The sequence below is a fragment of the Durio zibethinus genome, chromosome 10, assembly GCF_047325235.1.
Source record: "Durio zibethinus cultivar Kanyao isolate XHJ-2024 chromosome 10, ASM4732523v1, whole genome shotgun sequence".
NCBI classification, from domain to species: Eukaryota; Viridiplantae; Streptophyta; class Magnoliopsida; order Malvales; family Malvaceae; genus Durio; species Durio zibethinus.
This window is the reverse complement of record NC_143171.1, coordinates 26,231,498-26,303,586: the sequence shown is the minus strand read 5'-3', so window position 1 is coordinate 26,303,586 and position 72,089 is coordinate 26,231,498. Positions and strand designations below refer to the sequence as shown.

Sequence of the window (72,089 nt, the reverse complement as noted above, 5' to 3'; positions counted from 1 at the left end):
TACTCTTTCTCAATAATATTTTAATAATTTAATTAATAATTTTGTATGAACTTTAATTTTAATGAGCAGCAGCCTTTATGCTGAGGTTTTTGCTAATCTTTTTGGTACTAGGATAGCCTTCATCCAGTTATTGAGACTGATTCATTCTCTTGTATATGCGAGACTAATAAGTCTGTGAGAGGGTGGGAATTTGATTTTGGATATCCTTGACATATCCTCTTGTTGTAAGTTGTCACTGTATTCGCTAGGAGACAGGCTAATGTTCTGGCACACAGCCTTTGCCAAAATTGGGTGTGAGTTGGGATAGACGCAGCCGCATATGAAAAGCGAAAAAAAAACAAACAAATAGGGATGGCAACCCAACTCATTTTGGAGTTCTAATTCGATCCAATTTTTTAAGATTAAATTTTTTTTAAATCAAGTTTCAGATAAGATGGAGGTTAGATTTTAAGTAAATTTATCTTGATTTTATCCTATATATAATTATTTTTAATTAATTATTTAATTATATATATTATATATTTATTTAATTTTATATTTATATTACTAAATAATATTTTATAAAAAAATAATATTTTATTAATTTTAAATTGAATCGAATATAATATCATATTAGGTTGAAATTAAATATAAAAAAATAAAAAAATCATAATATTAAGTTGGATTTAGATATTATGAGTATAAAATTGAATCAAATTTAAGACAAACAAAAATTCATCCCAACTCAATTTATTATTATATTGATAAACAAGTGCCTAATGAGTCAATTTGGCAATTACCAAATGCCTCAAAAAAGAAAACCCTTATCATTCTAAGCTTTCATTCTCGCATTTGCCGACTCTCTCTCTCTCTGTTTCTCTCTCTCGTTATTCTTCAAACCTCTAAACCATGAACTCTATCTTTTTAATGTTTCGCTCGTTGCTTCTTGTTTCTTGAATTTAAGTATCATTTGAGTTAAGTTTGAATTTGCATATAATAAGGATAATATCAGAAATATTAGATATTCATATTTTGTATGTTTTAATTTTATTTATTTTATAATTCAATTTAAAAATTCAATATTAATTAATTTTGTTAATAATATATTATTGATATAATTATATAAAAAGTCTATCATTTAATTATTTATTCATTTTAGGTTTTAAATAAAATTATATAATTATAGTTTGAACTCTTTAAGATTATAAATTCAATTTTCTTGGATTCTAAATCAAATCTCTTCAATACCATTTAACTTATTGCAAGTTGAAATTAGTATTTTTGTACTTATATTTTATGGATATATTGATATTTATAACGTTGTACCAAACCAAAAGCTAACTCTATTTACCTCGCATTAGGCCTCAAAACCACATAGCCAACCATGGCTCCAGTTCAGTTGAATTTTAGCATTACAGGACAACTTTCATTGACTTGTGGAATCAGGCATTGCGCCAAATTAAATCTCCTATGAGAAGCTGCAATTTTTAATTAAATTTTTGGCTGTTTTTTCTTTTCTAAAGTTTAGACTTAATCAACTTTTGAACATTTCAGTTGCCTATTAAAACCAGTTTTGCACTAAAAAAGGAGAAATGAGTGCAATAAACCAAATGATGTGTGCAAGCAGGACCAAACAAAACAATTTTAACACAATTAGTCTTCCACGATGCAGAAGCAACTTTACTATTTGTATCACAAAGTCAAAGTTCGACGTTGTCTGTCAATAAATTAAACCTGCTATGGTCCCATGAAACGATACAACTATAAAAGAACAGTTCCATCATTTGAAAAATCAACATAATAATTCAACTTCAATGGAGCTTGGTCACTCCCAGTGTCTTGTTTCTCTACTGAACTCGACAGCTGCAGGTTCAAAGAAGCACATATTTACATAAGCATTTGTTACATGTCAAGAAGAATAAAAACTTATCCTACGGGTAACGAGCAGGATGTTCGGGACTGGTTAAACCATGGTGGAAATTTGCTTAGCAGGAGATTCGCCGACGAGGAAACCAATATAAGCTCTGGAACAGCTTCCAGGCTACAGTTGAAGTGGAAATTTAATGCAGGCAGAGATATTAGTACAACACCAGCAATTTTTGGTGGAACCCTTTATTTCCCTAGTTGGGATGGATATCTTTACGGTGGCGAAGCATCAAATGGATCACTTGTTTCGAAGAAAAATTTGCGACAGTTGACTGGCCTTAACTCTACTTGAGCTATAATCAATGTCAATATAACAGTGTCAAGAACAACTCCAGTGATAGCAGAATGTTTGCTTATCTCTGGACTCGGTGGACCTGCTTATATTGTTGCAGTTAAACGATCAAATGGGCAACTAGTCTGGTCAAACCATCGTGATAACAACTCAAAAGGAGTTATCACCATGTCCGGAGCTTATTACATGGGGTTAGTCATTTTCCCTTTATAATTATCTTCTTATTCTCCATTAAATTAACTGAAAGTGTTCTCCAGGGGGTTCACTAGAAACTCACTCTTTGCCTTTTGTATCTCTTGATCCTCTTTCGAAAGATAAATACCATAAATACCAATAAATAAGGCATTTATAATTATGAATAAAACTTTATTTCTCTATCTCGTATTTGTGAACTCCTAAATCCTGATAGCGGAAACTAAAATCAGCATTTTGTAATAACAGGAAATCACCTTGTAATACTCAATATGTAGCATACTGTGTTCATTAACTAGCTACAGATTCAATCTCATTTCAATTTCCACCAACTGTAACCTAAATTATGTTCTTCCGATTAATGTGTTCTTTATGTATTTGCCATGAGCTTTTTATTAAAGACTAAGACTTTTTTTAAAAAGAAGTTATAGTCTGCTACGTATTTAAATTTGAATTTTAAATTTATTAGATGTTATTTTTTAAATATGTTTACATGAAATAATTAAATCAAAAGTTGAGTTTCAAAACTAGGCATTGGAAAAATGGAGAAACTATAATAAGAGGTTGACTTTATTAAATCACGCGTCTTAATGTTTTAATTAATTAAGATGACCTCAAAATTAGAAAGTAAACAAGACATATAATATGTTTAAATCCAAATTTAGATCCTGTTGTTGGTTAGATTTTATCCCTAACTTATTTGTTATACAAAGCTTTCACATTATCAATTAATTACAAATGCTCAAATTATAACCAAGATTCAAATCCCATTTAGCATGTGTATGTAATTAGTAATGACATAGAAAAGCAAAAAAAAAAAAAAGATGAATGGTTTTGACTCAATGTTTAATTTTTTATGACCTACAATAAAGCTCTGATGTGTATATTGCAGGGTGAATCATTCTTAACCAAAGCCCTATGCTTGTTCATGATACAGATAAGATTCATTCCTTTCTACCAAATTAATTTGAATAATTATTCATAATTAGCAAATCTAACTGTTCTTTTTTAGTTTTTTATACTTGAGTCTATCAAGACTTAAATCTTAATAATTAAAATTAAGAGTCTAGTACTCTAGCAACATGTCATGGACTGATAGCTGTTCTTTTTCAGTTTTTATTTTGAGTTTTTCTAAATGAAGGTAATGCCAATGAAAGCCTTAAATTATCATGATGAAGGTAAATGACTAAGGAATTGTTCTTCAAACGCATATTTTCTAGGAAATTAAATTATTCTTTATTCGAATAATCTGAATTTTGAGATTCAAAAAAAAAAAAAAAAAATTAGTTTACAAGAAATGACTTCTCCCCTTTATGCAAGTAATTGTCACAAAAGTCATTCCCTTCATATATATATATATATATATATATATATATATATTCTTTGTTTGGGTTTTATTTTAGAATTTCAACGTTATAAAGTCAAATTTCCACATATATATATATATATATTCTTTGTTTGGGTTTTATTTTAGAATTTCAACGTTATAAAGTCAAATTTCCACGTTTTCTGTATGAAAAAAAAAGGAATAAATAAATAACTGAAAAGCTTGCAAATCAGATTATCAATCCTTTCATCCCCACTGGTCCCATAACATCGCACCATAAATAATAACTGGTTCAAAGATTTTGATTAAAACAACATAAATTCAACTTCAATGGAGTTTGTTCTCTCCCTGTGCCTTCTTTCTCTACTGGTTTCCACAGCTTCTGCAGATTCAAATGTAAGTCTCAAGCCTCTTTGATAAATATACGAACATATAAATATAAATATATATATTTGTATTTATATATTTTACATGCCAAAGAGAATCCAATCTTTGATAAATGTTTTTTGGTAATGGAAGATTGCTGATACGGAGGATAACAAAAAGAACGTGCAGGAGTGGTTAAACCATGGTGGAAATCTACTTAACAGGAGATTCGCCGACAAGGAAACCAAGATAAGTCCTGAAACAGTTTCCAGGCTGAGGTTGAAGTGGAAATTCAATGCAGGCAGAGATATTACTGCAACACCAGCAATTTTTGATGGAACAGTTTATTTCCCTAGCTGGGATGGATATCTTTATGCTGTCAAGGAATCGGATGGATCTCTTATTTGGAAGCAAAATTTGCAACACTTAACTGGGATTAATTCTACTAGAGTTGTAGCCAATGTCAATGTAACAGTGTCAAGAACAACTCCAACTATAGCAGATGATTTGTTAATTATTGGGATCTCTGGACCTGCTTATGTTGTTGCAGTTAAGCAGTCGAATGGGCAGCTTGTCTGGACAACCCAGCTTGATAAAAACCCATCAGGCGTTATCACCATGTCGGGAACTTATTTCAAGGGGTCAGTCATTTTAACTTCATTATATCTTTTCCATTCAAATATCACAGTCACTCCAAAGTCCATATTGGCTAAGCTTAAGTGTCCTGATCATCATCATCATACTTTGCCATTCCATTTGATCTAAGAGTTTAAACTGTATGAATCCCCTTAGATTCCATAATTTTGTGGTTTTAAGAAGAAAAAGTTTAGGCAGATGACATCGGCAAATTCCTGGCAATTAAAATAGAAACATGAGATCAATTTATTATTGAAATAAGGGCTTTCAAAGCTTGATTTCTTGAAAGATTAGTTTATGTTAGTGTATACATCAATAAAAAATCAACTCATCTTGGTAGTTAATTAACTTGGCCTGCAAGATAGACTTTTTAACTTGGCCTTCGAGATCTGCATCGTTTACAAATTGTATCATTTCTGACTTTTAAGGCACAGATAATAGAGACCAGAAATGCATATTAAATCAACAAGGTCGGCATACCAGGATGATGGTGTTGAAAAGAATTGTAAAGTCAAATGTAGGGCATCTATTATTATTCAGTTTGGCTAACCGCATACTCCTTCCAAAATTCTGGTTGGAAAGAAAATAGAAGAGAAAGAAATAGTCAAAACCATCGTCCGATTAGCACTTCTACTAAAATAACATGGATCACGGATGTTAATTCAAAGTGTTAGCTTCCTTTAGAAGTGGAAAGGCAGAGAACCCAGCTATGATTTTGAATGCTAAAGTAAAATTTTCCCTTTCATTCATTCCTTTCAACCAAATAAGAGGATAGAAAAATGAGTTCCTTCTCCTTTTCACTAACAGTAGCAACTTAAATATCTAAAAATCACTAACAATATTGCAAATCCTGAAAATTTTAAGGTTAATCACAACAGTCAAGTAATATGAAACAAAAGACATGAATTTAGACATGAGACATTTGTTGTGTGGATGTCTGTAAGAAGGTTGCACTCCAATTATTTTGTTCAACTACCATTAGGTTACCAATTTCTTGGTACAGATTAGTCTTTTTTGTTTTTGGACAGTTTCACCTTCCCTTTTATGTACCTACCATTGCTAAGTATCTTTATATTTTGATAATTTAGTAAATAATATGTTGCATTCATGTTATTTATGTTGGGCTAAAAGCCTCCAATCCAATCACACTAGTGGAAGCGAAATCAAATAATAAATCAAACACACAAAAGATAATAATTTAACGTGGTTCGGTCCAACTGACCTACATCCACGGATGAGAAACAAGATCCACTAGTTGTAGAGAATTACAAACATACATCATATCATCAACCTCACTCAGCAATCAATACTCATAAGACATTCTCAATCTCCTCTAGTCCTATAAAGTATTCTCAACCCAAACAAACACAAACCCAAACCCTTGTGCACTCTTTCAACATAACCAAATGCATACTCATATGCTCCCATACATCATACCTATGTGCACCCTCTCAATCTCCTCTAGTCCACTCACAAACAAACATACACACCCATAAGACGTAGAGCCCCAATACTCCTATGGGGTGTCTATCCCACAAAACCCTACAACTCTCTTACATCTTTTTCTCATACCTAACCCTGTAGAGACTTCACCTATTTATAACCATACAAACTTGCCCATTAAGAATCCCTCTCCTCTTATAATTCTTCTCCTGTAAGTCAAACTTGCCTATTAAGAATCTTTTCTTTTTAGAATTTTTCTCTTGCAAGTTAAACTTACCTATTAAGAATCCTCTTTCTTTTGAAATTCTTCTTTTGCAAGTCTTCTTGTCCATCAAGCAATATCTGACAAATCTCAAACAAATCTCTAACAAATCTCTTATGGGATTTGAGTCAATATTCCCAACAATCTCCACCTTGACTCAAATTCCATCAATCATCTGTCTTCATGCTAGACATCCTTGGCTCCACCTGCAATGGAAGTCTTACAATCATCTTCTCTTCTCTTGTGTCTTCACGCTTCATACAAGCCAATCCTCAAAACTTGAACTCGAACTCTTCTCTTGAATCGAGCTCCTCTAAGCTTACTTCTTCTCATATCTCAAACCAAGCTCTTTTCATATCTCAAACTGTCAACTCTTCTCATGTCTCAAACCATCGGCTCTTCTCACATCTTGAATCTTCAACTCTTCTCACCTTTCAAACCTTCAGCTCTGATACCACTTGTTGAGAAACACCACAGCTTTGATACCATTTGTTGGGGAACACCACAGCTCTGATACCATTTGTTGGGCTAAAAGCCTCCAATCCAATCACACTAGTGGAAGCGAAATCAAATAATAAATCAAACACACAAAAGATAATAATTTAACGTGGTTCGGTCCAACTGACCTACATCCACGGATGAGAAACAAGATCCACTAGTTGTAGAGAATTACAAACATACATCATATCATCAACCTCACTCAGCAATCAATACTCATAAGACATTCTCAATCTCCTCTAGTCCTATAAAGTATTCTCAACCCAAACAAACACAAACCCAAACCCTTGTGCACTCTTTCAACATAACCAAATGCATACTCATATGCTCCCATACATCATACCTATGTGCACCCTCTCAATCTCCTCTAGTCCACTCACAAACAAACATACACACCCATAAGACGTAGAGCCCCAATACTCCTATGGGGTGTCTATCCCACAAAACCCTACAACTCTCTTACATCTTTTTCTCATACCTAACCCTGTAGAGACTTCACCTATTTATAACCATACAAACTTGCCCATTAAGAATCCCTCTCCTCTTATAATTCTTCTCCTGTAAGTCAAACTTGCCTATTAAGAATCTTTTCTTTTTAGAATTCTTCTCTTGCAAGTTAAACTTACCTATTAAGAATCCTCTTTCTTTTGGAATTCTTCTTTTGCAAGTCTTCTTGTCCATCAAGCAATATCTGACAAATCTCAAACAAATCTCTAACAAATCTCTTATGGGATTTGAGTCAATATTCCCAACAATTTAAACTTAGGAATTTCTATGTTGGCACATCTTCACAAGAAGAAGAGCTCAGCGTTGAAGAATGCTGCATCTTTAGAGGAAGCTTTGTCAAAATAAATGCACAAACTGGGAAAATCTTGTGGCAAACCTTTATGCTGCCTGACAATTTTGGCAAGCGTGGAGAATATGCTGGAGCAGCAATATGGGGGAGCAGTCCAGCAATTGATGTCAGCAGGAACCTCATCTATATTGCCACAGGGAACCTCTACTCGGCACCTAAAAGTATAACTGATTGCCAAGAGAGGCAGAACAATCAAACAAAAGTACCTACTCATCCTGATGAGTGTGTGGAGTCTGATAACCACTCAGAATCATTCCTGGCCCTTGATTTGGACACAGGAAACATCAAGTGGTACCATCAGCTAGGGGGCTATGATGTCTGGTTTTTTGCCTGTAACAATCTGTCAACCCCAGATTGTCCTCCTGGCCCGAACTCTGATGCTGATTTTGGAGAAGCACCAATGATTCTAAGCATTTATGTCAATGAAACCAAGCGGGACGTTGTTGTTGCTGTTCAAAAAAGTGGATTTGCTTGGGCTTTAGATCGTGATGATGGCAATATTTTATGGTCTACGGTAAGATATCTGACCCCTTCTTCTGTATCAAGTTACCTATAGCAAAAATTCAATCAATTTGGTAGTGAAAACAATGATTAAATTAGCAATTGGAAATGTAGGAAGCTGGACCTGGTGGCCTCGCCGGAGGAGGAACATGGGGAGCAGCCACAGATGAAAGGAGGGTCTACACCAACATAGCCAACTCTGATGGCGAGAATTTCACTCTGAAGCCATCCACAAGAAACACGACTACCGGTGGATGGGTGGCAATGGATGCTAATAGTGGCCAAATCCTCTGGTCAACGGGCGACCCTTCCAATGGTACTGCCAATGGCCCTGTAACCGTGGCAAACGGGATCCTCTTTGGTGGTTCAACAAACAGTCAAGGACCAATATATGCAATGGATACTAATACTGGAAAAATCTTATGGTCATATAACACAGGGGCCACTGTTTATGGTGGCATGTCAGTTAGCAATGGGTGCATTTACGTAGGCCATGGATACAGCGTTAGTCTTGGAGCCTTCAATCCAAACTTCACTGCTGGAACCTCACTCTTCGCCTTTTGTGTCTGTTGAGTTGCGACCAAAAAATTAAATTAATCACCTGTAATAATGAATCAAAGTGCTATTTGTATGTCTATAACTTTGATAACTGGAAGGAATGAATAAGCATCGTTGTAGAAAGGCTATCGTATTGTAATACTAAATAATAGCATGCCGGGTTAGTTAAACTGTTCAAAAAAAAAAAAAAAAAGAATTGAGGTTTCAGAAAGTAGGAATTAGTAAGTTAACCTTAATACGAAATTTAACTCAATTCATTCATATAATAAGATGGTATTTAATAAATTTAGATTCTAAATCTTAGAACTTATAATATTTTCTTTTATTTCCAAAACTATAAACTGCTTTGTAGAAAAACTAAACATAAGTCATCAATTAAACAAACCAAACTAAAAAATTGGAAAAAGAAACAGTAGAGCAATAAATTAATGTTCTTTGTAAAGAAAAATTTTATTTGAAATTCTTTAAATGAAGTTTGGGAAATTTTTTATCAAAAATAATTTAATAAAAATTTTAGTAAAAATTTAAACTAATAAATTGATAAAGTTTAATGATAAGATTAATAATATATAAAAAAATTTATTGAAAATGTTATTTATAATTAAATTTGATCGGTACTTATTTAATAGTAAAAATTTTGTTAAAATTTTTATTAAAAATGTCTATATAAAAAAATATCAAAATTTTTTAAATTTTTTAAAATATATATACTTGATCTATGTAATAAGAATTTTCAATCTATCAATTTTTATTTTTTATTTAAATTTTTATTTAATCAATTTTAATAAGGAATTTCACAAATTTCATCCCACGAACTTACCATTTGTCTTTCCCTCTTAGAAAAATCTATTCACTTAATTTTATTTATAATCTACTAATTGCATAAGTGAATTCAACTATTTTAATAATAGGATATAGCAATCTAATAATTTAATTGCAACTAATAGAAAATTGTGGAAAAACTGAAAAAATTTATCAATGTAGAAAACTAAGAGTAAAACTGAATATATATTCAAAATTTGCTTCTAAGAATTATACAAGCACTTTAGGAACTAACTAGTGGATAAACTAAAAAATTAAAATTTTCTAAAACTGATCCCATAATTGAAGGATCATCTATCCTAATTTTTTATCCTTGATTCTAGGGATACAAGTACTTAATTTTAGAGATTTTAGGAATATAAATACTTAAATCTAGATATGCAAAAATAAATAAATAGATTATAAGATTACAATCAGCTATAAATAAATGCTTTCTTGTATTCCTCTTTAAGCTGGTGAACTTGAAAATAATTTCGTAAAATATTGTATTGCTGAGACCTTTAGCCAACACATCTGTAAATTGACTATTGATTGATGCATACGGTGTACAAATCAACTCACTTTCTAGTTTCTCTTTTATGAAGTGTCATTCTACTTCAATGTGTTTTATTCTATCATGTTGCACATGATTAAGTGCAATGCTTATTGCAGACTTACTATCATAATATAGTCTCATTGGTCCATTCCACTTAATCTTCAAGTCTTTTAGGATAATCTTTAACATAGTAGTTCACAAATTCCTTGAGCCATTGCTCTGAACTCTACTTTAGCACTTGATCTTGCTACCATATGCTATTTGTTACTCATCTATGTCACAAAATTACCACCTAAAAAAGTGTAGCAACCTATGTGAATTTTTTATCAGTTATCGAACCTGCATAATATGCATCTGTATATGCCTGTAGAACTAGTCTTGAATTTTTTTTGAACAAAATATCTCTCCCAGAATTAATCTTCAAATAATATAATACATAGTAGACAGCCTGTAGGTGCACTTTTTTAGGACCATACATAAATTGACTTACTACACTCACAACATATGCTATATTAGGTCTAGTATGTGAGAGATAAATAAATCTTCTAACTAATCTCTGGTACATCTCTTTATCTACAGCAATATCTTCATTAGCTTTTTTAAATTTATGATTAGAATCTATAAAGGTATTTCAGGTTTACATATGAGCTACTAATTTTTTTCAAAAGATCCATCACATATTTCTATTATGAGATGAAAATACCATGCCGTGAATGAGCTACTCAATTCCTTGAAAATACTTCAATCTCCCTAACTCTTTTATCTTAAATTTCTTATCCAAACACTGTTTTAAAGATTCTCTCTCTTTTCCATCATCTTCTGTTGCAATTATATCATTAATATATACTAATAAAATTGTGACTCTTCCTAAATTTGAGTGCTTAATAAACAGTGTATGATCTCCTTGACTCTACTTATATCCCATTGTTAGCATCACTTTGACAATCACCCAAACTAAGCTCTAGGAAACTATTTAAAGTCATATCAAGCCTTTTTCAACTTATATACTTTGATTGCTTCTAGATGACTTTCAAATCCCACTACAACTAATTTGGTCATTACTAATGCATAGAATAATGTCATTAAATATTTGTTTTTTGTTACCCTATATATTCTATGATAAAAAAATTAAACATCATGACGTTTGTCATGTTTACACCGTCGTTAAATGTCTAATATGACAATAACAAAATATCGTCACCTATTGTGAATCTAATGTGACAATAAAATAAAACATCACCTTATTTTTTTTTATAACGTTAGTTTTTGTCAGCTATTTATGAAAAAAAAAAGTTATTGAAGGCTATATTCATCATAAAAAAAGAGAAAATTTGATATATTAGTGACAAAAGGTAAATTATTATAATACTAGTAACAAAATTAGCGTCACCAATGATTGTAAGATAATGCCTACTGTGACAATAAAATCAAACATCACCCTATGCGTTAATTTTTATGACGTTATGTAAGCTATTAATAAATAAAAACATCATTAAAGGCTATAATCATCACAAAATAAATGATAAAATCTTATTTATTAGTGACAAAAGATAAATCGTCACAATATTGGTGACAAAATTATCATCATGAATGATTATAAAATAATATCAAACGTGACAATAAAATCAAACGTCATCTTATGCTTTTTTTTTTTATATGATGTTAATTTTCATAAGCTATTTATAAAGAAGAACATCATTGAAGGTTATAATTGTCACAAAATAAATAATAAAATCTAATATATTAATGATGAAAGGTAAATCTTCATAGTATTGATAACATAATTATCGTCACAAATGGTTGTAAGATAACGTCAAATGTGACAATAAAATCAAACATCATATTATGCTTTATTTTTTTTTGTGACATTAATTTTCATTAGCTATTTATAAAAAAAATATCATTAAAGGTTATAATCGTTACAAAATAAATAACTAAATTTGATATATTAGTGACGAAAGATAAATCATCAAAGTATTGGTAACATAATTAATGTTATTAAATCTTATATATAAAAACATTTCATGGAATAATTTAATTTAGTGTTCTTGCAAATCCACCAAGTATTTAAATTGGTTTTATTCTTTAAAGTCTACCCTAAAATCATATAGAAATAATATTGTTTAAAAAACAAGGAGTCATAATTATGAAATACGTAGTCATGGAAATATTGTTTTCAAGCTCTCAATCCAAATATTGGGTCGAGGGTGATTATGTTGATGGTGAGTTTGTGTTACTTGAAGCTGCAATAAATAAACAATAACAAATATCAAAACAAACCACAGTACACATAATAAGATCAAAACTAATATAAAAAACAAACTAATCCATTTTATGCATATGAAATTTTTAAATAAAGCCTTACCTTATATTAAAGAATAGGTATTGTCAAGAAATTGACAAGTAAACTTCTCAATCTGTAATGTTGATACTAATCATAAGAAATGGACAAAAGATGGGTAGTTCATATTTAAACAAGAAATCACCATTACCTAAAGCCTATTTTTTAAATAAATTTGGATAAATCATGAAAAAATTACAATTATACTTACTTTCAAGGAGCCTATGTCATTGTCATACTTTGATATATCTTGCATCATAAGAATAATGTTTTATCATTATTTGGATGATATAAACATGCAAACAAATAAAGTAGAAACACACAAATACAGCATAGGCTGCCACATCAAATTAAAAATCACAATAATTGGGCAAAGGCCCTTTGATAGAGAATTTAGAGATGAAGTTTTCTTTTTACAGATATCGTTGTAACTTGTTAGAAGGTGAAATTTATAATATGATTGTGGGAGTTTTTGTAACTTTGAAATTGACAAGTAAACTTTATAAAAACTTAGCAAATAAAGAAAAATAAAATGATTTTCAAAAATTGAGTGATAAAAAAAGTACCAATTCTCACTTTTGAATTAGGTATCAAAGAAAGTTTAGATATATAATAAGTTTAGATATATAATGCTTGTAACATAACAACCACAACAGAATCAATGTACCAAAAGGCACTACTAGTTGGATATATAATGCTTGCAACATCACAACCACAACAAAATCAAGTATATACCTGAAAATTGAGGGATGGGCACTTGGATTGTAGCAGCTATTAAAGCATTTATCATAGCTTCAATTTGAGCTTGAAAAAAACTCAAAAGTTGACTTATATTGCTGAAGTTTTTCCTGTGTCTTTTTAAAACTTTCTTCTAAGTCTACAGCACTTGTAAATAAGGTTTTAGAATTAGGTTTAGGCCCGAGTCTAAGTCCTATAATGTATCTAGACCTAGTACCAAGCACTTTATCCATTATAGCATCAACAATTTTAGGTTATGTTCATTTTTCAGTAGGAACTGATTGTAACTCCACCATTTTTTCCTAGCATTTAATTGAAATTTTGGTTAACTTAAAGAACCATACTATAACAATAAAATTATAACTTTTAATTTGAAATTTCTTACATAGACTGCTTGAGTTTCAAGTGTTGACCATCTTTTATTTTTTGAGTAGTAAATCGTCTTAAAAAATTCCATCATATTAAATTTTTCATCATCTTTGCGCTACAAAATTGTACATACAATAAAAGTGTTTATGACCAAAAAGTATTTAAATAAAAAACAATGGTGTTGAATAATTTTTGTAACTTAAAAATTTATCATGGAATAACGACTAGCCATAAAGGTCCTTGATCTTTGGTTATGAGTTAACTTGACATTTTTTTTAACTTTTGCATTTGTCTTACACCTATTCATTTTTAAAAGAATGAAATAATATCAATATATTGATATTTAATAGTTGAGCAAAATTAATAATTGTTATATAATTGCCTTAAATAGTTAAACATAATTGCTAATCTAATATCAAAGCATGAAAACTTAAGAAAAAGCAAGCTTTCATTTGGTTATTGCTTTGCTTGAATAATTGTTATATATTGATGTTAAGCATTAAAGCTTAAGAAAATAATAAAAAAACATATTACCATATGTCAATTAAACATAAAAGTGAATAAGAAAATAACTTGGTATTCAGATCACTAAACAAATCACAAATCTCTTCCCAGTTTTCTTGAGTTAAGTTGTACTTCGGTGGGTCGTTTTGGTGTGCCACTTCAGCATTTGGAAAATTTTTAAAGTGCAAGTGGAGCTTGTGTCATTGATTTCTTGATAATTTCGATAAAATTAACAAGATGAACATTTTAACATAGTCATCATCCAATTTAATCTGAAATTTTGTTTAAAACAAAAAATGAATTAATTGATATATTCAAAGAACATAATTCAAAAATAACCAATAATAAACTTTGTAATAATATTTTGCACTTACATTAAGTCTTTCAAAGGCATGCAACTTGTCTGTATCCTTCATAGCTTTTCATTTTGTTGGGATCGAGATGAATTGTTGAGTAATGACTCCAATTTCAGAAGATAATTTAGTCGATTGAACTTCACAAATAGGTTTACCTTTAGTTGTTGGTATGTCTATTACTAGCTTGTTTTTCCTTTTGATGAGTTTTTCTAGTCCCGTCCCTCAAAGTAGGCCTTGTACCTTTTTAGATGGCATAGAAGCTACATTTAAAAAATTAATATATTAAACTAGCATGATGAATTGAAGCTTTTAAATTTTAAGAATCAATACAATCCACAACCCCATCATGAAACAATGCAGCTTCGTATGTTATGAACCTAACCTAAAGCTTAAAACAACCACCATGAACCAATGTAGAACCTAAAAAAAAAAAATTACAAGCACCCATAACATACATTTAACTACTTGCCCATAAATTATAAGCAAGCTATTAAGGCTATTTTCTTTGGAATGGTTTTCATGTCTGCAAGGTAATCAAATTTACAACTAATACTATGCTATTTCAAGAAACAATACACAATACATTCATTAAAAATCATATTATTTAGCAAAACCTTTTAATGCATATTGCATTCTCTATGCATTTAACAAACCAAAAATGCATATACATTGAAAGAAAAAATTTCATACTAGAATTTTCAATGAATGACTCTTAATTAGCTTCTTGTGGTGATTCCATTGACTTATGAGCTGATTGGACTTTGGTGATTCCAGTGAGTCATTAACTAATCGAACTTGATGTAACAGTTCCAATGAAGGATTTGCATAGCTATTGCATTAGTTGACTGAACTCGTTGTCTAATAGTCCTTTTTCTACCTCATTTTCGAGGTAACATTCTGAAGTATATACAAAAAAAGTGTAAATAATCATCTATCTGTAGTATAATAAAATTAAAGAGAAACATAACACAATAACTAATATGCCAATTACCTTAAATTAGTTGGAACAATAATAGTCATAAGCCTTAGATTTAAACAAAGTTAGCAAACATGATTTAAAAAGTAGTTATCTAGATAAAATAACAACCAATATATAGAACAACTATTAATGTTAGAAAAAAGAAAACCTATATCAATGTAGTATTTATCATAAGATAAGAAATAACATAAATAGTTATAACATAAGATCTATATCACTGCCATATTTATAGTATTTCTCATAATATTTACTACTCAAAATTAGCTGACCCATTTACTAAATAGCCCCATCCACAACACAATCATTTTAGCATTAAGCTCTAGCCTAAATCTACTGTTGCTACTTAAAAATTCAACACATAGCCTAAATCCATTGTAGTTGCACAAGGTTGAATAATAAGCATTCAATGCTTGAGAATGAATACATGCATACACATATAAATTATAAATATATGGTAAAAAATAATAAGACAAAATCATCAGCAAGTTATAAAGAAGTTGTAAAATATCATATGAAAGACTTACAGAATAATAGGTACAACAGTTAAAAACTTTTTATTATAGGTAAGCTACTTTTCATTGTCTATTTGCTTCTACCAAGTCAAGCCATTATAAATCCTTTAATCTTCAACAAATGGGGCTTCTTTTTTCTAATGAAAAAAGTGGTATGTGACCTAAAAATAAACCAATATTGTGATGTTGTTCAGATAACTATCAAGCAGATTAATCATGTTCTAAAAATAAATATAAAAAGTGGAAGAATTAGCACATAAGAGCATCACCGAAACAATGAAATTTCTTTAGAAAAAGCTTAAGGTTTTTACTTTTTACAATCTATGAACTACAATAGCAAATCAACTTATCTTTATTCTTTACATTAGAAAGAAACAAAAGAAAATCCTATAACTATAATACCAGACAATCCTATCCAGTTGTTGACATTGAGAGAAAATTCTAAACAGCACCTATTACTATAACTGTGATACTAAAAGATATAAGATTTTCATTTATTGTTACTATAACTCTAATATAACTATATCAAAAAATACTTTGCAAAAAGAAAATTCTATATAGCCTTTATCCGTGCCAACCACTAAACAACATCTGTTACTATAACTATGATACCAAAAGATATAAGATTTTCTTTTACTGTTACTATAACTCTGATATAACTATATCAAAAAATACTTTGCAAAGAGAAAATTCTAAACAACCTTTATCCGTGACAACCACTACCAATAAGCATACATTAGCATTATCCAACATAAAAAATATGCACATAACAAAAGATACTCGAAAATTTTCAAAAATATGCAACATTAACTCGACCAAGAAATTTGTTTCATATAACCCGAATAGAAATTTCCTAAACTAAGATTGTTCATCATAAACCCTTTATCCTTCATTTCAAATTTTAGATAAAAATTAGGCTACACAAATCATTTACATTCAAAACAAAACCTAAAACCAAAGATTAACATGAATAAACAAATATTTTGTTGACCCAACTGAAGATTGAATACAAACCTGGCTTCTAGTCGATCAACGTCACTCCATCTAACCAGAGAGCGAATGAGAATTATTTAAGGAGAGTAAAAGCAAGTGGTGGCACTGGTTTGAGCATGGCTTCAACGCGATTATGCAAAGAGAAAAGCAAAGAAAAATCTGAAAGATAGTTTTGGTAAAAATAACTCACAAGATTGTTAGCGTGGGTTTTGGAGGTAGTGTGAAAAACCTAATAAAAAATCTATAAAGTGTAGTTTAGGGTAAATTTGAATTAAAATTTTTTTGTACAATTTTTTTATTTGAAATTCATTTTTTTTACTTTAAAAAATTTCTTTCAACAAAATTATTAAATTATAAAATTTAAAAATTTAAAAATTTTTTAAAAAAATTATAAACAAAATATGTATTTTAAAATTTTTATTATATATAATATTTAATCCTTTTTTCAATTAGAAAATTTTTATATATGAATACATATGAACTCAAACCCAATATTTTTCTCTTTTCTTTTTTAATAGTTTCTAACAATAAAGTGTATTAAAATAAATAATATTTAAAGGTCATATATGAAAAATGTAATTTTTTAACTAATAATATGTAATTTGTTAATAAATTATTAAAATTTTAATTTTAATTATAAAAAATCAAAATTATAAAATTTTGAATAGGTATTTTACTATTGTTAAAATTTAAAGAATAAACTGATAAGACAATGCCAATAGACTAAACAATTACTGATAGTAGTACTCCATTAATTATTAAATAGTGAAATAGGATTGTAATTTATTTTCTAGTTACAATTAGCCTTATCCCTGTACTCTTATGAACTTGGCCATGGGATGGGAAAGTGCTGAAATGGCATTGGGCATTTTTAGGCTTCTAAGCAATAAACAATCCTATGTTTGTATCAATTAATATCAATTTTCTTAGGGTGTAGTTTAAGGAAATTTCAATTAAAATTATTTTTTGTATGGATATTAATAACTATTTAAAATTTATTTTTTAATTAAAAGTTACTAATATGGTCAAGTGTAATTAAAATTTTTTCTATTTAGATATATGTGATCTGAGTAAAATTGTCACTTATAAATTATAGATTAATTTGAACTTGTTAGTGATGAATAAATAACATCATAACATCATTTAAAAGTTTGTGCATTAATTTTTTCTATTTAGATATATGTAATCTAAGTAAAATTGTCACTTATAAATTATACATTAATTTGAACTTATTAGTGATGAATAAATAACATCATAACATCATTTAAAAGTTTGACATTTATGTTATCATCATATAACACCATACATTAATGTGATAAAATAGCAATGTCATTAATAGTTAACTAAAATATTCAATTTGTAATAAAAATTCATAACATCACCTTAAATCTATTAGAAAAAATACGTCACAGTTAAAATTTTAAATTGATGATAAAATTATAACATTACTTAAAACAAAAAAAAATGTCACAAATAAATTTTTCATCAAATAAATTTGGTAGTAAAAGTTTGTGACATTTATGTCATCGTCATATAACACTATACATTAACATGACAAAATTGCAACGTCATTAATAGTTAACTACAGCGTTCAATTTATGACAAATATTAATAACATCACATAAAATCTATAAAAAAATTTGTCACAAATAAAATTTTAAATTGGTGATGAAATTATAACATCACCTAAAATAAAAAACATCACAAAAAAAATTTTTCACCAAATAAATTTGGTGGTAAAAGTTTGTGACATTTATATTATCGTCATATAATACCATACATTAATATGATGAAATTGTAATGTCATTAACAGTTAACTAAAATATTCAATTTATAACAAAAATTAATAACGTAACCTAAAATCTATAAATAAAAATTCATCACAAATAAAATTTTAAATTGATGACAAAAATTATAACATCACCAAAAATAAAAAATGTCACAAATAAATTTTTCACCAAATAAATTTGATGTAAAAGTTTATGATATTTATGTTATCGTCATATAAACCATACATTAACGTTATGAAATTACAATGTCATTAATATTTAACTAAAGCGTTCATTTTGTGACAAGAATTAACAACATCACCTAAATTTATTAGAAAAAATTGTTATAGATAAAATTTTAAGTTGGTGACAAAATTATAACATCATATAAAATAAAAAACATCATAAAAAATTTTCTCACCAAATAAATTTGACAATAAAATTTGACGACAAGTTTTTGGTGATGTTATCATGTGACGATTTTATATATCATCATCAAAAATATCAAAACAATATAAAAGTGTGACAAAATATATTTTCGTCACCTTTTACATACTTTGCGTGACAAAATATAATGTATCACTTAGAAAAATCACCACAAATTACCAGATTTGTTATAGTGTCCCGGTGGAACTTTCATATATATTTCTTCTTCTAAATCACCATGTAGAAAAACATTCTTTACATCAAATTATTAAAGCTACCAATTGTAATTTGTAGCTAAGGATGACAAAATTCTAATTGTATTTATCATGACAACTAGAACAAAAGTTTCTTGATAATCTATTTCATAAGTTTGAGTGTAGCCTTTGGCCACCAACCTGAACTTATACCTTTCAACAGTATCATCTATCTTATATTTTATAGTAAAAACCCATTTACACCAAACTAGATTTTTTTCTTTAAGCAACTTTACCAATTCTTATGTCTTATTTTTCTCTAAGGCCTTCATTTCTATTTTCATGACTTATCTCCATTTCTCATTGGATAATGTCTTGGATAATATAATTGGAATAGAAATAATGTTTAGGCTCACAAGAAAATTTTTATTAGATGGTGAGAATTTTTCAAATGTCACAATATTAGAGATTGAGTATAATAGATACTTAGTACATTCTCTAGTTTCTTTTCTAATAGTAATAGGTAGATCATAATCACTAGTTATAGTTTTAGGAGATTCATACTCATTTTAAAAAATAGAATTAGACATTGTAGTTACTCATTTCTAGAATTAAGATCGGATTTTTAGACTTACACTTGTTTAAGGGCTAAAACTTTCCTTTTTTGAGTACACTTGTAATTCTTTTATAAAATCAAGAATAATATTATTTTTTGTCACATCTTTTATGTTTAGAATGGGTTTAGACTCAAATTCAATATTTAACTTAGATTAAAAAAATAATTTTAGACTAATAAGAATTAATGAGTGAAAATATTAAAAAAGAGGACAGGTCAAGCAAAAAGAAGTCTTTTATCTTTATCTTCCATGAATGAAGTCTTCCTCTAAAGATAAAGTTGAGTAAAAAATAATTTACTTTCTTTAAAAGTAATATTTACAGACATAAAACAAAAATCAGCTTTAAATTCGTAATAAATCATCTTGAATATTCTTCATTCACATGAAAAAAAAAAAACAAAAAAAAAGTTTATATTTTAGTTTCTCTTAAAATGCTTTTAGAAAGGATAAAATTTGGTTAAGATTTCTTATGAAATTTTTTCCTCTTAAATTTCCATAAAAATAAGTAAAAATAAATTTAAAATTTTAACTTTATAAAATAAAATAAGATTAGTATTATGCATAAAAAATATTAGAATAAATACATAAGTTGTGGTGTGCTTTTTTTTTTAGGAAAATATTTTGAGTAATAATAAAAATTTATATATTTAGGTTATATTTTATACTTAATATATATATAATACAAAAATTATTATATTATAATTTATATTAATACAATTAAATATAAGATTTTTTTAGGGTTTTTTTTACCAAGTCAATATATATTCTTCGTTAAAATGTTTTTATGTCATTTTTTTATAGTATTATTGTCTCATTGGCAAAATGGGCTGATTTTTCTTCGAAGTATAGCAGCCGTACTGTCCGTCTCTCTTTCCGAAGCTCCCTAAAACCCTCAGATGGGTTACCTATTCAGAGCTTCAAAAATCCTTAAACCCACGAAATGCTTATCTCCATTTTCTACAATATTTAGAAGCAGCAACCCATTTGATAGTTTCGGCTTGAGTCAAAGATTTTGCTCTCATTCTCGCCTCAACAGTAAAGAAACTGCTGCGATAGATTTGAGTCAATACCCAATTGAAAAAATAAGGAACTTTTCAATTATAGCCCACGTTGATCATGGAAAGTCCACTTTAGCTGATAGGCTTTTGGAGCTTACAGGGACTATTAAGAAAGGCCATGGTCAGCCTCAGTACCTTGACAAGTTACAGGTAAAAGAAAAAAAAGAGGTCTTTTTTTGTTGTGGTTTTATTGTTTGGATTGAAACTTGAACTGGGTACGTTTTATGTTCCTTTTATTGCTTTTGAAAGGGTGCTTAATTAACAAATTGTAGGTTAAAAAACAGGTCTTATTAGTGTGTTATTCTTTATTTGGATTGAAACCTGAAATGGGGTTCTTTTAGACTTTGAATTGCTGTAAATTGGTGGAAAGGGCAGGTATTGGCATTTCTAATAGTTGGTTTGGAAGAAACTAGAATTGGGTATTTTTTATTTTTCCATATAACATTAAATTTGGTTTAGAATGAAAAAAAGAAAATATTTTTACCTTTTGTTTGAAGGTGTAAGCCTAATGATGCTTCTGATGTTATATTAGGTTGAGAGGGAAAGGGGAATAACTGTTAAAGCTCAAACAGCAACCATGTTCCACAAACACAAGTTCCTTGGATCCAATGTTGATGATGTCAATGAACCATCAACGTTTCTGTTAAATCTGATCGACACGCCTGGTCATGTGGATTTTAGTTATGAAGTGTCAAGATCCCTGGCAGCTTGCCAAGGTGCTCTTTTGGTTGTTGATGCAGCCCAAGGTGTTCAAGCGCAAACTGTTGCAAACTTTTATCTTGCTTTTGAATCTAACTTGACTATAATACCTATCATAAACAAGATTGACCAACCAACTGCTGACCCTGATCGTGTTAAAGCTCAGTTAAAATCGATGTTTGATCTTGAACCTAGTGATGCCCTCTTAACGTCTGCTAAAACAGGGCAGGGACTTGAGCATGTCCTTCCAGCAGTCATAGAGAGGATCCCTCCCCCTCCTGGAAGCAGCAGTTCACCTCTGCGTATGCTTCTGTTGGATTCGTATTATGATGAGTATAAAGGTGTAATTTGCCATGTTGCCATTGTTGATGGGGCATTGCGTAAAGGTGATAAGATTTCATCTGCGGCAACTGGTCAAGCTTATGAAGTGTTGGATGTTGGGATCATGCATCCTGAACTTACTCCCACTGGAGTCCTTCTAAGCGGACAAGTTGGTTATGTGGTGACGGGTATGCGTTCCACAAAAGAGGCACGTGTTGGGGACACACTATATCACACTCGAACTACTGTAGAGCCCCTTCCCGGTATATCATCAGGCTTTATTTCTTCTTTATTGTTTGCAACACTATAATTCCTATTTTTTTCTTTTTTTTTAATCCAAATTAACACCTTTTTATATATGTGCTATGCTTCTAAATTGCAGGTTTCAAACCAGCAAAACATATGGTGTTTTCTGGTCTCTACCCTGCAGATGGATCTGATTTTGAAGCACTTAACCATGCGATTGAGAAATTAACATGCAATGATGCCAGTGTCTCTATTAATAAGGAGAGTAGCACAGCACTTGGACTGGGTTTTAGGTGTGCTGTGTTATATTTTATAACTTCATCTCTTAGTACCAAAAGTCAAGTAGTTTTATTCTACTACTTAATTATGGAGACTTTTGCATTGTTAGAATGGAATAATTTGTAGTGTATCCTGTATTCCTCCTGCAGGTGTGGATTCTTAGGCTTACTTCACATGGATGTTTTTCATCAAAGACTTGAACAGGTAATTTTTCTTTCATTTTGTCCATTTACCAAAATATTCTTTGTTGGTTTGCGAGTCATAGTGTTTTGTCTGGATGTAGGAGTATGGCGCTCATGTTATTTCCACTGTTCCAACTGTTCCATATATTTTTGAGTATTCAGATGGAAGGTACATAGTACGGTGGCCTTTGTTAATCTTTATTTGGAGAAAAGTGGTCTTTGTAAAGTTGCTTTTGATGTGATTTGTATCTCTTGATCTTGTGTAGCAAAGTTGAAGTTCAGAATCCTGCTGCATTGCCCTCAAATCCCAAGAAACGAGTGACAGCTTGTTGGGAACCTACAGTTCTAGCAACTATTATTATTCCTAGTGAGTAAGCTCCCGTATCCCTTTGCTATATGTCTATTTTCTCAGCATGCAAGAGTTTTATTCTTTTAGACCTCTCTGCTTACTTGTAGGTATGTGGGGCCTGTTATTACCCTTTGCTCTGAGCGGAGAGGCCAGCAGCTGGAGTACTCATTCATCGACAGGTAATTTATGCCATTAGGGTTTCAGCCTGCACTTTTCAAACTCATCAGTGGGTAATCTATTGTGAAATAGTTTCTACTTATCTAGGTTTTAAGCTGAAAAATCTGGCTGGTTCTCATAGTTGAGTTAATGTATGGAATATTAAAATATATGATGCTGAAATTTTGGTCCTATAGTCTTAGTAGTACTTGTTCTTACCACCATGATTCTGAAACTTTCTTTTGTCTTTGTTCTCCATCATCCATCAATTTAGCAAATTAGATTTTCCATACAATATTACCTGACATCCTGTTGTGTGCATTTTTGTTCCTATATATTCATTTGATTCAAAAACTGTAATTTGTATATCTGTAAAAATACCATGTGATAAACTGTTCCACGGTTATCCACTGTCATTCTCTTTGATGCAGTCAACGGGCTTTTATGAAGTATCGGCTACCTTTGAGGGAAATTGTTGTTGACTTTTACAATGAATTGAAGAGTATAACATCTGGCTATGCCTCCTTTGATTATGAGGATTCAGAGTAAGTCTTTTCCCTCCTCTCTCTCACATAGACACACACACATTCACTCATTTATGGGCACAGGCCCCCCCCCTCTATCATAGCGGCTGATGCATATAAAAAGCTGCAATATGCTGTTTATGTCCTATAATAATGCTTTAGGGAGAAGTGGTCTAACGCATTAAAACAACTGGTTTCAACTAGATAGATTTCCTGATTCCCTGGGATTGCTACCAAATGCATAATGCCATTTGATCTGGCCTAAATTTTCAGTAGAATCCTAGGGTGAAGCCCTAGTCTTCTGCATTTTATGTACTTACTCCTGATTGGAAATTCCATGTTATTTATTGACTTCAGATAAACCTTCACTGATGTCATTTTTCTGTGCCTCCACAAAATAGGAGCCTCCTGTAATTGACACATTTTATTGGTGTTGTTTACAGATACCAACAATCTGATTTGGTGAAACTTGATATCCTACTAAATGGACAACCAGTAGATGCCATGGCCACAATTGTTCACAAGTTGAAGGCACAACGTGTTGGTCGTGAACTGGTGGACAAGCTTAAAAAATTCATTGACAGGTCTCTTAATTTATAGTCTAGTATGTATTTTATATGAATTAGATTATAGTTGACTCAGATGATGCAATTCTGGTCAGGCAAATGTTTGAGATAACGATACAAGCTGCAATTGGATCAAAGGTTATTGCAAGGGAGACGTAAGTAACATGTCTTTCCCTTTTATATTTCCTTAAGGTTCCTTAAAAGGTTAACTACTGTGTAACGTTCATTGCTTAGCTAAGTCTTTCTGTGCTGAATTCAGAATCTCAGCAATGAGAAAGAATGTCCTTGCAAAGTGTTATGGTGGGGATGTTACTCGAAAGAGGAAGCTTCTAGAGAAACAAAAAGAAGGAAAGAAGCGAATGAAGCGAGTTGGTTCTGTTGATATTCCTCAAGAAGCTTTTCATCAACTACTGAAGGTTTCATAGTGTAGACTATGTCAGCAAGGATGCTAGTAAGTTCTAATGTATTCAGTTACTAGGTAAAATTCAACCCAGATCTTGTAGTAGTGCTTGTATTCTCTTGTGCCAATGGCAGCTAAGATCTTTTTGTCTATGGTTTTCATACTAAATAATAAACAATGAAAGGGGTTTCTCTTTTCAACCTCGATTGTTGATACTTTGGCAGAGAGGGAATTTTAAACTGTATAAAGTAGTTGTAGCTACTACTTAGGTAATGCCTCAGAGGCTCAGCCGATAAATAACTTCAGAGTCGGAATTTGTTGCATGCATGTATAACTGAAGTAAGCCTCTAATTCCTCTTTTTACACCACAGGATTTTATCTATAAAAAAAGGTTCACATCTTACATTGTTGTCAGGATACCTGGTAGCAGAAGCCGGTGGAAAAATCCAAGCAATGAAGATGCATTGACTCCATTTTCCTGTATACCTTTCGATAAACTGCCCTAGTTTTTGGATATGGATCATATTCTGATTCATTGACCCTATTTGTAAAACATTTTTCATCCTTAACGACTATGTTTTCACAGCAGTGTAAGATTATGGTAACTACTAGGATGCCATGGCGATTTTATCGGTCCTAAAGTCTCCATTTATTTTCATTTTGTTGGAAAAGTCTCCACATTATTTGTTATAGAATTCTTTTATTTACTGAATAAGTTTTGTGAATTGCAAATGTATTGTTTACTTGTCCTTAGATTTTATCTGAAATTATTCCACAATATCAAATTTATGGGCATTTCTACACGATACTATGGGAGGAACAGAGTTGAGAAATAAGTCAGAGTGATACTCCTGAGTTACTTTAATTGCATACATCAATTTGATTAATAATTAGAAGCGAATTAAGGGAGTTGGCTGTAATTAACCTCGGAACCTGAGAGCGGTGGATGGAATGAAGAAATCACCTTGTTGTTTAAATTGATGCATGCAAGTAAATGTAACATAGAATGATACATTCGCCTGTAATTTAGATTTAATTTCTATTGTAGCAGTGTTTTTTAGTGGATAATTTATCAACTTTATGTACTTTTTTTTTTTTTTTTGAAATGGTTTGCTATGGCCCTGAAATGGATTACCTCTCCTCGTTTTAAACTAAAAGAAAAAGGGGAATATAGGAAGGTATGAAAATGGATTATCTCTACGTTTGATGATGTCAAAATCTTTTAACCATATTCCTGTAGTAATAAATTTATCTTTTACGTGAAAAACAAAAAGAAAAAAATCCTTGATTGCGTTTACCGGCCCGACAGCCTGTCGTTGAGTCGTCGTAGAAATTAATACTTGTCCTTGTTGAAGTCATGGCTACCATCGCATTCCTGCTTTCAAAGGTCTGCCACTCACAAAAGAGTAACAGTTGATCTCTCTGAGCTCTTTCCTTTTCCAAACAGCTTCCCATCAGTACCACTTCAAAACAGCTTTCCCATGGAGTTTCAAAACAGTCATTTCACTAATCTCGTTGCCACCACAGGTAAATATATCAATCTGCTTGTTTCTTTAATATTAGTAAAACTTGAGCCCGTTTATTTGCTTTCTTTTGGGATGATCTTTGGGGTTTGTTTTTCTATGTTAGGTGTTTTGTTTTGGTTTTCATGTGTGGATAAGACCCTGAAACGGCCCTTTACAATGGTCTATGGCATGCATGTGCTGGTCCTTTGGTGACAGTTCCTAGGGAAGGAGAACGTGTTTTCTACTTTCCTCAAGGACACTTAGAACAGGTTTGTTCAAGCTTCTGCTCTTTCAGTTTTGTTGCTTTTAATTGTTAATACTTGATTTTACTGCTGTTTCTCTAGCCCGTTAGATTTCAAGAGGCTTCAGTTTCCATATTATAAATGGAATTTTTTTTTTTTTTTTGCATCAGGTTGAGGCCTCTACTAATCAAGTAATTGACCTGCCAATGTACGATCTTCCTTCCGAGATCCTTTGCCGTGTGATTAACATCCAATTAAAGGTAAGAGTTTTGAGCATGCTTTATTTCTACTTTAAGTTGTACGGATTTGTGTTCTGGTTTTCACAAATTGCGTTGCTGTGTGAACTATAGGCTGAACCTTGTTTGCGCAAGTAACTTTACTTCCTGAACCAATCGTCAGTCCAGTCGCTTTTTCTCTCTGTTCCGAGTTCCTTGTACATTTCTCTTGTAAAACCCTGACTCCCTTTGATACAAGCATCTATGGCGGATTTTCACTGCTCAAGCGTCAAGCTGATGAATGTTTCCCACCTTTGGTTCGTGTTGATCTTCCTCAAAATATGCAATTCTGGTTTTCATTCTCAGAAATTGAGTTGTAACTATTCCAAGCTTGCTTCACAGGACTTGTCAATGCAACATCCAAAACAGGAGTTGGTTGCCATGGATTTGCACGGGAATTGGTGTCGTTTTGAGCATGTTTTCAAGGGTAATGCTTTAAACCTGAATAATAAGCTTTATATTCGTATTTGGTTCACTTGAAGATAGGGTCAACCACAAAGGCACTTGCTTGTAAGAGGTTGGAGGGATTTTGTCAGCTCCAAGAGGCCTGCTGTTGGGGATGCAATTGTCTGTTTAAGGTTGGCTTTCTTCCTCAAACCTCTGATGACATTTGGTTGTTTTAGATTTTCTTCTTTGTTTCAACATGAGTACTAATACATCGAATTGACATGCAATTTATAGAAGCGAGAATGGACAACTATGTGTTGGTTTACGGCGAGCAATGAGGCCACAGGGCGATATTCCTTCTTCTACAAGTTCAAGTCCTGAAATGTCTCCCGATGTGCATGCAATTGCATGGGAGACCTACACAAGAAGAACCCTATTCACCATATATTACAAACCAAGGTTTCTTTTATTGCAATTCATTGAAGCTTTTTGTTTTACCAATTTTTAACTACAGATATTCTTGTGAATTTTCAATATCAGGACATGCCCAGCAGATTTTATTGTTCCATTTGATCAGTTCATGGAATCAATGAGGATCATTTACTCAATAGGGATGAGATTCCAAATGAGATTTGAAAGTGAATAACCTCTTGACCATAGGTATGGCTGTAGACACACATTTTAGTTCGAACCCAATGGGACCCATTTTGGTCCAAATTTAATCAGGTTCATTTGATTCGAGCCTAATAGGTCCCATTCTGATCTGAGTCCAATTATGCTCATTTTGGTTTGGGCCCAACCCAAATCCATTTTCGTCAAGCCCATTTTGGTTCGGGCTCATTTTGGTCCATCTAGGTCCAATTAGATGTTTTTATCATTATTATTATTTTATTTTTTACTTTTTATTTTTCGTTTCCTTTTCTATTCTTTGATTGCAAGATAATTAGGATTAGAATTCTAGGACAAAACTTTGATTGCAAATCATGTCAATGACTGGAATTTTGGACTCAAAAATCTTGTTGGACAAAATGCAATCCCAGGATCAAGCCTGAGATTGATTCTATCCGTTTTTTGAATTGATCATAGGCTGTTTATAAATTGGACTAATTCTATAAAACAAGGACACACAGAGAGACACACACAAACCATAAAGAAAATTGTTGGGAAATTCTGGGAAAAGTCTAGTAGTAAAGGTTTCTGGGATTCGAAAATTGAGATTTTAGATTTGATTTGGAGTTTTGGTGGGATTTTAGGTTTCTGAAGGTGATTTTAAAGTCGTAAGAGTATCAGGAAGAGTTTAAGATGATTTAGGAATTTTTTTGAATTTTTTTAGATTTTTTTTTGGTTCTTTTAGGTTTTTTGAAGAACTTTAAATTTTTCGACGAAAGATGAAGTTTCTGATGAGATTCCGACAATGTTTCCAGAATCCAGTAAGCTTTTCAAAAACTTACGGGTTTTTTAGTTTTCGGTTGAATTTTCAGGTGAAGTTTTCAGAAACCGGTGGGATTTTCAATTTTCGATTGAACTTTTTGGCAGGTCTAAGGAGATTTCTAGATAGAAAAAGGAGCGTCTGGGGTTAGAGAGAGAGAGGCTCTAGGGTTTTTGAGGAAAAAACGTTGAAGGGTGCCTTATATACTGCTTTAACACCATATCATTTTGGTAACCAAGATCCATGTGTCGGCTCGAAGATCCTCGCACTGACTCACGTTTTGACCCGACTCGATCGCAGGTTTTTATTTTATTTTATTTTTATATTTTGATTTTGATTTATTTTATTTTATTTTTAAACTTTTTTTTTCATTATTTTCTATTTTAAAAAAAAAAAAGAAAAAAAGAGAGAAGAGAAAAAATGATTATTTTTGTAATCTTTGTTTAAAAAAAAAGGATAAAAAAAAGTAAAAGAAAAGAAAATTTTCTTATTTGGTAAATTATAAAAATGTGCAAGGCTTGGATAATTCGAAATCAAATTGGTACCATTCATTGGATGAGCGTTTTGGGAGTGTTACAATCTTCTCCATGCGCAATCGACTTTTGAATCTAGTCTTTGTTTTGCATATCAGCTTCAATTAGGTAGCTAATCACATATAACCAAAAAATATTGGTGGTGACTCCTTTTCATTCCAAGTCTAGCGGTTGGTATACGAATCTATATGTTTGATAGCTTGATGACTTCGTTGGAGACATATTAAAGAGTCAAGCCAATAAAAGATTTATTATTATACAGGCTTTGTCTAACAAATTTGAAATTACCTCTTTCCATAGCTTATATTTGCTTTATTATGGTTTATTTGTTTGCCCTATTATTTAGTATTTATATTTGCCTAAATATTTACTTATTATATCTGTCATTTATTTACATGTGTATAACATAAACCCTCCACTTAGGCTCTATTTTTAGGAGGGAGTGAAGTACATATGCCCTCGTGAGATTTTATGTCTCTGCATAGGCTTGCAAAATACTCCTACACAGATTGAATCCTTTCCACTTGAAGCCTATAATGGGTGAGGATTTGAGTGCCTTACTAGTTTGTAATAGACCATGATATAGGAAACAATTTGAGAACCTTTTAGAAATAGCCCAAACCATATATACTTGAATTTAGAAGCCCAACCATTGATAGAGCCTTATTTTTTCACCCTCTGTAGATAATCCAAAATTCTAAGTCATGCTATTATCTTAATTGTTATGTTTTTCCTATATTTCATTAAAATGACTAACTAATTTCTTTGTCTTCTTTTATTTCTTTTTGCACACATTCATGAACATGTTCACAGATTGTATAGTATTCTTGCCCCAAAGCTATTTCAGTAAAGACCCTCATGGATTCCATAGAACGTCAAGTTTGCACCTCATCTATGCTGTTTAAATGTGATTCTCCCATAAAGGTGAAGATCGAATCAGAAAAGAAGTAGCTAGAAGAAGGAGATTATTTGTCATCTGGTCATGTCTTTACACTATCAGGAGAAGTCCACCTATTCCTTAAACACTATAACTTGAAAAGCTTATTAGACAAATGGAATGGCATAACTTCTTCAAGGCATGAAGCTTTTTGTGAGAAATTTAGACATATAGCATATCTTTTGTCAATTGAGGTTGATTACTCACTTATTAGGGTGATGGTATAATTTTGTGATCTTTTATACCAGTGTTTCATCTTTAATGAGGTTGATATAGTATCAATAATTAAGGAGTACTCAACTCTGATGGGTATGTATCTATTGTATCGAAATAGAATATACATGAACAAACACAAATCAAAGAGTCACAGGAAGTTGAGTCATACGTTAGGGGTGAAAAATGAGACTATAGATTCATACATTCGAAAGAAAGGTGATCACAAAAGTATTCCCTGTAGGGTCTTTCGAGATTTCATTATTAAGCATCCAGATGATGATCAGGGAATAGATGTATTTGCTCTGGCCATATATGGGTTGGTTATTCTCCTTAAGGTCTTGGGATACAGTGAGATAGAAGTGGTGGATCTATTTGAGCAAAGTGAAAGAGGTTGTAATCTTTCACTAGTTATCTTGGTAGAAATTATCAGATCTTTGAGTTTTTGTAGGCAGATGGACAAAACACGTTTCATGGGTTGCATAACCTTATTATATGTATGGATAAAGAATCATTTTGAATGCAAGAAAAGTTTTTTTACTAAACTTTATCTCCACACTTAGAGTCCGATTAGAGAATTCTGTCAGAGTACTTGACCAGAGGCAAGAACTGAAAATGAGTGAAAATGTTTGCTACAATGACTCACAGCTAGTCAGGTAAGATGGTTAGCTCTATGGATGGGCAGAGAACCTATGTTATACCAATGTGGAGATGAGACAGGGGTCTTACTTCTAGTCTTATGAGGGTTAACAAGTTATACCCCATTAATGGTAAAGAGGCAACATAGAGCTGAACAGTTTATTCCTATAATCCACAAGCTCGGCTAGTTCGACTGCTCATATGGGAGTTTGAAACCTTTCAAAAGATTGATAACATAATTAAAGCCTAGAAGAAACCTAAAAGAGTAAGCCTAGAGCCATTCACTGATCGAGTTATTCAAGGGTATTTGGTTTAGAGAAATAAGAGAGGTCAGAAGATTGCATTTGGGTCTCAGGATCATTATTTACCAGTGCATCAATAGTCTAATAAATAGCTTTCGAAATTAGAGTGTGAGATAGAGAAGGAGAAACTGAGACAAAAGGTCTTAAAGCTACAGGAAGAAAAAGAACAATGGCAAAACAATGTAGAAAAATTAGAAGTTCAAAACCATAGAATTTTCAAAGAATACAACAAGGCCCAGAAAGTTGTTAGAGAACGAAATGATGCCCTAAAAAAGCTGAAGGAGTTACAACAATAGCATAAGAGGTTGCATATATAGGTACAAGCCAAAGAATTAATAACACTAAGTTGGCTCGTGAAAATGAAGAGTTGAAAGAAGAATGCGACCACATAAACAATGCTTTCATAAAGGCTGAGCAGGAAAACTAATGGCTTTCGGACCACATTCTGACTTTGACATCAAAGTTAAGTGAACAAAAAAATTGTGTTAGGTTTTTTACAGAAAGAGACAAAAAATTATCCTATTAGGTGTGGTGTGACAAAAGAGAAGGGTTAGGAAGACAGAGATATATAGAACACCTTACCATTCATATAGGCAAAGTCGTGATCCAAGCAAGCAAGATAGCAAAAAAGGCTAAGACTTTGAGAGCTTTGATCGCACTAGTAGGGGAGTATGGACAAAAATTGTTAAACTTTATTGAGGAAGCTATGGCTAGTATGAGCAAGTTAGGTATTTCTATAGAGGAACAGCACTAGCTTTGATGTAAAATTGACTTCTGTGGAATAAATGAAAGTTTTTTTTGTTGGATCTTTTTCAAAAGGCAAATATTTTCCTTTTACTTTCTACTTTCTTTCATTTGCATCACATTCACTCATGCATTCATTATCATAACATTATCATTGAATCTTTAATTGTGGTACTAAAGTGCAAGAATAGCTATTCATCAATACAATACTCGAGCTTGAGCTAGAAAGATAGAACAAGACAATACAAATCACTTTTAAAGGATAAAAAAAGCCCAAGAAGCATTAAAAAAAAAAGTTGAGCCAAATTTTAGAGGCCCTGAAAAGGATAAATAGGGGAAAATCAGTGAAAGAAGATATTTCACAAGAAGCTACTAATTTGGCATATCCTTCAGGCTTTGACCTACCAAAAAATCAAATCGCACCATTTTTTCAATCGCAACAGATAATTTTTTTGAAGTACAACTATCCAGGAATGACCTATGCACCAAGTCATGAGAATGCCCAAAGCTATGATAATCATGTCTTTGTCAAAAAAATAGTTGAGTCCATTCGACTCCTTATTGCAGATGAGGTAAAAGAGAAGGAAAAACCACAAACAGCTATGCCCTTGAAAAATTCTAAATTAATCAAGTTATGAATAGACTTGAAGAAAAACTAAAGGTTGTAGAAGGAATAGATTTCTATAGATCCATGGATACAGTGAGACTTTGCTTGGTATCATACATGGTAATGCCACTAAAGTTTAAAGTATTAAAGTTTGAAAAATACGATGGTACCAAGTGTCTTATCATGTATATCACCATATATTGTCGTAAAATAATGGCACATGCCAATAATAAGAAACTACTTATGCATATGTTTCAAGACAGTTTGACTGGATTTATGATAAGATGGTACATTTAATTAAATGGGACTAGCATCAAGACATGGAAAGATTTAACCAGATCTTTTATTAACCAGTACCATCACATCATTGACATAACTCTCAATCGTCTTTTCTTACAAGCAATGAAAAAGAAGACATCCGAGTCCTTTAAGCAATATGCTTAAAGGTGACGGGATATGGCTACCCAAATACAACTCCTTTAACAGAAAAAGAAATCATGGCATTATTTGTGAGCATTCTAAAGTTGTCTTATTATGAAAAGATAAAAAATGCAACCAAGAATTTTATAGAAATGATAATTTCAAAATAGATAATAAAAAATACTATCAAGAATGGTAAGCTTGAAGAAGGTGAATCTTTTAAAAGAGCACTTAAGAAGAAAGAAAGTGAGACTCAAGCAACGAGTCTTGAAAGACAGCAATTTAGAAGCTACACTCGACCTATTTACCTTACATACCATACAGTGAATCATACTTATGCATTTTCTCACCAATCATCCACTTAACCATCTTATCCATCTTCTTCAAGATCTTTTACTCACTCAGCCAGCATCACAAGTAATACCAAAATTAGAGAAAAACTAACTTTTGACCCCATACCCATAAGCTACATAGACCTATATCAAGAGCTCTACAAAAATCATTTGATAGCCTCTGTCCCTACAAAATAGCTTGAACCTCCTTACCCTAAATAGTATATTCCAATGCCTATTATGACTACCATTTCGAGGTGGCAGGATATTCTACTGAGAACTACATTCTTTTCAAACTTAGGGTACAAAGTTTGATTAAGAAAGGCTGATAAGCTTTGACACCAGTGGAAGTTTTGCACCTAATGTCAGTGAGAATCTTTTACCTAGTCATACAGTCAATGCTTTGGACACAAGTGAAAAACATGTGAAAAAAAAGGTAGAAGAGCTTAAGATGCTACTTGACTAGCTATATAAAGCCTTATGTAAAGTCGAAATGATACAACCAGTGGCTCTATGCACTCATATGGGAAAACATATCCCAAGTCAAATATGTAAAAATCATGATGGGACACTAGGTCGTTTAACTGATGTTTGCAAACAATTTCATGGTGAAGTTCAAAAACTGATGGACTCTCACCAAATAAAATTGTATAAAGAGCTGAGAGCCTCAAAAGACACTGAAGTGGCTATGACAGACGAGTGGATGTCAGAACCTATCACTATACGCTGTAAAGAGAAGCCACAATCAGTTGAGAATAAGTTTGTTCCTAAACCAATAGCCTTTAAAGTTTCACGCCCATTTCCTTATAAAGATAACAAAGCAGTGCCCTGGAATTTGAATACGGGGTAACAATTCAAGGGCAGTAAAAGCATGTATTAAAGCTGAAACTACCCATATAACAGGAGTAGAGGGCACAACTAGAAGTGAGAGATGTTACACTTTTGAGACTTTGAATAAATCAAAAAAAAAGAAGAAGTAAACTGAACTAGAGATCTCAAAGAAGGATACGTCAAAATTTGTGCCTAAAAAAGAGGCATGTGATTTTTTTAAGCTAGTCAAGCACAATGAGTATTCTATGATAGAGCAATTGAATAAGATGCCACCCAAAATTTTTCTATTATTGCTTCTCTTGAACTCTAAATCTCATCTCAATGTCTTGTTAAAGGTATTGAATCAGGTTTATATGGCCCATAATATCTCCATGAAGTATGTAAATTATCTGACAGGCAATCTAGTAGTGCAACACCATATCTCTTTTAGTGATGATGAGATTTCATCAAAAGGTAAAAGAAGCATCAAGGCATTCATATCACTGTTAAATGCAAAGACCTTATAATAGCTAAGATCCTTGTCGATAATGGGTTAGCTATTAATGTTATGCCTATGTCTATTTTGGCAAAGTTGCCCTTTGATATGTCTTTTATCCAAGACAATCAAATGGTAGTCCAAGCATTCGATGAGACTAGGCGAGAAGTATTAGGAGATGTTGAGTTTTTCATTTAGATTGGTCCATGTGTTTTCAATATAAAATTTCAAGTTATGGATATTTTTCTCATATATAGCTGTTTATTAGGAAGACTATGAATCCATAAAATAGACACCATCTTTTTCTCATTACACTAAAAAATCAAATTCAATGTAGAATGGCAATTGATGATTGTGGTGAAAGAGAAAGATTTACTGGTGACTCAACTTATAAATACCCCATATGTAGAAGCAATAGAAGAGTCATTATAGTGCTCATACAGATCCTTTGAACCTGTCAATGCAATAGATAAAAGGTTTAAATTCAATCGAATCATGATTAATTAGATGGTAAACAAGGGTTAAAGTATTAGGTTCGATCTAGACAAAAACCTTCAAGGGATGAGAGAATTCCTAAAGCTTAAAAACAATAGTGGTAGAGCAAGATTGGGTTATGAGATAGAAGAGTACCAAGCCTTAACAGAAAGGCAAGAAATGAGTCGATGGTTGTTCCCTACTTAAATGAGATTTTCACTTCTAGAGGATACATGTTTCTAAAAGCTGAAAAGGATACAAAAAAGAAATTGAAGTGGGAGAAAGCTTTTGCTAAGTTATCCATTCACATGGTGGATGATAGAAGCCAAAATGAGGAAGCCATGGTTTACCCTTGCCCACCGGGATATGAAGCCGTAATGGTACAGATTAATGACACTACAGAGATTCAACCTATCAAATTGGATATCAAAGATATATTAGTACATTGTGCCAACTTTGAAGAAGAGAAAGATGGCCATCCCTGGTATCATGATATTATGTGATATCTAAAGAACCAACAGTACTTAGACCTAGCCATAAAAAATGATAAAAGAATCTTGAGAAGATTTGCCATGTGATTTTTTTTAGATGGGGAAGTTTTGTACAAAGGTGTAAGGACCAAGTGTTACTACATTATGTAAGTGCATCTAAAGCCAAAAGAATTGTTGAAGAGGTGCACAGTGGTGTATGTGGCGCACATGCAAATGAGCACATAATGGCAAGACAGGTTATACGAGCTAGATATTATTGGTTGACAATGAAAAAAGATTGCATCAATTAGACTCGAAAGTATCATAAATGCTAGATTTATGCTAACAAGATTTATGCTCCATCCAGTGCTTTGCATGTCATAGCACCATCTTAGCCATTTTTTATGTGGGGCATAGATGTTATTAGCCCCATCACACCAAAGGTTGCAAATAGGAACAAATTCATTTTTGTGATGAGTGACTACTTCACAAAATGAGTCGAGGTTACCTCTTTCACAACAGTGACTAGATCAGTGGTCCGTAAATTCATAAAAAAAAATAATTTACAGAGATGGGCTTTCAAAAAGAAGCATAACTGACAATGCCAAGAATTTAAATAGCAAGATGATACAAGAAGTATGTACTCAGTTCAAGATCAAGCATCATAATTTAGCTTTATATCACTAAAAAATGAATGGGGTAGTGAAAGCTGCAAACAAGAACATCTAAAGAATTCTGGAGAAGATGATTGAAACGTATAAGAATTGGCACGAGAAATTGCTTTTTGCTCTACATGCATATAAAACTTTCGTACGTACCTCTACTGGGGCAATTCCTTTCTCATTAGTTTATGGGATGAAAGCTATACTGTCAGTAGAAGTAGAAATCTCATCTTTAAGGGTCCTATAAGAAGTGGGTTAGAGGAAGTTAAATGGATTCAGGAAAGTTATGAGCAATTGAACTTTATTAAAGAAAAGAGATTGATGGCCCTACGCCATGGCCAATTATACCAAAGAAAAATGATAAGAGCTCAAGACAAAAAGTCAAATCTTGGTAGTTTCGAAAAGGAGAGTTATGTTGAAAAAGATTCTTCCAAGTCAACATGATGATATAGGAAAATGGATCTTGAATTGGGAAGGGCTTATGTGGTAAAAAAAGCTTTTTCGAGAAAGCTTTGATCTTGTCAAAAATGGATAGAGATGAACTTTCTGGTCCTATCAATTTTGACACGGTAAAGAGTATTTTGCTTGATTTAAAAAAAACAAAAAAATTTAAAAAATTAAAAAGAAGAGAAAAATTAAATCAAAAACCCGAAAGGGTGATTTGAACCACAAAAAATGAATAAAAAATAAAATAAATAAAAAAGAGAGAAGTTCAAGTCGAAAACTTGAAAGGGTAACTTAGAACCAAATGAAGGGTCAAAACTCTGAAAAGCAATTGGAATTAGCACTATTTGGGAAGGCATATCAAGCACAGTAAATTTTGAAAAGCTTTGAAGTGTTGGGACATCAAGTTTTAATTGAGTTTTTGAAAGCGATCCGAGATTTATTGTCATGGTTATCTAATCATTTGTTCTGAGGCACTGTTACTCTAAAATGTCACTCCTGTGCATTCTTTTCCTTCACATCATCATTTGTAACTGATTATCCAAATAAATAAAAGCTATCTTATCATTCTCTAAATCTTGTACATTTCTCTTCTTCTTTATATCTTGCCATGAATGAAAGAAATGTATAACTTGCATCCTCATGCTTTGAAGGATAATGATTAATAATTGAACAAAATCTTAAAAAGTGTGTCATTTTGAAGGATTGAAGGAGATAAGGCAAAAGATGAACCCTAAAAAAAAAGAGAAAATTGACTTTCATGGCTCTCTTTAGGATAAATAGACAAGCAGACACAAAAGTTTCTTTGCCAAAAATGCCTCTAGGATAATGAAAAATTGTTTTTTTGCTTACTTTTAGGTTGATAAAAGATGGTTTCTTTGTAAAAAATGTACCTCCAGATTGATAAAAATAGCTTTTTTGTCAAATATGAAGGGGAATTTCTTCGTTAAAGTACACAATAAAGGTGAACATGTAGGATAATATCCGATGGTTTCTATGTTAAAGGTGTACAGAAACGAGAATACAAAAGCTTTAGTATCACAATTAATGTTCATTTGCATCTTAGATAAGGCATACATTTGCATTATCTCACTCAATTGATCTTGGCTTAGTCCAGATTATTTTTTTATGATTCAGAGTTTCATTTCGATCATTTATTTTTTATCTCGACTTAGTCCTGGTCGTCTCATTTGACTCGTGGTTTCTTTCTAATTGCTTGATCTTGACTTAGTCCAGATCATTTTTTATGATTCATGGTTCTGTCTCGATCATTTATTTTTGATCTCGACTCAGTCCTGGTCCTCTCATTTGACTCGTGATTTCGTCATAGTCGTTTGATCTTGGCTCAATTCATATCATTCCTTATGATTCGTGGTTCCATCCCGATGATTTATTTTTGCCTCGACTCGATCTTGATCGGCTTATTTGACTCATGATTTCATCACGATCACTTAATCTTAGCTCAGTCTAGATCATTTTTTATGATTCATGATTTCATCTCAATCATTTATTTTTTACCTCGACTTGGTCCTGGTCGTTTTATTTGACTCGTAGCTTAATCCTAGTCATCTGACCTTGGTTGAGTGGGCGTCTAGGTCTTTACAACATCTTTATCTGACAAAGATGTGCAAAGAGGGGCACTGTAGACACCCATTTTGGTCCGAGCCTAATAGGACCTATTTTGGTCTGAGCTTAACTAGGTACATTTGATTTGGGCCTAATGGGTCCCATTTTGGTTCGAGCCTGATTAGGCCTATTCTGCTCTGGCCCAACCTGGGCCCATCTTGGTTCGGGCTCATTTTGGCCCATCTAAGTCCAATTATATGCTTTTACCATTATTATTATTTTTTTTTCTTGGCTACTTTTCTTTTCGATTCAATATGCACGTGGATAAGATAATCAGGTTCAGAATCTTGGGTCAAAAATTTGATTGCAAATCATGTCAATGACTGAAATTTTAGACTCGAAAATCTTGCTGGACAGAATGTAATCCCAAGATTTAAGCCTGAGATTGATTTGTCCATTTCTTAAATTGATCCTACGCTACCTATTAATTGGACTAATTTTACAGAATAAGGACACACAAAGAGACACACAGAAAACATAAAGAAATTGTTGGGGAAATTTTGAAAAAAATCTGGCAGTAAGGGTTTTTGGGATTCTAAAATTGGGATTTTGGATTTGATTCAGAGTTTTGGTGGGATTTTAGGTTTTTGAAGGTGATTTTAAAGTTGTAAGAGGTTCAGGAAGGGTTTACAATGATCTAAGATTTTTTTTGAATTTTTTAAAGATTTTTTTGGATTTTTTTTTGGTTTTTTCAAGAATTTTGAATTTTTCGGTTAAATTTTTTGGTGAAAGTTAAAGTTTCCGACAAGATTCCAACAAGGTTTCCAGAATCCGATAGGCTTTCCAAAAATTGGTGGGTTTTTCAGTTTTTGATTGAATTTTTTGACGAAGTTTTTAGAATCAGTGAGATTTCAGTTTCTGGTTCAACTTTCTGGCAGGCTCTAAGGAGATTTCTAGAGAAAAAGATGAGCGTCTAGGGTTAGAGAGAGAGAGGCTCTGGGGTTTATGAGGAAAAAAAGCTGAAGGGTGCCTTATATACTACCTCAACACGATGTCGTTTTGGTAAGCCAAGATTCGCGTGTCAACCTAAAGATTCGCACGTCAACCTGCGTCTTGACCTGATCGTAGATTTTTTTTTCATTTTATTTTATTTTTTTTATTTTGATTTATTTTATTTCATTTTTGACCTTTTTTTCATTTAAAAAAAAAAAAAAGAGAAGAGAAGACAAGATTATTTTTGTAATCATTGTTTAAAAAAAAGGGTAAAAAAAAGAAATAAAGAAATAAATTTTTTTTTCTTATTTGGTAAATTATAAAAATGTGCAAGTCTTTGATAATTCAAAATCAAATTGGTACCATCCATTGGATAGGCATTTTGGGGGTGCTACAACATTTTTCATGCGCAATCAACTTCCAAATCTAATCTCTATTTTACAGATCAGTTTCGATCAGGTGATTAATCACACCTAACTAAAAAAGATTGATGGCGATTCTTTTCATTCCAAATCTAGCGGTAGGTCTACGGATCTATACGTTATGACAATGGCTTGTTTCTTATTTTGAGGATGATGCTAAAACATAGTTTTATCGCTAAATTAAAATTAAATAGTAGTACTAATTGCTTCAATGTCTTCTTTCACATTTTATTTGAATAAATATACCAGTAACTATCTTCTCTTATGATGATGGCGAGTTGAAAATTGATTTTCTTTTTATCTGATATTGTAAATTTAAAAGCTTCATAGTTGGAATTGAAGATGCTGATCCCAGGGATTTAAATAGCGGTCGCAGTCACGTTTTTTATCCCATTACGTTTATCGTATTTTCAAATATAATAAAGATATTTGCGGTCATCGAGGTCATTGCAATCGTGAAATTTTTTTAATTTGGCACAATTTGTTATAAAATGTAATAATTATAATAATAATAATAAAAACTCTTATTTAATGATTTTTAAAATAGTTTATGATATTATATTTTTTTTATTTTTTTAAAAAATTATTTACAATTTTAGTTTGATTATAATAAAATATTCATATTTGGTTTAACAACAAAATTTTTTCTTGAGCCAAGTTCATATTAAATATTAATCTAGATAAATCAAAATATTAACAAAATATAATATGTTAAATAGCAAGCATCTATATTTAATAAAATTACAAACTTAAAAAATAATAATTTCAAATTCTATCAATTATAACTATTGATATATATATTTCAAATTTTACCACATGGTAGAATGATAAAGAGAATTAAATTCTTTATTTTCACTTTGAAAGTCAATTGACTCCATCCCTATTTTTGTGGCCTTTTTTCTTGATGCATTTGATATGGAAGATATATTTGAGAATGATATATTTGTGGTAAAGGATATATTTGAGGTGGAGGATACATTTGTGGTGGATAATTGTCTTAACGTATAGATTTGTAGACCTACCACTAGACATGGATTAGAAGAGTCGTCATAAATCTTTTTTTGTTAAGGTGTGATGGACCACTTGATTGAATCTATCTTATTTAAGGAAGAGTCTTAAGATTGAATTAGGTATCTTTAAAAAGTAGATTCTGATCTACGAAACTATAATTTAGGTTTTAGAGTACGATTATATGTAAAAAAGGTTATAGTACTCTTGCAACGCCTATCAAAAATTAGTACCAATTTGATCTCAAATTATCCAAGCTTTGATCATATTTGTAATTTATCAAATTATTTAATATTAAAAATTAGTCTTAAAATTGTCTCAGTAGTTTGGTAGCAATTTAAGATAATTCTCTCACCTCATGAGTACTTATGGTGACTGGTGCCCTACTCTAAAGAGGCTCTGTCATTGTATTTATTAAGGTTCTTTATTTGAAAAGATTAGTAAAATCTCTCAATAGTTTAGTAGAACTTATTTTGAAATAGATCTCCTAATAATTTGGTGAAATTTTATTGCAAAAAGATTTATAAAAATTTTTGAGAATTTCATTAAGTCTCCTAATAATTTGATATGATTTAATTTAAAAATCAATCCTACAATCATTTAGAGGATAAAATTATTTTTTTTATTTCCTAAAAAAAATCAATTTATGAAATTTTTCAATAGTTTGGTGAATTCTATAAAGTTTAAATTCATAAAAAAGCTCCAAATAGTTTAGTAGCATTCATGAATTTATTTTGTAAGAAATTTTATTTGAAAAAGATTTATTTATTTTTGTCTTATTTGAAATGATTTTCCCTTTTTTGTATTTTTTTTATATATATCCCTTGATTATTTTGTTTTTCAAAAATAAAATATTTTTTAAAAATAAAATCCAATAAAATTAAATAAAAACTGAAAATGAAATAAAAAACTTAAGATAGATAATTAAAAAAAAATAAAATCCAAAAATAAAATGAAAATGAAAAAAAAAAAAACTCGTAATTCGGGTCGGATCTACGCGCGAGTCCGCAGGTCATGGGCTGTCCAAAATGACATCGTTCTGGATCGTTATAAAGGCCATTCCTCAGCGTTTTGGCCTCAAACGCCCATGTTCTCTCTCTTTCTCTACAACTGAATCCTTTGACCTCTCTTTAAAATTTTTCAAGAACCTCATCGAAAATTTTAACCGAAAGCTGAGAATCCCACTAGTTTCTGAAAAACTGGTAAAAAAAAAGGCTAGAAAATTTAATCTTTCATTGAAAAATTCATAGTTCATCCAAAACCCAGTTTTTTTCAAAAAAATTCTAAAAAATTCCCAATATTCTCTAGATTTTGCCTAGATCCTTTCAGACACCTCCCAAAAATCTAAATCTAAACCCAGAAACCCTAATCTAAACCCAAAAATTTTAGATGAACCAAAAAAAAACCAAAATCCTAAAAACTTCCTTCTGCCTAGAAACTGTTTCTAAAGTAACAATCATATTTCCACCAAATTTTTTCCCATGTCATGGTGTTTGTGTCCTCTAAGAACTATTCCATCTATAGGCATTCTTAGGACAAATTTGAGAAAACGAACAGAATCAATCCTAAGCTTGAATCTTAGGATTGGATTCTGTCCAAACCTTACTTTTAGGTCTAGGTTCTTTGCTAATTTTCTAGATTGGATTCGTAAGCCCTAATTATACAATAAACCTTTGACTATGTTGAATTATTTTGACCAAATTTCAATTTTCCAAATTCACACCATTAATCAAAACAAGGTAGGAAAGAAGAAAGACACTAAAATAAAATATAATAATAATAATAATAATATAAAATAGCATATTATACCATAGTAATAACAAAGAATAAAAATCGACCTCGGACACAGATGAGTGTCTACAACTGCCCTTCTTTGCATATTCCTGTTATATAAGAATAATGCAAAGATCTAGATAGCCACTCTATTCTGGTCCAAAATCAATAAGTAGTAATAACTAGGATAAAATTATGGGTTAGAAAAATGATTTGGATTAAGCCAAAGATCGAATGACTAGGATGAAACCATGAGTCTATGAGATAAACCAACAAAGACTAAGTTAAGGTCGAAGATGAATGACCGAGACAAAACCCAAAATCAAAAAAATAATCTAGACAAAGCCAAGATATGAAACCATAGGTTTAAAAAATGAGGTGACCAAGACTAAGTCAAGGTCTAGGACGAATGATCAGGATGAAACTACAAGTCAAGAAAATGATCTAAACTGAGTTAAAATCAAATGACCGAGACAAAATCACAAGAACAAAGCAACCAAGACTGAGTCGAGGTTAAAGATGAATGATCGGGATAAAACTGTGAGTTAAAAAAATAATCTAGACTGAGTCGAGATTGGATGATCGAGATAAAATCATGAGTCTAAAAGATAAAGCAACAAGGATCGAGTCAAGGTTAAAAAATGAACAACCGATATGAAATCGCGAGTCAAAAAAATGATATAGATTGAGCCGAGATTGAATAACTAGGACGAAATCACGAGTCTAAAAGATAAAGCGACCAAGACTAAGTCAAGGTCGAAAATGAATGACCAGGGTAAAATTGCAAGTAAAAAAAATGATCTGAATGAACTAAAATTGAATGATTGAGATAAAATCACGACTCTAAAATATAAAGTGATCAAGATTGAGTCAAGGTCGAAAATGAATGACCAAGGTAAAATTATGAGTAAAAAAAATGATTTAAATTGAATCGAGATCGAACGACTAGGATGAAATCATGAGTTTAAAAGATAAAGCAACCAAGATCGAGTTGAAGTCAAAAATAAATGACCAAAGCGAAACCACAAGTTAAAAAAAATGATATGGGCTGAGCCGAGATTGATTAAGTGATAAGTAATATTGCAATGATATAAATACATGTCCTATCCAAGATGCAAATGTAAACACAATGTATATAATGTTGTTGTCATGATATTTCACTTGTAGTGACAAAGTTCACAAGACTCCACCAATTCTTCTTAGCTTCTTAGTATTAATAGTCTCAGAGTAAATTTTGTCAGTTGATCATGTCATTCTTCTTATCTGGTCACAACTCACAGGTTGTGTCTACCAATTTATCACTAGATTCATCACTGGACTACCTTGTTTGCCCCATTGTAAATCATTTTCTCATGCTTCTTTTATTTGTCTCCTCTTGGATTTCTTTCAAAAAAATGAAAAACTTTTTATGAAAAATGTCATTCATTCATTTGCCATCATTCAAATCAGTGACAGACATGTATATTTCTTTGGTTTATTTAAAGAATGTTCATTTAGTGAAGGATAAGAAAAATAGGTCTTTATTGTTGAAAGAATAAAATGTTGGGTCAAAGACAACTCAAGGGTGAGCAAAGACAAAATACTATGATTTATTCAAATAGGATATTAACATCTAAAATAACGATTGTTTAGATAATTTTGAACTCAAAATCAGAATCATATTTCAAAAATGCATATCTTCAATTTTTGAGTCAATCATCATCCTCATTCCAGGGATCTTCACATGAAGTTATTTTTTTAACTTTTTATTTTTACTTAAATTGTCCTTTTGAGTTTTCAATTTAAGTTTTCTTTTTTTTTCCTTCTTTTCTTTTTTTTCTTGCTTTTTTTATTTTTTTTAGGTTTTTTATTTTTTTATTTTTTTATTTTTCGCAATTGCTTCTCTTTTTTTTTTACACACCTCTTTCCCATTTATCTTCTGATCCACTAGTGACACTTTGATCAAAACTTCACACAATCCAATGGCAAACTTACCTTAATTCAATTCATGATCCTCCAAATTGAGTATTCACATTTGATCAAAATAGATTTTTGAGTTATATAACGTAGGCTATAGTAAAGGTTGCCAAAGAGATGGATAAAATAGGCTCAAATTGTACTTGTGGGGTAATTAAACCAAGTGTCATTTCTTCATATGAACCGTATTGACATTTTGTCCTATCAATTTTGTTTTTGGTGGAACACATTGGTATTTTGCCCTATCAATTTTTTTTTCTTTTTTATTTTTTCATTTGTCAAGAAAACTTAATCACAAAAAGGCTTTGCCCCTCAGTGTGGGGTAATCCTTAGTTAGGGTTTCTTAAAAAAAATTTTCAACAAGCTTAAATCGAATAACAAGGGATAATATTTTTTTTATGGAAGGCTAAAAAAAAGATGATAATTTCTCATTTCGAACATTAATACTCTCAATAAAGATATTCATTGACTAAGAATAGACTTGTGAACAATTACAAAGATCATGTATTGCATTACTTTTGAAATTTTTCTTAGATTTATCCTTTTATTTTATAGTTCCAATAGACCAACAATCTTAAATTTATCAATCAAATCATCATGAATTGTGTTTTCAAAGTCAAATTCTAAATTATCATTATGGCTGTCTAAATATTCATTATTTGGCTATGAGAAAAAGATATGAGAAAGTAAAAGTAAAAGTAAATGATATTCACATAAAAGAAAAATATCATGAAAATGCATCAAATCTGTTATTTTATTAAAATAATAAAAAATAAGATGAAATCCAAGTACATAAAAGAAAATATATATTCTCAATAAATCTAAAATAATATGCAATTCCAATCAACCTCCCTAAAATTATGCCTTTGGATGATTAGGTGATGGGTTACCACTAATATTAGATGTCATGTTTCTACCGGCATCAAAATTTGTTATCACTTATTTGATCAAACTTTACACCATATGTTTTAAAGGGATACAATTTTCGATAAAATGGCTCACCACCCTAAAATGGTAGTCACAGTAAGTAGTGGAGTCATACCATTTGAGATAGGGAAGTTCAGGTTATTTTGTAAAAATATGAGCAATCAAGTGGTTTTTGTAAAGCTCTTGATATAATTCGATATATCTCATAAGAATAGGGTCAAATGTATATTTTTTCCTATTCCATGATTCTTGTGCACCACTTGTTAGGGTAGTAGGACAAATGGAAGGCTTAAAAAGAGATGGATAAGAAGATCATGGAGTTGACTGGTAGAGTACAGTAGAAACATGACTTACAAAAAAATGAGATATAAGATAGATTGGCTGAGGATAGTTTTTGGATTGCTGCTTGTCGAAACTTATAGCTTGAGTCTTACTTTCTTTTTTATTAGGCATTTTTTTAGTAACAGATGATTCTTCTTCTTTCAGTTTATCACTCTTAATTGTATTTTTTATGATCTCCCCTAAAATCACTATATCGATAAAATTCTTAGTCATGTTCCTTATCATCTTCTCGTAGGATGGCAACTTTAGAGTGCTTACAAATAGCATTATCATTTTTTTTCGTTAAGAAAGGTTGTACCTAGACAATGACATCTGGCCTATTCCTTGAAAGATTTAGCTACTTTTTTCTCTATTTCTTGTAATAATAAGTGATTAAAAGCCATATCTATGATGTGATGATATTGGTTAATAAATGATCGAGTCAAATCTTTTTATTATCGAATATGAGTCATGTCTAACTGAACATATCACCTTGTAGTAGACTCGATTAAGCTGTCTTGAAATACATGTATGAGTAACTTTTCATTACTGGCATGAGCTACCATCTTACAATAATACATTGTTATATGTGTAATGGGGCATTTGGTACCGTTATACTTCTTAAATTGTAGTACCTTGAATTTTAAAAGAATCACAATATCTGAAACCAAACAAAGGTTTGTAACATCCATGGATTCATAAAAATCAATGCCTTTTATAGCCCATAATCTTTTTTTAATCATGCTCATAGCTTGATCAGTCTTATAATCTTCGAAGATACAGCTGTTTGTAACTTTATTTCTTTTTTGGTTTAATCCATTTTGGGAGTTTGGATGGGCTCATCTACCTTTTCAGTGAAGATAAGATTGGTATAGCTTTAAACATTCCCTTGATTGTAATTTGAGAACATGGTTTGTTGTTGTTGAAAGTTTGAAATGGTTTAGGCCTGATGCAAAGTAAAATCTGGAGAATACAGTGGCTTAGTATCTTCATGTGAGATGCTTTCTTCTATTATTTTTCTTTTGTTTATCTTTTTCAGAGCGTCTAAAATCCTATTTAATTTTTTTTCATGTATCTCTTGGGCCTTTTTTATCTTTTCGAGATTATTGGCATTATCTTGCTCCATTTTCTTGGCTCTAGCCCAGGTATAATACCAATGTTGAGCTATCCTTGAACCTTAATTTCCCACAATGTGCAAATTTAAAATGATGTCCATGAAACTCTAAAATTACACATGAGAATGAGTACTAAAACAAAATGCATGAATGCAATAAGTAAAATTTACCACAGCAATTGTTATCAAAGAAAATTTTTATTGAATTAAAGTTATTTTTAACCAAATCTAATATTACATCCATGAAATTCTAGAACTACTGAGAAAAGAAACCCATGGCTTATCGATATTGGCTCTACACTTCGTTAAGGAAATCTACCAATTTCTAATTGTGTACTCCCATTGGTGGCACATTTGTTTTTCATTTTTCAATCATCTCTATCATTCCTTGGCTTCGTAAATAGCCATAATGATTCGATCAAGCAGAGACTTCAATTGGTTATGTTTTTGCACATATGCTTCCTTCATTTATTCATGTTCTTCAACCACAACCTTTATTTGAGCTCCGATTCCTATTACCACTTCGTTTAGCATCTAGATGTGCTTTTATGCTTCAAGGAGCATTGCATCCCTTTCTTCTAGTATTGCCCGTAGTTGTCCATTTTCTTGCAAGAGTTAGGCCAATTCCTAATTAATGGATGACCTTGTTGCATTAAGGTCAATGCATAAATTCTTCCATCCATCATTTTCTTGCTCCAGTGTTTGGACTTCCATTTTTAGCCTTTTATTTGTAAGCTTCAACTCTTCAAACTTTCTTTTTAAGCTAGCAGAGGATTTACCTAGGCTTTTCATGGATGTAACTGAGATTTTTTTTGTTAAAAAATATTTCGTGGCAAGTATTCCTTTTAATGATGTGAATGCATGATAAAAGAGAAGAGTTAGTAAAAAAAAATACATAAATATAGAGATCAACATATAGGGATAGTAAAAATATACAAAAAGATAATACATAAGGTTACAAATGAACATCCAATCATGGGTCTTATGTAGGATTTTCTAACACAAAGGTAGGTATGGTTCTATCTATGATTGGGCTCTTAAAGTTAACTATATGTGGCTTGGATTACTTTTAAAAGGCTCTCAAATTATTTTTTACATCATTGTCCATTACAGACTAGTAAGGCGTCCCAATCTTCCCCCATCATAAGCTATAAGTGAAAAAGGTTCAATTTGAATGGGAGTGTTTTACAGGTCCATATGAAAACATGAAATCTTACGAGGGCATATGTATTTCACTCTCTCTTAAAGATAAAGCTTGGGTGAGGAGCTTTATGTTATGCACATGCAAATAAATGACAGATATATATAATAAATAAATGAATAACTAAAACAAACATAAGTAATGAAAAGAAATAAAAAGAAAATAAAATTTGAATTTATTAGGCAAGGCTTGGATAATAAGAAATTGTTTACTGGCTTGACTTTTGATGTCTTCAGTGGAGTCACCAAACTGTCTTAACATATAGATTTGTGGACCTACTGTTAGACATGGATTAGAGGAGTTACTACGAATCTTTTTTTATTAAGGTGTGATTGGCCACCTGATTGAACCTGTCATATTTAAAGAGGAGTTCCAAGATTGACTTAGGTATCTTTAAATAGTAGATTCTAATATGTAAAATCAAAATTTAGGTTTGAGAGTATGATTATGTGTGAAAAAGGTTATTACACCCTCACAATGTCCATTAAAAGATGATATCAGTTTGATCTCAAATTATCCAAGCTTTGATCATATTTGTAATTTACCAAATTATTTAATATTAAAAAATAGTATTAAAATTATCTTAATAGTTTGACAGTAATTTAAGATAATTCTCTCACCTTAAGAGTGTTCATGAGGACTAGTGTCCCATTTTAAAAAGACTCCGTCGTCGGATTGATTAAAGTTCTTTATTTGAAAAGATTAGTAAAGTCTCTCAATAGTTTGATAGAACTTACTTTAAAGCAGATCTCCCAATAGTTTGATGAGATTTTATTACAAAAAGATTTGTAAAAATTTTTTAGAATTTCATTACGTCTCTCAATAATTTGGTAAGACTTAATTTGAAAATCAATCATCCAATTGTTTGGAGGATAAAATTATTTTTTGTTTTTTATTTTTTGAAAAAAATCAATTTATAGAATTTTTCAAGAGTTTAGTAGATTCCATAAAGCTTAAATTCATGAAAAAACCCCTAATAGTTTGGTAGAATTCATGAATTTATTTTGTAAAGAATTTTATTTGAAAATAATTTTTTTTATTTATTATATTTTTGTCTTATTTGAAAAGATTTTCTTTTTTTTGTATTTTTTTTATATATCCCTTGATTTTTTTTATTTTTTAGAAAGAAAATATTTTTGTTAAAAAATCTTAAACTAGTAAAATTAAATAAAAACTGAAAATGAAATAAAAAATTTAAGATAGATAATTAAAAAAATAAAATTTAAAAATAAAATAAAAATGAAAAACCTGTGATTCGGGTTGAGTCAATGCACGGGTCAATGGGTAAAGATTGAATCTTGGGCTATTCAAAATGATGTTGTTTTGGGTCACAGTAAAGGCCATTCCTCAGTGTTTTGGCCTCAGAAGCCCCTGCTCTCTTTCTCTACAACCGAATCCTCTGACCTCTCTCCGGAATTCTCCAAGAATCCCATTGAAAACTTTAATTGGAAACTGAGAATCCCACCCATTTTTGAAAAAAATCATTGAAAAATTCAACCAAAAACTGAAAAACCCATCGATTTCTAAAAAACTGGTCGGAATATGGCCAAAAAATTCAACCTTTCATAAAAAAATTCATCAAAAAATTCATAGTTCATCCAAAACCTATTTTTTTCTAAAAAAATTTTAGAAAATTCCTAGATTCTCCAGATTTCACCCAAATCCTTTTAGACACCCCAGAAACCTAAATCTAAACCTAGAAATTTCAAACGAACTTAGAAAAAATCAAAATCCCTAAAACTTCTTTATTCCCAAAAACTGTTTCCAGAGTAACAATTAGATTACTACCAAAATGTTTTTCATGTCATTGTGTTTGTGTCCTTTGAAAACTATTCCATTTATAGGCATTCTTAGGACAAATTTTAAAAAATGGATAAAATCAATCCGAGGCTTGAATCATGGGATTGGATTCTACCCAAACCTCACTTTTAGGTTAAGGTTATTTGCTAATTTTCTAGATTAGATTCGTAACCCCCAATTATGCAATAAAACCTTTGACTATGTTGAATTCTTTTGATCAGATTTCAGTTTTCCAAATTCACACCACTAATCAAAATAAGGAAAGAAAGAAGAAAGACACTAAAATAAATAATAATAATAATAATAATAATAATAATAATAATAGTAATAATAATAATAATAATAAAAAACTATAACATGCAATATAATATTATACTACAATAATACACTATACTATAATAATAATAATAATAATAATAATAATAATAATAATAATAATAATAGCATCTTATACCATAATAATAGCAAAGAACAAAAATCAACCTCAAACACAAATGGGTCTTTACAATAATAACCATATAAAAGTGGATAACCATGAGAAGGTTGAAAATTAGGTTGTTCTGATGGATAGTAACATCATTGAGTACTAGCAGATAATTCACTATACTCAAAATTACTAGAATTTGATCTCTAACCTGAAAATTAAAAACCTCTAGAAATATTATAGTAGTACTTTTTGGCTTTTCCTTTTGATTAAGCTATACGTGCACTTTGACCCCCATTAGATTCAGTAGATGGATTTACTCCATATTCTATCATGTTAATGAAAAGCCCACCAGTAGTAGCATGCCTAAGTTCTCTTTCAAGTGGGTTGTAAGGTCGATTTGCAGTCATATTACCAACAATATATGCACCATCACCATCACCATCACTATCATCTAGACTTAACCCCCACTATCATTACTTTGACTTGGTGTTAGACTTACTTGAATGAGACATATTCATTTCTTGAGATTAGCGTGATTATTTAACATTTATTTCATTATCAAAATTATCTGCAAACAACCAATTATAATTTTAACCATCTAACATAGGATTTTCTTTTTCTTGCAGCCATTTTGTTAGTGGATCATCATCTTAAAAAATATGATCAAGGCTAGTAGGATTAAAATTATTATTTATCTCGTTAATGCTCATTCTTTTGTAATGTCTCGTCCTCAACCTTATATTGTAATAGGTATAGACATGTTTTTGAAGTCTTTCAAACTTCAATCTATTTCTTGCTTTTATGTGAATGTAGTTAAATGTGCTCATTTTACGTTCATAATTTGTTGCAGATGCTATTTTACTAAGCATTTTGATTGATAGTTTTTGTAATTCAGGAACACAAGTACTATATATCATCCACCACTCAGCTACATAAAATTATTTAAATTAAATTTAAATGTGCTACTCAATTAAATAATATAAATAAATTATAATTATTTAATTTATTAATTATCTGGATTCATTTGCTTCAAAGCTCTTTGTGCTTGTGGAATACCAAATATTTCATGCTTGTCTCGAAATAATAGCAACTACATCGATTGAAAACACAATAATAAATGAACAAATAAAAAAATTATATTTTTAATTCATAAAATAAATGTCAAAGTTATACAATAGTATTAAATACTAACATGATTAATCATTCTTATTTGAGTATATATATAAGGTTCTAATCTTTCAATAACTGCTCTTGTACCTTCTAATTTTATTTAAGTACATTTGTAGAATGCTTCACTCCAAATTGAAATTGTGGATTTAGATAGTAACTTAAACATAATTCATAACAATATTATATTAAAGTAATAAAAAATAAATACATAAGCAATTTAAGCATAAAAAATAAATAGTTTTTTAAAAATAAAATCTATATTCTTGGTTTACTTATCAAGTGAATGTAAGTCAAAATGCATGAAACTCTATATATTATCAATAATCTTTTCATATTCAGTAGAATAACAATAATTTTGCTGAATTGCTTGTTTAGCTCTATCCATAGCTTTGTAAATAAAACCCATTGTTGATTTTTTATCACCATCCACAAGACGTAACACTTTTATCAAAAACTAATAAACTTTTATTATATTGCTTTCTTTTTTTCAAAAATCTTTTCCCAAAATGATTTTTTTAGCTTCATAAGCAGGCCCTAATTTTTGTTGTTCCCATTTTGATTCTTTAAATTTCTATATATTCATCAATAAATTTTTAGAGTAATATATTTTAAATTAATATTTTAAACAATGAATCATAAAAAGATGCTAGATTTAAATAGATGTACTAATTACTAAGTACTAACTTTTGAATTAAACATCTCTTTCAAACTTTGCTTTTGTCTTGTTATTTTTTCTAACTATATGAAATAAGTGGCAAATCAAGTAAGAGCAAGATGAAGTATTTGCTTCCTCTGTGTATATTTCTTTATCAAATTAATAGTCCAAATGTGATTGTATATAAAACAAGTAATTTTTTTTGCATCATCCAAAACCTTTGTCACATTTTTTTTCTTGTTAATATTCTCAAGGTACAAGTGTAAACAATGAGCTGAACATACTATCTCATACAAATGTTGCCCTTTTCTATTAATATTTTCTTGTAGCCTTAAGTGCTGCCTCATTATCAGTGACTATTTGACCAATGTATTTTTTCCTAATTTCTTTCACAGCTTCATCCATTAATCTGTAGTAAAAGTTTACATCTCTACTACGCACACTTGAGACATCTATAAATTTTCAAAAAATGATCTTTTTACTACAGTAAACAAGGAAATTAATGATATGCATTTGATTCAAACTGTTAGTCCAACCATCACACATCAAAGTGGCACCCAATTCATTCCAATGAGCTTTTAATCCATTAGCCCATTCATGAATTTGTTGATACACGACTCTAGATACATATCTGAAACCTCATAAAGTGTTGAAAGTTTCACATATTGGCCAATTTTTGCTGTCACAAAAATTAAATTATGCAATCATAAAAAGTTTGTTAACTAAAAAAGAAGTTGATCATATATAAAAAATGTTGAAACTGATTCACCCATCTTCTTTTTTAATGTCTTTAAAAATGAATCACTTATTTTTTGTTACTTTGAACTCTTACTTTTAATTAATTCAGGTATAGCTCCTCTTAATGAAAATTTAGACTCATTTGAAGTTTATTTCATTGTTCTTTCCTCAAAATATTCAATAAATGAGCCATGAGAGCTTTGTCCTTCTTCATGTATGTTACTCTAACCACCAGTTTTTTGTTTGAATTTTTGTATTCTATGCCACTCATGTTGTGATTGGATACTATCTCATATGGCTTGTCTAGTAGTAATGTCTTCATCAATAAAACCTTCATAGTCATAGTCTTCCCCTCTTAATTGTGATAAAATTCATCTTTTCTTTTTTTGTTGTCAACTTTTTTTATTTACTTTCTTGAAAAAATTTTATCATACTTTCTCTTACTATACCTATTAATAATATAGCTAAGAAAAAGGAAAAAATTAGTTGCACTTGCTTATGTAATTTTATAATTTTTATTGAGAATTTAACAATAATATTTTCAAAGAAATTCTAAAAACATAACATACCAGTAACGTTGGGGCATGGTGCAATATTGTCAGTTTTATAATTAATGTGTTCCTTGAAATATGTTATACCTCATTTTACAACTTTACCACGAAGTTTGCATGAAATATTTTCTTTTATATTTGGCACAAGTGTTTCAAAATGCCAACCTATATGATCACTTAGTTCGCCTTCTACTCATCTACTTAGGAACTCTTCACGTGGTGGCATACTGTCTATTTTGTATAAAAATAAAATAAACTTATATTTAGAAATATTAATGTTACTTATTTCATTATTAAAAATTGAATATGCATTAAATTTTTTAATTTTTAGTTTTTAATCTTAAGAGTAATAAAGCATAAAACACTAAATTTATTAAATAACTTAATCTTTTTAATACACTAATTGATATAAAAAATTTTTTATCACAAATTACTTTAAATATATTATATAATAAAAAAACCTCAAAATTACACAAAAATAAAAAAAATTAATAAGAATTAATTTAATAGCAAAAGAATTGACAATAACATAAATATAAAAACAACAAAAAAATTATAAATTAACAAATAACAAAATCAAAATATAACATTTAATTTTAATTATTTTTCATCTAAAATCTCTATACATATCATATTAAATTATTAATCCCTTAATTTTTTTTATTATAAATTCTCAATCCCTCTATCTAAATTTTATCTAAAAAAATTTTAAAAATTACAAATTTTTAAATTTATATTTTAATAAAATTTATTACAAAATTAAATAACGTGGTGGCATGCTTGCTATTTTGTACAAAAACAAAATAAACTTATATTTAGAAATATTAATGTTACTTATTCCATCATTAAAAATTGAATCTACTTTAAATTTTTTTATTTTTAATTTTTAATCCTAAGAGTAATAATCATAAAATGCTAAATTTATTAAGTAATTTAATCTTTTTGATACATTAATTTATGTAAAAAAAAATTTATCACAAATTACTTTTAATATATTATATAATAAATAGAATCTTTAATAGTTACACAAAAATAAAAGTAAATTAATAAGAATCAATTTAATAGCAAAAGAATTGACAATAATATAAATACCAAAACAACAAAAAAAATTATTAAATTTCAAATATAAAATTATAAATTAATAAATAACAAAACTAAAATATAATATTTAATTTTAAATTATTTTTCATTTAACTTATAAAAAAATTAATTAAAATTTTTCATTTAAAATCCTTATATATATATCATATTAAATTATTAATCTCTTAATTTTTTTCACTTATAAAATCTTAATCCTTTTAACTAAATTTTATCTAAAAAAATTAAAAATTAAAAATTTTTAAATTTATATTTTAATAAAATTAATTATAAAATTAAATAAAAACCACCCACCCCATCTTACTCTAAGATAAGACTCCAACAGCCCCCTTTCAAATTCACCCATTCCACGATTCTCTCTCTAATGACCCCTCAAATTCCTCAAATTTCCTCTTGGTTACCAAAATCCTTCATCTTCAAACTTCTTCATGGCATCACCTCGGGCCTCCCTCAAACCAACTAAACTAACCTTATTCAAGTCTTCTTCTTCTCTTATTTTTTTTCTTGCATATCTCACTCTTTCTCACATACCTTTGTCTCTTTCACTCAGATTCTCACGAGATCAACATTATTCTACAAAAATTTTACAAAAAAGAAACAAGTAATTTAATTTTTTCTTACCTTCTTTGATTTTTATTATTGATTAAGGATTTGAGGCTGATTTGAATTTGGGTAGCTACCAATTAAATGGTTGATACTATTTTCTAACTTTTTTTTAGATTGATTTGAATTTGAATAGCTGTTACTATTTCCTATTATGTCATTTTTTAGCTACTGTTACACACCGTTTTAAGTGTGATTAAATTTTTCAGCATCATTTTTCTCGATAGCAATGGTGGGTGGTGGTGGTAGCATAATTTTATGATCGTTATTCTACTATAGAATCACTATTTAAATCACTAGCTGATCCTATAAGGTGGGTGGATTCAAAATAGAGATGTTTCAAGGTAGATTTTATCTTTAATCAATGTGTTGTTAAGTCTTTTGAACTATTAAAACAATTAATGTTGTGTCTTCAAGATATATAGAGTGGAATAACAATATTATCAATTTCCTTTTAGGTGACATGGGATGAAAATGAAACTTCAACCACATGTCATCCTGAGAAAGTTTCACCTTGGCAAATAAAACCTCTTCCAACGCCCTAGCTTGGAAGAAAACATGGTGCCATCCTCCCCGAATTTCTTTGTTATTACCAGGGAAGGTTAAATGATTCTATCTTGTTAATATAGTAATGATTCAATGAACTTAGATTTTTTGCATGCAATATGAAAAAAATAAGCCTTCTCTAATTACTCTTTTTAAGATTTTGGCCATGAAAGAAATGTTCTCCATAAATTATTTTTAGGATACCTGATAAAAAAATTAGTTGGCAAATTCCAAGCATTAAATCCTATAGGTTTTCCAATAAAATCCTTTAGATTTTAATCATATACATAAACCTTTGTTGCAACACATATTTCCATCCTTAAACAAGATGTTTCAATTTGTAATGTAAGATTCATAGAAGTCTTTCATTTGCTAATAAAATTGTGTATAGTGTGAAGTGTGAACCTATCTTGAGATTTTAAATGAAAATATTCTTAGATTTAAACAAAAATAACAATAAAAACCTTATCATTGCCATCAGAAAGTTGCTAGAAATCAAAGTGAGGGATGAGACTTGATTCTTGGTTTCCCAGCCTAACTGGCGGATACATTTGAAACAATTTTTGTTTGAAAAGTTTTTGTACTTTGTTATTTCTTTGTACTCTCAAAGTATCAATTACAATTATGACATTTTAAGTCAACTTGGCATGAGTAACATTGAAAGGGATATTCTTTGAATTATAGTCATGGAGTGTGAAGGAAAGGAAAAGGACATTTTAGTTTATAATTTATAATTCAAATGAATAATGAAAGACATATATTTATAATATATTCCAATTTACCCCCCGTAGTTTAATGCAATCTTTTGTGTTAATGAGTACTATTTTATATATTTCAAGTTAGTTTTATTTGGTCTTATCTAAATTATAAATATATTCTTATTTTTTTAGAAGAAATGTTTATTTTTTTAAATAATATTATATTTTACTAATTATAATTGATTTACTTGCCCGTTCATATCATAATTCAAAACTAGTACTTGTTGGGTTTAAAACGACAAACACAACAATGTAGAAGTAATATAACTTAATAAACTCACAGCAAATAGACAATAATCAATAACCCTGAACGCAGGAAAATAAAGCATATCAAAATTACGTGAAAAACCTTCCAATATAGAACGATAAAATCATAAACCATTTAAAAATATCCTTTATTAAATAATTGATATATAAAATTCTCCTATAATTAAAACTAGAGCTAAACAACATTAAAGAGATAATTGGAGAAATCTCACTAAATAGGTGACTCAATAAATAGAACTTAAATTTGTTTCTAAAAACTTTCAAACTTGATCTCCATTGTATAGAATGTAGAACATTGAATCATGAATATGCTGACAAAATTTTAACTCAACCAGAACACAAATCAACCTCTATTCAACCTCTTAATCAAATTGGCACCTGTCTCTTTTTCTTATTTTTTTCTCACACTTTGACAATCACTTTTTTTTTCTTTCCAGGTGGCTCCATGCCTTTTTGACATCTAAAAAGAACACCCCACATTTCATTTTGTAGGGTTTTTATTTCAATTAAAAGATAAAAGGTCCATGGCCTTTAATTAGTAAAAAAAGTATAGGACTAGACCTTGCATTCTCAACAATCTCCCTCATCAGTCCCATTAGGAAGAGATTTATCATCATAACAATCTCATTTAGAACTTATCTTGGCTAAGGAATCTATTCCGGCCAAGTTACTGCATAGCTTAAGCTTTTTCTTGAAAAGTGTCTTAGTCAATATATCTGCTACACTCTCATTAATGTTAACTTTCTTCAACTATATCTACTGCTTCTCAATCACTAAACGTAGCCAGTTTAATCTAATATCAATGTGCTTTATAGCTAGTGATATCTAACATCAATATGCTTTATTTTAGCAAGACACATGGCATTCTTACTTAAAGCTAAAACACCCTGGCTATTACTTAATATCACATACTCTTTCTTATTCAACCCTAATTCAAGAAGAAAACATTTTGTTTAAAGCATTTCTTTACCTGCTTCAGTTGCTATAATATATTCAATCTTGTAGTTCATAAGGCAACACACTTTTGCAACTTACACTGCTAAGACACAGCTCTTTTTGTAAAAGTGAACAAATATTGAAGCTTCATAACTGAATCACATTTTTTAGGTGCCCTTTAAATATCTAAAAATCTATTTTATTGCTTCCTAGTAAACCTTTTCTGGATTAGAAAAAAAGTTGTTCACCATATCTACTGCATGAGCAATATTAAGCCGTGTGCAAACCATAAGATATATAAACAAATTCTTTATAACTATGACTCACTATAAAAAAATCAAATTTCTTGTCATAGAGCTTGTTTTAACTCATACAAGTTTTTCTTTAGTTTGCAAACTAGATGCTTTTTCCTTTTCACTTCAAAACCCTTAGGTTGATTCATATAAATCTTTTTTTGCAAGTCACCATGTAAAAATACAGTCTTAACATCAAATTGTTCAAGCTCAAGATTTAAACTAACTGTTAATCCTAGTACTACTTGAATGAAATTCATATTCACAACTAAAAAGAAGATCTCATCAAAATTGATACTTGGTTTATGAGAAAATCATTTCACCACTAATCAAGCTTTGTATCTTACTAGCTTGTCACCATCTTTTTTTCAGCTTGAATATCCATTTATTCTTTAATGGCCTTCTCTCTTTTAAAAGTTTAACAAGATCATATGTGCCATTTTTTTGCAATGATTTCATTTCTTATTTCATTAATTTTAACCAATGTTTTCTATTTAAAGTAGTCTACATATCTTGGAAGCTCTCTACCTCATTCTCATTAGTAACTAAAATAAAATCTAAACTTAGATACTTGGTAGATGCCTGATGCTCTGTGGTAGATCTCCTAGGCTAAGAGTCTACACTATTTGATGCCGAAAGTAGCTCTTTTTACCCAACACTCTTTGGTGGAGAAGACTGCTCATCCTGCTCAATATTCTCTGATGGGAAGATTGTTCCACCTACTTAAAAATGGTTGTATTTAGCTTATCACTAATTGTGATTGGCTCATTTGTATCCTTAAGTTTTATCTCTTGCTCATTTTCACCATTTGTGGCTCTTTCAGGTGAAATTTTTATAGGTGTTGAAATATCACACTCAATAGTAACTTGTGTAGATTTCTTATTTTTATCAAGGTCTGTTATGATTTTTTTTTCATGGAAGACCACATTTTTGCTTTTGACTATCTTTGTCTTTACTAAATCCTATACCCTATAACTAAATTTTTTATCACCATATTCGATAAACACATACAATGTAACTTTACTATCAAGCTTGGACCTATGTTCTTTCAGCACATATATGAATGCTTCACACCCGAAAACCTTCAAGTGAAAGTATAAAGCATCTTTTTCTATCCACACACTTTCTAAAATGTTAAAGCCCAAAAAACTTATGGTGATCTGTTAAGCAAATACCAAGTTATGTTAATTGTTTCATCCCATAATGGCTTTGGTAATTTTATCATCCTTAGCATAAATCTGACTTTTTTTACAATTGTGTGATTAATTATTTTTGCTACACCATTATGCTATGGCATTTTAGGTTCTATCATCTTATTCTTGATCCTATGCTTTGAACAATATTTTTCAAATTCTCCACCATTATTAATTCAAATACACTTCAAGGCAACCTTATCCATCTTTCCACCATGGCATGAATTTTTAAAAATACTGTAATATCTAACTTTTGTTTTTAAATATATACACCTAAGTCTTATATGAAATATCATCAACAAAAATAATAAAATACCTATTATCATCCAATGACTTAAGCTCAATGGGACCATATATATCAGAATGAATAAATTCTAATCTATATTCTTTCCTTCGAAAACATTTACGAAAGGAAACTTTACAATGTTTACCATGAAAACAATGATCACATTGTTATAATGATTTTTTAGAGACCATTAAATAAATTTGAAAAAAATAAAAAGAGTCACCACCAATCATTTTTTGCTAAATGTGATTGGTCATCTATTAAAACTTATCCTTTTAATAAAATTTTAAAGTTAATTAAAACTTATTAAAAAGATTTTTATGGCTCTAAAAAAACAGCTCAGGTTCATGAGTCGATTACGTATGAGAAATGATTAGCACTCCCACATTACTCATCTAAAATGATACTAATTAATTATGTGTTATCCTTTACTTTCGACTAAAATGGTCTTAATTTTGGTATTTAAAAATTAATTTTCTTAATTTTTTTTATAAAAAAAAAAATATTTTTATTTTTAGTTTGAAAAAATAAATAAAAACCTTGTTTACAGAAAATTTTTCAAAAATAGTCGAATACTTTGACAATTTTAAAAGAAACTTTCTTACAAAAGATTTTTTAAAAATTACTATTCGAATTTTCTCAAGAATCCCATCCTCGATAGTTTATATTTATCTTCAAAATCAATGTATGTAATAAAATATGATAACTATGATTTAATCTTGATAATATTTAAAAAAAAAAACACTTCTTATTCTATTTATTAAAAAAATGCGAAATCTTTATTAAAAATTATTTTAAATACTCTGATACATTGATAATATTTTAGATAAATTTTCTCACCTAGAGATTCATAAAGAATCATTACTTGGACTTCTTTATTATCTCATCCTCATAGATTTCATTTTTTCATTTTTTTTATAATTATTAAAATTTAATAATCATGTAATAATATAGTTATCTATAAATAAGTTTACTTCCTAAAAAATACTGACCCTTATAAATATTTATATATTTTTATTATCCTTCTTTTTTTAAAAGAAAATTATTCAAATTAAAGAAAAAAAAATCTCTATATTGAAAAGAGTTTCTAAATATTCTAATACTTTGATAATTTTTTAAAAAAAATTTCTCCTAAAAAATTCTCGACAATCATTATTTGGACTTCTCAAAATCTCATCATAAAAAATTTTCATTATTTTTAAGATTATGTAATGCTAATAACAAGTGCAACATGCATATAAAAAACATGTTATAAATATTTAAAAAAAAACTATTAACTATCTTCCTCATGTTATACTTTTGTTACTCATTTTAATTCTATCTTAACCACCAAATTATTTCACCATCATTATTAAAAAATTTTTAAAAGAATAAAGTAAATAAAATCTTTTATTGAAAATTTTTCTAGATACCATGATACTTTAGTGGTATTTTGTAAAAGAATTTTCTCATTTAGGGGTAATCTCTACTCAAACTTCCTTATAATCTCATCTTCAAAATTTTCGTTTACTTTTTTCTTTTCTTGTTTAATTTTTATCCTAATTTAATTCCAATTCCAATTTCTATTATTATTTTTATTAAAAATTAATAATTAGTCATAATTTTCAAGTATTATTGTATTAATTTCATTATTATAAGGAGTGATTTTTCCTTTTCGTTTTTTTTTATTATTATTATTTTTATAAAATAATTTAACTAAAAATATATTTTTTTAGAAAGATAATTGAACAAAAAATGTCTGTATTGAATATTCTTCTAATTACTCCATTTCTTTGGTAGTATTTTTTAAAAAAATATTCTCACCAAAAGATTTTAGAAAATCGTTGCTCAAATTTCTCTAAAATCTCATTCTTGGAAATTTTATTATTATTATTATTATTATTATTATTATTATTATTATTATTATTATTATTATTATTATTATTATTATTATTATTATTATTATTATCGTCATCATCATCTTTTGACATGACATAAGAGTGCAAATAAAATAAATTTTGTTAAAAAAATAATAACAATAATAAGTCATGGTATGAAAGATCAAATTGCATGAAATTAAATTAAGTATAAAAATTTAAACATCAAAAAAATTATAATGCATGAGATTTAAACCTTAATCAAACTTAAAAAACATGGAACTAATATGCATGGAATGAGAGATTAGTTTAATAACCTATATCAAGGCTATAACTTTTATTAAACTTAAAGCCAAAATATATATATATATATATATAGTGGGGCCTTGGGATAAAGGCTTAGCCTTTAGATTTTCTTTTTCCCATAAATGATCACCTAAGAACTTGTAATAATAATAGGCATGAAATAAGCATACGAGAGGTAGGACAAGAAAAAGACATGGAAGCTTTAAACTTTTCCAAGGTATTCACAGTAGAGGCTTTGCAATAATAGTAACCTAACTTGATATTTGATAAATAACCATCATACAAAAGAGATAAGTATAAAAGTCCCAACTTTGTCCACTAAACAAGCAACTGGGTTACAATAATAATAATAAAAAAAAAGGAAATAGGCATGAAAGCTTTCATTTATTCACGGTGGGACCTTAACTAAACTTTAAACTTTCTATCTTGTACAAGCAGCCACCATGCAGTAGAAGAAATAGGCATAAAAACCGTAAGCCTTTTCCAAAACTAAACAACTAGCTTATTACTAAGTAAAACACACACAAATATTCATTCAAACCTAGAAGAAAGTAAACTCAAAAAGTGAGCTTCCAAAGCAATGAAAGGAAAAAAAGCTGGATTTGGAAAACCATTTTTCTTGTTTTTGCCGTATCTTGAATTCTCCATGCTTTTATTAAGCTTTCATTTATTAAAAGAAGGAATAGAAACTGAAAAACATAACTACATCCAGGAAGTTTCAAATGAAATTCTCCAAAAACGTCAACATAGTCGAACCTCCATGAAGAATCATTTTTTTTTGTTATTTTCCTTTTGAACTTAAAACCTCTAAAACCATCTCTTGTTTTATATTTTGAAAAGCTTTTGGATTCCAAAAAGGAAAAAGATCACCCTTTCACCATTTTAGAGTTTCAAGGTTCATGGACAGCCTACAAAAATAAAAATGAAAATGAAATGAAACTGAACACCAATAGTAAAACCCAAGGTAGAATGATCTAGATTTTTCACAAGCAAATAATATATAAGAAAAAGAAAGCAACTAAAATTAATGAAAAAGCTAAAGTTGTAATATTCACTTATCAACAAAGAACAAAAATGGGAAAACTACTCTAATCATTCCTTTCCTCTATGCCCCGTTATTCTTAGAATTTTTTTTAACGAGTTACTCCTCTTTTTTTTTTCTTTTGTTTGTCTTGTTTTACATGGAAGTAAAATCTAAAACCTTTCCTTCACTTGTTTATGAATGATTTTTGTTGTTTTAAAAAATTATCTTTTAATGTCCAAGAAAGCAAACACCACTACCATAACTGGAAAAGGAAAGAACTCATACAAACATTGGAAAAATAAAATTGTAGGTTTTTTGAAAATAAACCTTCTTCATATCCTTGTAAAGTTTTGGCTTGCTTCTCTAACAAAGAAAACTCTCAGCTCCTTTCTTTTTTTTTTCCTCTTTTAGTTATTTTGTTTCTTTTTTTTCTTCCTTTTTTTTAAAAAAAAACTTTTTTTCTCCTTTTTTATGGCTTTTTCATTTTTCTCATTTTTCTTCTACGACTTATCCCCTTTTTTCCATTAAAACGTCCACCAAAAGCCAAAAAAAAAAAAAAACCATCATTTTCTTTATAAGCCTCCTTCTTTTAAACTCTTCACCAACCCCTTCACCAAGCCTTACTTTTTGTCATTTTCTTCTTTTCTCCACTACTCTACCACCGACATAGCTAGGCATTAACCTTGTCTCTTTTTTTTTAATGTTGCAGATGTTATCCTTCTTTTCTTTTTGTAGCAAATCAGCTTATCTTTAGTTGATTGTCTCATAGTCTATACAAGTTTCAGTCCTCACATGAATAAAGATGGGTTTCTCCTTAATACCCAACCATTGTGGGTTTCCATTTTCCATTTGGGTTTTTCTCACCTTTTTATTTATTGGGTCGAATAATGGGCTACATTATGGATTCCATTTGGGCTTCATAAAAGGCTTATAAAAGGGTTGCGTTACAAATCACATTTTGGGCTTTAAAAAGGGCCTTTAAGATAGGCCATAAATTAGGCTACAAATTAAACTTGCACTTAAGCCTTCTTTCGAGTTGCAAATGAGCCCTTAAAATGGTCTACAAAATAAGCCATATAATGGTCTTAGCCCACGCTTAAAAACAAGCTCAAGTTAACAATGTTAAATTATTTCAGACAAAATTAGATGTCTACACACATCAACTGAGAGATATACCTTTGGTCAAGGAAATGAAAAATTGCTTTGCCAAAACTTGTAACCTTTTCTCGATTATGTATGCCAGATTTTTGTGTCATAAATTTGCTAAAGCATTATCCTTAATGATATTTTTTTTGTTACCATTCAATTGTATCTATATCTTGTATATTATACAACATAATTTTTTTCTTACAACTATCATAGATCCTTTGAAAAACTTTTATATTATCTTACTGACTCTCATATCCTTCTTTATCAATGATATTAATTGTAAGTAAATTCATTCTCATATCCAAAATGTGTCTGACATCTCTCAAAGTTAACATGCAGCTTATTCTAGTTTGTATAATAAAATCACTGATCTCAACAATCTGTAACATACTTTTGTTTTCAATCTTAATGCAACCAAAGTCTCTTACTTGTAAGTTGTAAACAACTTCCTCTTAAGAACACAATAATATGCCACTCTTGTGTCAATTATCTACTTAATGTTGGGATCACAAATATGATTACAATCGTCATGTGTATAAATCAAAGTAACCGATTCATTATCTGAATTCACCGCTCCAACATTATCATTATTTAAACTCTTACATTTCTTATCTTTGTTCCCTTATTTCAAGATTTTATAGTTTCACTTTATGTGATTGAGTTTACTATAATGGTAGCACTTCACTTTATCTCTAAATTTGGATATATGTTTAGATTTACTATAGCCTTCCAAGTTTTAACTTCTGTTCATGATTTTATCTTTTGTTCTTTGTGATAAGAGCTTGATTCTCATAGTCTAAATCTTTTCGCCTTACTTTTTATTAAGCATATTATCCTTTACTATCTTCAATATCACCTTATAGTCATGAGCTAAATTAAGAACAATCATGATTAGGGTATTATAACTGTCTGGTAATAAATCCATAATAAACAACGCCTTCATTTCATCATCCATTTTAAGCTTCATAGTAGTCATCCAATTGACTATCTCAAAAATCACTCAAATGTTTTATAATCGGTTATCCATCCTTATATTGTAAAGTTACAAGCTTTTTAAGAAGCATAACTTTATTTATGCATGTCTTCTTCTTATACAATATTACTAATTTTTCTTAAACGGTATAGGCATCTATCTCTCGCTCTACATGATAAAACGTATTGATATCAATCTATTTTTTAATTGTAACCAACATATTTCTACTTAACTCTTTCAGCTTTTATATTTCATATCTACTGATTTAGTCGAATCACCTAATACCGATTTATATAAATCTTTACAATATAAATGATCTTCCATCACTGGTTTCCAAATTGAAATATGATATTATCAATTTTATCATAAAACCTGTATCAATTTTTATGATCTCAAATAAAATTTACTTTTGTCCTAGGTTGCTACTGTGTTGATTTCTAAAAAATAACTAGTGATTTAATACCAGTTATTAGGAGATATACCACACTTTAAGCTCATGGCAGCACACCAAAAGAGCTCATATATATATGTTGGATATCACTTAAGCCTAAAAATTTAGGTTATTAGGTTCTTAAGTCCTCTATGTATATATAAGACATCTCAATCTCATTTTTTAGTGACATGGGATTCTAAACTCACATGTGAACTATCCCAACAATCTCCCCTATTTACTTATGAATTCTAATCAAGTCTTACCTTGGCTTTCCCATGCGAGTAAGTTTATCAACACCTCTTTTAAGGCCATGCAATCTCACATCTCTAATCCATTTTAGGCTAAGCATCCAATCTTGTCTCTCAAGAGGTCTAGGTTATCTTAATGCCCCTTAAGCTTGTACTCGATCACAGCCTTAAGTTTGCACTTTAGGTTGACTAATACATCACCTAATTAGGTGTTTTGCTTTCACATATTATCACACTCACTGCATCGAAGTCGAACATTCAACGTTGATACCAATTATTGAACCTGAAGTGAAAAACACAATAATGCAAAAGTAATTTATCGCAATAAACTCACAGTAAACAAACAACAATGAATAATAAACAATGTTAAAAAATAAAGCATATTAAAATTTATGTGAAAAACCCTTTAGTGTAAAAGAAAAAAATCTCAGACCATTAGAAAAATCTCAGTTATTAAATAATAGATATATAAAATTTTTCTCTAACTAAAATTAAAGTTAAACAACAATTAAAGAAATAATTCGATAAATCTCATCAAATAAATAACTCAACAAATATACTTTAAATTTATTTTTAAAAAGCTTCAAACTTAATTTTTACTGTTTAAAATATAAAATACTAAATAATAAACATACTAACAAAATTTCAACTCAATTAAAACAAAAATCAACCTCCATTCAATATCTTAATTAAATTGACATCTCTCTCTCCTCTTTATTTTCTCTCCTTCGACTCCGCACCTTTTTCACGCCTAAAAACAATCCCCACCTACTAGGGCTAAGTTAAATGACAAAAGGCGCATGGCCTTTAATTGTTTAAAAAAAAAAAAAAAAGGGATTGGACCCACGTATTCCCTGTTATCTTAATACAATTTTAGTTTTTATTTTATATCAATTATTTTAAATAAATTACTAATAAAATATATAAAAAAAAATTTCTAAAAACCTTGAATGAGTACATTGTCAAATAATTTTTTATAAAAAATTAGTTTAATAAAATATTTTAAATTTTAATGATCAACGTTTAAACACTACTATTTATTGGACGAAGGGAGTACGAGTTAACATATACGATCTAAAATTTACTCTCAATTTCATAAATATGAATAACAACTTACTTTTACAACAGCTATGTATATATCAAACTTTAAAGCAAGAGATCAACAAGATTTAAACACTTAAGAATATTCTTCATAATTGATTCTTATTGGCAAAACACTATGCAAGACCATCTCGAAGGGCCAAATCTTTTTTCCCATCAATTAATTATTGCGTTCTTTATTATCAGAAGCTGGTGTAAAGGCACTGTTGAAAATAGAAAAAGGCAATGAGGATTGAAGTGGACTTCCTGTTTGAGAACTTGAAGATGTCAATCCAGTGAAGTAGCTTGATGCGCATGATGATTCGTTCCCATTCTGTGTAAGTAAATTTTGAGAAATGGCCTGCATCAAATTCTGACCAAAACTTTCAGATTTTTTATCAGTTTGGTCTCCAGGTTTTACACTGCTACCAACCGTTGATGAAATGGCAGCAGCTATTACTGATCGGAAACTTGGGTCTGATGTGATTGCCTTGATTAAAGTTTCTGTCAATGACTGTTGGGAAGCTGCAGCTTGGTGATTCTTTTCTAAGAATGATTTGTAAAACTGTTGTAGGGACTCTTTTCCAAGGTTTAAGTTCCCATTGCGAGTTTGATTATAGGGTACTTTACCATAAGCAGGGTAGCCATTGCCCCAAACTGTAGGTAAAATGTTGGATTCTGATGAAGAAAAGTTGAGATTTGTTGAAGGAAATCTAGCTGTTGTTGGAAAGTTTGTAGAGATCCTGTTGAAATAATTAGAGGAAGGAGAGGCGGTGAGGTCTAGAGTAATTGTTGGGAACAAAGGTGAGGTAGAGTTTGGCAAGTAGAACTGTTTTGTTCTTGAATTATCATGGAGGCTGAAGTTTAATCCATTGAGTTCAGTTGTAAGAGCACTTGTGGCTGTGGAACTGAGGCCTGGCTGAGATGTTGAAGAGCCAGACAATAGCATGGAAGCAGCTGCTGAGGTGGTGGAAGCCATGGCTGTAGCTGAAACTGGAAGTGGGTGGTTGTGGTTCCCTTCATAAGTTGTGATTAAGATGGACATATCCTCAGCATATCTTTGCACCTATCCTCAAGTTCAGGGGGGAAATTTTGAGATGATTGTCCTTAAGAATGGGGAAGGAGTTAGGATCAGGCAAAGTCTTACCTGTTTTCTTACTGGACATCCCGGTGCAACAGTGCAACGATAGTAAGCTCTCGGGCATGGATTTCCTTTTGCTATTTTCTGTCCGTATTTCCTCCATTGGCATCCATCACTCATCTGAAAGGAAAGAAATGAATACTTAAGCTTTTGTTGTTCTAGACTAAATTGTCAAAATGATCAAAATAAAAATTCCATAAGAAAACTGGAAAGCTTTTAAGTATATTGGAATACTAACAGTTGCTGCATCACATCTAGCTCTCACCGAAACCCTAGCTCTCTTCAGATGGGCTTGTTGTGCAGCCTCTTCATTTCCATTTTTTGTGGTCTTTTGAATCTTGCTCGGTGGACATGTTTCTTCTGCATCATCTTCCTTTGGTTCTTCTAAACTATTTTCCGGGCTTGGATTTGACACAATCTCTGTAGACAACTGAAACTTAGAGCTTAATCCGAGAGTCAGACCGGCCTTGATCTCTTGATCTTCTTTAGTTTTGCTAGATCTGGTTGTTTTCTCTTCTTTTTTGGAATCAGTTGGACTACTTCTTCCAAGGGAAAGAGAAATAAGTTCATCTTCTGAAGATTGAACATCATTATGAGAAGGAGCTGAGTGTGCAGATTTTTTGGCAGCTCCTTGTTGATGGATTTCAAAGAAGCGTAATTGAAGAGACTTGTAATTCTCCTGGATCTGCTCTAACATCATCTTTAACCTTTCATTTTCTTTCTTCACCTCACCAATCTCAGCCTTTGCGGATTCAAGTTCAACCTTCTGATTAATACATTTATATATACATATATTTGCATTAATTAACCAGCAGATTCTTTGATTTCAATATTCATATCCATGTTATAGAAATTAACCAAAGTTATCGACAATATTAATTGACTGCAACTACCCAAAACTTTTATAGACTTTTATAGATCTAAACACCAAATTTTGCAAAATGGTACTAAAAAAAAGAGAGGGTTGATCAGCTATATGCATGATATGTCCAAAATTGTAAAGATCAGATAGGTCAAAAAATATTTAATGTAAGGACTAATAAAAACCAAGTATAGTTTATATACCTCTTTGTTATCCACCAAGTCTTCATGGCAAGGTGATGATAAGTTCAGATCACTACTTTGGTGTTGTTTTCTTCCAATATCAGTGATCTAAAATATAACGAAGAATCCATTAGCAAATTTTATAAAATTTGAGTCCGAAACTTAGTTTCATTGGTTTATAAAGTCACACTTAAAAAGTGATAATCATGTTTACGATTCAAATTCCAATAACTAAAACCTTTTTGTTACAATTTCGAATCAAAAAAAAGAAAAAAATCTATAAAACTTTTCAGCAAGCAAATTAAGTACCCTTACATATTATTGTTAACATTTTTTTAGCATTAAATGGCTACAATCTTTTGAGATACTGCAACCATTGGTTTACTATCAATGTTTGTGGGAGAATTTAACACCCAATAGATCAAATAATCTTAAGAAATCAATGTTATAGTTTTGTGGAGATAAATAAAAACAAATCAAACCAGTACAACAAGGGTAAAAAAATATCTATATACCTTAATAGCTTCTGGACTGCAACCTTCTTCATAGCCAACAGATGGAGCAATATTATTTTCTTGTTTGACAGCACCACCTGCCCTTGGTACTTTCATCAACAAAACCTCCATTGCTAAATCTCCTTAATTATATTTTCTACATGAAAACCTTCCCCACCCCCTTCTTATAATACAACCAAAAACACAGTTTGGGGTTAAAAAAATTTCAAATATCCCAGTGGTCATCTATCAATTCTTACACAGGCAAAGCACAAAATGTCAACACCCAACCACACTTTCAAGAGTATTTTATTCTTTTTTTTATTTTAAAGAGACTGAACTATTTGAGAAGAATTCAACTTCAATGATTTTGAAATGAAAAGAGAGAGAGCTAGATTTGCGGCCAATACCCAAATATATCTATAATCGGATGTAGCTTTGAAGCTTCATTTTGGACTAGGATTGAAACTACGTGTCTACGTCACATGGGGTTAACAGTCAAAGTTTACTCTTTAGGTAGCTATGGCTTTTGGCCGATGAGCTTTCATGGAAGGATCAGCTTCAACGATCAACGAGTGCTGCCCTGGATTTGGCCTTTGTTTTCATTGTCAGGTTTCCGGTCAATACGCTTGCTTAACACGGAGTGAGACTCTGCTCCATTTGCCATTTTGACCTTTTTGCTTCCATTTTTTCTTCTTTATCAAATTATATGTTATATTTTAGTGGGGATTCCTGCCGATTTTAATGGGTCGGATTATTCGTCCCACTTGAAAGTCAATTGTTTTGCCAGTTTTTAATATTTTAATATATTTTTTGAAAATTTAGATTTTTTGAACCTAATTGGCCAAAGTCTTAGACAGATCGAGTTTTTAAAAGATTGATAAAGATCTATTCGATCCAATCTAATCAGGAAATTTTAATTCAAAAATAAATATTAATATTGTATTATTTTATAATTTTATAATTTTTAATATTTTAATATATTTTTTAAAAATTTAAATCTTTTAAATATGATGGATCAGGTCTTAAACAAAATTTTAAAATATTGATTGAACCTAACCCGGTTTGACTCAACACATAAACAGATTTAACTCTTTGAAAACATTTTTTAATGTTAAAGAATACATTGAAAATTAAGACTAAATAATGTGATACGTTTAAGTTAAAAAAACATTATGTGCTTTTAGAAAGTGCTTTGAAAAAGTGTATTTCACGTTTTCTTTTTATTGGTACCGGGTATAAACATGGCAACTCAACTTGATCAAAGCCTTTTGTAGTTACAGTCGGCCAATGATTTGACTTGCAGCATGCCAGGTAAGATTTTCAGTATTGTCTTAGCTCGGCAATGGCCTATAACCATATTTATCTTATGGAAGAATGAGCATAAAGTAACATTTTATATTCTCGCTAATTAGAGATGATAAAATCAGATATAACAGTTTAATCTGTATTCGATAAATTTTGATTTGATCAAATATTTTATGTTCAATTATTTTTTAAATTTAATTTTGAATTGAATTAGATAATTATAAAATAAAATCAAGATCAAATTTTAAGTAAATTCATTTTAATTTGATTTTATTTATTGCGATCTTTTGATAAAACTTATTTAAACTTAAAAAATTCATTTAAATTTACTTGAATTTGCAATCAATTCAATTTAATTTGATTAGAAAATCAACAATTCGATTTTTAAAATAATTTGAATCCAAATTAATCTAAATTTAAAATGATATAATTCCAAATAATAAAAAAGACTAACTCAAAATAATTTGAAGTTAAATTAATTTTTTTTTAAATTCAACAATTTGAATTTAAAATTATTCAAACCCGAAAACCTTAAATTCAAAACAATCTAATTTTTTTTTATCCTAATAACCCGATTTAAAATGACTCAATCCATATCCAATTTGATTCACCCAATTATCACCTCTAACATTAACAAGAAGTTATGTATATACGTATTCAAAAAGTCTTCTTGTTAAAAATGATAGCCAATTGAATTAGTCTCTAGTATATTATTTTTTTCACCCATTTAATTATCTTTGGATTTGTTGAAAATTTCTAATTGTATACACCAAAATAAAAGATAAAATACAAAGCTACCTTTCTCATTATCTAAAATACCGTTCTATTCTAGGTTTGAGAATTTAATTCCGAAATTTTAGAACATGCACCAAATTAAAAAAAAAAATCTTAAATACTTAAATTTAATTTAAGACGTTCAATAAGATTTAGAATTTACCAATTTGAGGCATATATATTATGGTGGCCGACATAACATGACAAGAGCATATAAAAGTTGGCAAAGGTTCAAAGAACTTGATCGAAATCTTACTTTAGTATGTAAATAGCTTAAAACGTTTAAAACAATATTGATAATTATTACAATTTACTATAATATTTAATAAATAGTTTTTCACAAATTAGAAAATATCTCCACATCTTGGCAATATTAAATTCTTCAAAAGTACACCAAAAAAACAAAATGAACACTCTTTCATCCATTAAAATTGTTCAAGCACATTGGTTGGTTTTTTTTTCTCTTACAATTTGATGGGTTCAATTCTTGCGGCAACGTGAAATTATTATACATCTGGGGATCTGAATATCTGCAACTTGTAATAAATATATAATTTTTTTCCGGATTAATTTGATACATATGTATACTCAAATATTAACGTCATCCATTTGACATTAAGCTTAATTAAAATTTAAAACATAATTATAATAAGACTGACTTGGATTATTAAATTCATCATGGCGTCAATGTGTTTCTTAATTCATAAGTTTTTGTAATATAGTTTAACCTATCTCAGACTAAATAGAATTATTTTTGTATAAAGAAGGTTCTAGTCTAAGATTAAAAAAAAAAATGTTGTAGGTTCTGTGATTTAAATTATAAATTTGTTAGATATTATTAAAAATAATTAGATGAATAAACTAAAATCATTAAAAAAATTAAAATTATTGAAAATTAAAATTTTCAATAATTTTATGTTTTCAATACATTTGATAAACCATTTTTAGAAATCACTTAATGAAAA

The 72,089-nt window shown here is 30.1% G+C and overlaps 3 protein-coding genes and 1 pseudogene across 9 annotated transcripts; 3 read left to right on the top strand and 1 right to left on the bottom strand.

Annotated features, from left to right (window-relative positions):
* Positions 1–4,018: 4,018 nt before the first annotated feature.
* Positions 4,019–9,148, top strand: LOC111293407 (uncharacterized). The gene is made up of 4 exons (XM_089767022.1): positions 4,019–4,112; positions 4,272–4,723; positions 7,688–8,291; positions 8,393–9,148. The coding sequence occupies exons 1-4, from the start codon at positions 4,047–4,049 to the stop codon at positions 8,849–8,851; spliced, it is 1,581 nt and encodes a 526-aa protein (XP_089623148.1). The 5' UTR covers positions 4,019–4,046; the 3' UTR covers positions 8,852–9,148.
* An 11,656-nt stretch (positions 9,149–20,804) lies between these two features.
* Positions 20,805–25,429, top strand: LOC111292774 (Small GTP-binding protein). Of its 6 annotated transcripts, XR_016345867.1 has the most exons (13): positions 20,805–21,199; positions 21,582–22,332; positions 22,452–22,608; positions 22,744–22,798; positions 22,878–22,945; positions 23,043–23,147; positions 23,233–23,304; positions 23,713–23,826; positions 24,249–24,389; positions 24,467–24,526; positions 24,631–24,822; positions 24,996–25,110; positions 25,187–25,429. XR_016345867.1 is itself a non-coding variant. In XM_022885339.2 (12 exons), exons 1-11 carry the CDS (start codon positions 20,888–20,890, stop codon positions 24,794–24,796), a joined length of 2,001 nt encoding a protein of 666 aa, XP_022741074.1. In that variant the 5' UTR covers positions 20,805–20,887; the 3' UTR covers positions 24,797–24,822; positions 25,187–25,429. The 6 variants fall into 6 exon arrangements, 4 of the variants coding, with proteins under 4 accessions (XP_022741074.1, XP_022741075.1, XP_089623146.1 ...); XR_002690540.2 differs by having other exon boundaries at positions 24,631–25,110; XM_022885339.2 differs by lacking the exon at positions 24,996–25,110.
* Positions 25,430–26,252: 823 nt separating this feature from the next.
* Positions 26,253–40,143, top strand: LOC111292461 (auxin response factor 2-like; annotated as a pseudogene). The gene is made up of 7 exons (XR_016345479.1): positions 26,253–26,298; positions 26,433–26,545; positions 26,689–26,778; positions 26,874–27,050; positions 27,136–27,371; positions 27,475–28,909; positions 29,956–40,143. The product of XR_016345479.1 is annotated as an auxin response factor 2-like (transcript).
* Positions 40,144–66,351: 26,208 nt separating this feature from the next.
* Positions 66,352–69,392, bottom strand: LOC111292335 (putative WRKY transcription factor 72). Its single transcript, XM_089767332.1, has 4 exons — positions 69,064–69,392; positions 67,743–68,270; positions 67,511–67,624; positions 66,352–67,429 (listed from the first exon to the last, which is right to left on the bottom strand). Exons 1-4 carry the CDS (start codon positions 69,172–69,174, stop codon positions 66,545–66,547), a joined length of 1,638 nt encoding a protein of 545 aa, XP_089623458.1. The 5' UTR covers positions 69,175–69,392; the 3' UTR covers positions 66,352–66,544.
* Positions 69,393–72,089: the final 2,697 nt, after the last annotated feature.

Bases quoted from the DNA above. Each gene is read 5' to 3' on its own strand.
- LOC111293407 (XM_089767022.1), top strand. From the start codon at position 4,047: ATGGAGTTTGTTCTCTCCCTGTGCCTTCTTTCTCTACTGGTTTCCACA. The intron at 4,113-4,271 runs GTAAGTCTCAAG...AAGAACGTGCAG, and splicing joins CAGCTTCTGCAGATTCAAAT to GAGTGGTTAAACCATGGTGG. The intron at 4,724-7,687 runs GTCAGTCATTTT...ATTTAAACTTAG, and splicing joins TCGGGAACTTATTTCAAGGG to GAATTTCTATGTTGGCACAT.
- LOC111292774 (XM_022885339.2), top strand. From the start codon at position 20,888: ATGGGTTACCTATTCAGAGCTTCAAAAATCCTTAAACCCACGAAATGC. The intron at 21,200-21,581 runs GTAAAAGAAAAA...ATGTTATATTAG, and splicing joins AGTACCTTGACAAGTTACAG to GTTGAGAGGGAAAGGGGAAT. The intron at 22,609-22,743 runs GTGTGCTGTGTT...TTCCTCCTGCAG, and splicing joins GCACTTGGACTGGGTTTTAG to GTGTGGATTCTTAGGCTTAC.
- LOC111292335 (XM_089767332.1), bottom strand. From the start codon at position 69,174: ATGGAGGTTTTGTTGATGAAAGTACCAAGGGCAGGTGGTGCTGTCAAA. The intron at 68,271-69,063 runs GTATATAGATAT...TGTATTAATCAG, and splicing joins GCAGTCCAGAAGCTATTAAG to AAGGTTGAACTTGAATCCGC. The intron at 67,625-67,742 runs GTTAGTATTCCA...CTTTCCTTTCAG, and splicing joins CTAGATGTGATGCAGCAACT to ATGAGTGATGGATGCCAATG.